The following is a 72,089-nucleotide window of genomic DNA, read 5'->3' as shown; positions in this document are numbered from 1 at the left end:
ATTCATCTCGCTGGATGATTTCGAGGGTTGTGGCTTTTTGTCCGCTAATGGGCGAGCATGGTCCGTACTTATGGATTATTTTCAGCCCTGGCTTTTTATATTCTGTTATAAATAATAACCAAAGATAAAAAAAACTAATTAAATAATATATCTTTACTTAGTGATGAATAAAGAAGAGAAATTAGAAGTCAGTACAAATTACAGTGCACCTAGTTGCACGTCTATTTAGTGGTGCAGCACATAGTTCATGAACCATTGAAGTTGGTCTTATTTTCTTATAGATGCATTCATTTTCCAAGACATACATAGTCTGATACAAGTTGTTCCTTGGACCCTCAAGTGATTTATAACAGGCCCTAATAACTAGATGTTTAAATTAATGATTGGACCTGCTTTTTAGTGGTGATCATTTATAGCTCATTATTTATTGGACGCTCACAGTTGCTTACTCGTGTGATAATTTGGTGGTAGCCCAGTTATGGACGCGGATTAGCTACTGAACTTGACAGTAGTGGGTCTCCCTACTGAAGTGACATCACCATGTTATGTGGGCTCCACGGTAAAATATGTGTTGTATCCACACCGTCCATATATTTGGAGAGATCATTTTAGGGCATGATCCAAAGAATGAGGCAGATCCAAAGCTTGTTTAGACACCACCACAGAAAAAAGTGGGGATTGAACACATATCATTAAGAACTTCTTTGGGCCATGGAAGTTTTTGATCAATCTTATATTTTTGTTTTTCCTTATTACATGTCTGTGTTAACTTATAAACAGATTGGATCTCAAATAAACATCATGGTGGGCTCTAGGAAGTTTTCAATGGTGGGCGTCACTGTCCTCACTGTTTTATGTGGTGAGGTCTACTTGAATTCTTTGTATAATGCCCTAAAATGATCTCTCCAAATGGATGAATGGTGTGGATATAACACATACATCATGGTGGGGCTGAAAGAACATGGTGACGTCACTTCAGTAGACTATGGGGATTCGGTAGCTAATCCGCGTCCACGAAACGTATGCCAACTAGACGTAATGGACAGTTAAGTCTCTATCGATAGATTGAGCTGTCCAAGTGTCCCAATGAAACGAGCATATTATCCTTAAAACCCCCTTTCTCGCCCACCATGTCATGATCTACACAGTTCATGGAGTTCCCACGAAGAGGGTTCATACAAGGGAAGGATCTCATATATCAGAGTATTATCCATGGAAAGTGATTTTAAAAGAGCTGGGTAGAGAAGCAGCTTCTAGCGGACCTCTGAATGAATGTTTCATCATAACTTCCAAATGGACAGCCTGGTTCATTACGTGGTGGGGTCTAAGGGGCGAGAGATTAGGAAAGTCACATAGGATCAGTTTTTGTGCCACACGAGGAATTTTGGCATTTAGGAGAGACATTCAAGAGGTCATTCCTACACCACGGTAACCTGACACAAGCTATTTATCCGGTGGGTCCTACCATGAAAATGCCCTGACCTATCGATCATCACGTGTTCCACGTGTACAAGACGAACCCATAATATATAAATTTTTTTTTTTGTTTAAAAGACCAACCTACTATATTCTATGCTGTGTGTGGCCCACCTGGTGAGATCAGCAGCTTATATTTAGCCATTAGTAGTATCTGGAACAAGTTTTCTTTAAAGAAACCCAGAGACCCAATAGCCCTTGTTGGGGTGGGCCATTAGGGCTTACTAATCTAATCATAGTAGGTAAAACAAACCGTTTTGGAGAAAAAAAAATGGCGAGGGCTACACTTTCTACTTTATATATATAAATCTCTACTAAGCGTGTTTTAGGAATAAGATGTGTATGTACAAAATCAATAAATCTACAACTATATAGTTACGTGTCCTATTCCCTGTGCGAGTCTGACATGAGAAAAAATGATTTGTGATTTTTGGAATTTTTATTCAGCGTGGGTCCTACCCTCACATGGATTGAGCCCCCCATCTGTAACAGGAGGTGACTGAAAGGCGTGACAATGTCAGAGTTGGGCTTGGCAAGTATGCGTAACAACATGCATAGATAAAACACATACATCGCTCAAAGACAACCAACGACTAGCCACTAGTGTCAGCATCACTAGCCAAACTGCGTCCGTTGAGGAAAAATCATTCTTTCCAGTGCAACACCAAGGAGCTTATTCCATCCCACTGTTCTTGGGGATTCTAAAATTCCAAAATCACGAATGGTTTTTCTCCACTCCTAAAATGGTCACGAGCCAAACACAACCTACTGGTTTTGAAATGTGATAATTTTAGTTCTTTCTCCATGAATAATAAACACAATATAAGGATCGCCATCATGTGTTGGTAGATGGTCCCACCCATCCCATGTTATGGGTGCTATTCTGAATAGCCTACGGTCCAGCAATCATGTTTGAAGGATGATCTTGACCATTGATTCATGGAGCTGTATGGGACCCACTGGATTTTACTTTCTAGAGTAAACACCCATAACATGGACGGTCCCGGTCATCGGACCATTCTAGATGTTGGCCCCAATGGGGGTAACGCATGCTTGCAATCTCGACCGTCCAAGTAGCCCAAACAAATCCTGCACACAATTATCTAAAAGAAGAAGAAATATTAACCTTTGGATGTGCAGGACTCAGCTGGAAGCGGCAAAGATTGGACAGTCAGGACACGATAGCCGTCCGTGTTGGCTCCAAAGACGATTGAATGGCTGAAAAGGGAAGAGAAGAGGAGAAGGGAGACAAGGAGGTAGGAATGGTTAGCCATTTGCTGCAATGGGGTGTTGGGTTTATTTGCCTTGCTAACCTTTAGAAACTGAGATATTTATAGATGTGAATGTGGCGGTTAGGATTTCATTCGTTCCATAAAATACGTGAAGATGGAAAGAAAAATGGTACTAGATAGCCATGGACCATAAGAAAGGAGATGATCTTAACCGTCTATTGCGGTTGACGCCGCATCCTCTGAAGTCAAGGAGTCTTCCAGCCAATATGAAGGAAGTTTTAAAAAGGTCAGTGATGGTCCCGCCCACTTGTTTGAAAATTGCGAAGGAGCAACTTCCACGAAACTACACAGCTTATCAGTAGAAAATGACATGTGGGACCATATGGTGATGTTTGAATGACATCTCATCTATCCGTCATCTACACCGGCCAATCTAAAACTCAGGTGGGTCACACCGTAGGGAACAGTTGGCAGGTAACATTACCGTTAAAAACCTACCTGATTTTATTTAGGGCACACCATGCTTTGTATGTGCCATCAAATCCATTCAGAAGATGAATCCGACCATGATGATTTGACAACCGAAAATTCAGTCCATTTAAAAAATTCTTCTGGGCCACAAGCATGTGATTTTAGAGATTTCAGCAGGTATGATTTTATAGGGTGTGGTCCACGTGAGTTTTATTTCAAACAGAATGTTGGGATACAAGGATAATAGAATAAGGCACAGACGATGGACGGACTGGATTTCATTAAAACGACATAGTTAGCTCCACATGTGGTTCGGATCTATCTACATGAGGATACTGTAGAGACTCTTGTATTTGATCCTTGAGCTGGACACGGTTTTATGTACGGGTGTCAACGGGCCGGGCTCAGGCATGTAAAATCAGAATTGTGAATGGGACCCGCCCCACAGCCCGGCTCAACAGTTCAAACTCCGGGCCGAGACCAACCCTAGGCTCAGCCCATTGACAGCCCTAGTTTTATGACTATATACATACCGTGTGTGCACGTGTGGGCAGAGGCCATTAAGTGATCCTGTAGACACCCGATCCTGCAACCAGTTGAGCTCAACCGTTTTGCTTAAAACCGGTGGTCGCTCACCTGGTTCTGATCAAAATCATTGATATTTCACCGCGTTTAAACTCTAGTTCAGGCTTGATTTGTACAAGTCTCGCTTTCAAATGAAGCTACAACTCTGGGAGAACCGAACTTAACCACATGTTCCCTTGAAAATGCTTATAAAAGAAGAATTTTGGCCTTCTTATGAGGGGGTTAGGGCGAGATTGATCAGGTGGAGTTTTACAACAGGAAAAGAAAGAAAGTGAGAGACAGAGAGAGAGTCAGTTCTACCTCTGACCTTTACTGTCGAAAAGCCAAGAAGCTTGGCTTCCCTTTTATATTCTCCAAAAGTCAAAGCCAACGTTATATTCTCGATTTATCATTTTCCAGTCTGTATATTCCTACCCCATTGCTTTGAACACCTGAGGTAGTAGGGTATTCTCTGACATTATATAAAGTATGTTCTATAATTACTTCTCTCGAGGATCTTTTGTATTAGAATATGTGATTTGAAGGAGTAACAAAAAAATTTGTTTTCCTTTTCTTTTTTGTAGTTCTATCGAAAAACTCATTTTTTATCATTACCATTTCATTTTCAATTTATATTTTATAATTTAGATATCTAAAACTTAATATTTTATTAGTTCTCTGAATTCCATTTGAAAGCGTACAACCTAATAAAGTAGAAACCTTGTTTCATCTAAGGGCATGAGACAAAAAATGAGGCATATCCAAAACTCAAGTGGGTCACATGATAGGAAATAGTGGGTAAGGAAATGCCTATCATTGAAACCTTCCTAGGGGCCATGATGTTTATATGCCATCTATACCGTTCATAAGGTCATTCCTACTGGGATGAATAGAAAACACAAAAATATTAGCCTGATCCAAAACTTTTGTGGTCCTGCAAATGTTTCAATAGTGTACGTTCAATCCTCATTGTTTCTTATCATGCAGCCCACAATTTGGATCTACTTCATTTTTGGTTCCATGTCCTAAATTGATATAGAAAAGCATATATGAACGGGATGAATTTCTCACAAACATCATGTTGGGCCCCATCCTCCCATCGTAGGAACTTCCTATGAGAGGCTTTTTTAGGAAACCCGTGTCCTTCCGCTTTAAGCGGGAGTGGATTAGGTGTTACCCGGGTTGCATAATAGTGGGTGTTGTCGTGATCATGTGGCTCATTTGATAAATATATTTTATATCCATGCCATCCATTAGTTTTTTCTAACTCATTTTAAGGTGAGGGCCCAAAAATGAAGCATATCCAAATCTCAAGTGGACCACACCACAAGAAACAATGGTCATTGACTGATCATCATTAAAAGCATCCTATGGCCCACCATTATGTTTATTTGCCATCCAAGCTATTTATAAGGTCACATAGACTTGGATGAAGGGAACAAACAAATATTAGCTTGATCCAAAAGTTTTATTGCCCCTTAAGAGTTTTTAGTGGTGGGAATTCAATCCTTGTGGTGTGGTCCGCTTTAGATCAGGATCTTCTTCATTTTTGTGACAAGATCCTTAAATGATCCAGACAAATGGATGGATCGTGTGGATATAAAACACATACATCAAGGTGGGCCCACTATGATGTTTATGAGAAATGTACCCTATCCATCTTTTTTTTTTAAAAATCTCGGATATGAGCTCAAATTAGAGACAATCTGGTAAAGTTATCAAATTTTAGACATTTTTACTAAATTAAATTTTTTGGATTCAATACTATATTTCAATGTTTAGAAATGTTTTAAGACATCTTTCCAAAATAGCATTTCAACACTTATCAGTAGTTAAAAATCAATACATACCTACTTCGAGTTCATCTATCTGACTTAGGCATCGAAGGATCTCTAACCACAACTGTCACCCCTAGTGTCACCCGGCGCCTTTCTCCATTAAAGTGAAGGTACCCACTGGCTCATAGGAGGTGTTATGGGATCGACTAAATATGAGCTATAAGAGATCTCATTTTACCTTGGACCCTTTTTCTTTGCACCTTCTTGCTTACCTCTTTTAATCGAGGAGAAGCAAGAGTGGACTTTTGGGCCCATTAAGTATGGCTAGGCCCATTCACAAATTCAATTTCTTCAATGTAGAGTTAAAATTGTCCACTCTTATTAGATAGCTCACTTGGGGTATGCAAGATGAATCCGGATCATTCCGTGTCCTTTTAAAGACCTAGTGGGCTCATATTGTTTTCCTCTAGTTTGTAAACCATATGGTGAGGATTGGGCTTATTTGACTATGGTCTTGCCAAGAAGGCTCCCTTAAAAAACTGATTAATTAAGTAATATGGAATTTACATGATGATACTTTTTTTAAAAAGTTTTTAAAAAATTACCTATATAAATATCGTTCCACTACTTTTCCTTCCGTTTCCTTTAACAGCCTGTATTCATGCATGTGGTGTACATGCATGAGATCCGAACTGCTCATTTGCCGTCCCTAGAATGGATGGCTCATGCGGTGAAGATTGAAGGGTTGGATCGATGATCAGACTTGTGGGTCAACTATTTTACAGACTTATGTCCAACCGTCCGTATCTAATCTTGGAAAGTCAACTCGTTCGTTACTTCTCTCAAGACGCAGTGGCACATAGCGGGACCCACCTGATGAACGACCAGGATCTCGCACACATTTGTATAAATGAATGAATAATAATCCTATTCCTAGATAATTATTTGGACAAAAGGGTATAAGAGGCACGGTTTTCTTCAAGGTGGGCCATGAAATAGACGGTCAAAACTTGAAAATAATGGTAAGTTGGACATCTGCAGTCCTTCCCCGTTATGGATACATGCATGAATGTGCACGTAACGGTACTCTGCATTAATTAATTTCGGATTTGGACCAGGTCCTTTTGGGTTGATGTCGTCAAACCCACCCACAACCCATATGATGAGTGGGACATCGGTTCAGATAAGGTTCAACCCAAACCTTTCCCATTTAGTTAAGCTGGCACATTTTCTTATCTGATCCCAACGAGCTACCCATTTGAGTTAGCCCAAAGGTTAGGTCAGTCTAGTTGAACCTCAGGCTGACCCAACCGACCATTGCATCGATCCCTTACATGAGTTCCATGTGGAGGGGTGCAACTTAGGTGGGCAGTGTCAGGTTTGAGGGTCAGCCGCAGCCTGACACAATCTTAAGAGGGCTCAACCCCACGGCCGTGACTCAGGTGTGCCAAACTCCAATTTAACCTTTTTTTTAAAAAAATTTAATCAACTGTGTTCTATATCAGAAAAGGAGGACGCTGTACTGGACTGGACAGCATTCGAGCCTCTTTGGGCACAATCCCAAGGCTGCCTATCATATCGCTAACCCTATACAAATCTAGCCACGCCCCTCCCAGTAAAAACTCAACAAGGAGCGCAAGAGCTGCTCTAATCCTACTTTACAAAACTTCTAATCGATCCCAGTCCTACTTTATCTAACAGGGAAAAGCCCCCGAATTGGTTGAGGGAGATCCGACACTTGGTTAAAGGAGATCAGGTACCCTTCAATATCGGCCCCCAACCTGGCCAGCCCATCTGCAATGGCATTCCCTTTTCTCAATACGTGAACAATGCGAACCCTCCCCCTCTTCTTCATTAATTCTATCAATCCTGGCAGTCCAATGACGGCATTTCCAAGCCGCTTGGACCGACCCATTCAGAGATTCTTCCACAAACTGCGAGTCTGTTTCTACCACTACCTGGGACATACCAAGGTTCAAGCAGAAGGCGGGACCGTTATGCAATGCACGTAATTCTGCTATGTTGTTGGAGCCCACTCCAATTTAACCTGATTTCTCAGTAGTCAACCACAACCAATTACCTCATGAACCCAATATATGTGATTATTTTCAACCCAACCTATCCAATTGATTTCAAATTGACTGAACTCTGTTTAGGATAGTGTTGATCCTAACCCGAGTTGGAGCCCTAACCATGTGTGCACCGTTTGAGAGACAGGTGCCAGAAAATCTGTTAGGGCATGTTGTTTTTACAATTACATCAATAAATGGTTGGAAATAGGTTATGATCATGATATTTTTAAAAGTATTTGTTTGACCAGGCATCATTACAAATATAATAATTTTATTTAATAAAATTATAACTATTATAATTTTCTTACTTATCTCTATTACAAGTGTATTTAACTCTTGGGCATTGTAAAATAATTTTTCTTTCAACAAACAATGTTAAACATAAATGACAACTCATTAACTTTACATTACAAATGAAAATAAACAACCACCAACGTATCAATTAAAGCCACCAGAGACGACTATTCTTTTTATTCTTCACTATCATTCCCCCATTCTCTATTTCTCTTTTCAGGATCAGCTGCAACCTCCAGGGCCGAACCCCACCCTCCCCCCTGCAACGTCATAAACAACATCGAACGTCCGCTGCTGTCTGTTCCCAATGATTGTCCAGATCCCGGCATTGGCGTTCCCAGCAAACGCCAGGCAGCCCACCGTCTGGTTCACTGGAACAATAATCCCTGAGAAGTCTACCTCCACATCCACACCTCCCTCAAAACTCAACGTTATAGTCGGGACCGTTATATTCCCTGGCCCGCTGAAGTCATAGCAAGTGTCGAATATCGAGGCCGGAGACAGCAACGCGTAATTGGACATCCCCTGCCGGAATGCCGACCTGAGAGCAGTGTAGGCCGATGGAGGCAGTCGGCTGATGACAGTGCCAGAGTCAATGATGGTACCGGGAGAAGCAAATGTCGAGGCGGGGATTGGCAGTGCTTGCCCTCCTACTCTCATTCCAGTCATGTTAAGGAAGTAGAATGTCGGGCTGCTTGCATTCGTAATCAGCGGCGTGAATTCAATTCCTGAAGGGATGGCGTTGGGTCCTAGTGTCAGGTACCCAGTCGAGCTCGACGTCGGTGGAAGACAGTAAGAGAAAACACGACCCATCTTGCTAGCCGTTTGAGATACTAAAGAAAGCACGCCTTGGCCGAGTCCAAGCAACCCAGCAGTGTTGCCGAACAGGCCTGTGTTCTGCTGGCCGCACCCGAACAAGAAGCTAGGAAACACATCGGACTGTGTGAGTGACAGCGTGTCGTTTGCGAAGAAACCAGTGGAATTTGATCCGTCACCGTAGGCGGTGAAGTAGATGCAGGTGGAGGAAGAACAGCCGGCAGCGAGACTGAGTTGGGAGCACTGGGTAGAGCTGCAGGAGAGGTTGAGATAGGAAGATGAGTCGGAGGGGTTGAAGATTGGTTGTTGCTGCGGGTAGCAGCTACCGGCGCATGGCTGGCATTGGATCCAAGTGAGGTCGCTGCCGGTGTCGAACTCAAGGGTCATTTCCTTCTTGGGAGTGCCGAATCCGACGGTGACGATGTAGTTGGAGGTGCGGAGGGAGGTGCCGAGATGAGCTGGGAGTGTGATGTCCTGAACATTGAGTCGGGAGGAATCGTCGGTGAGTTGGGATTGGATCCAGTTGACTCGGGATTCATCTCGCTGGATGATTTCGAGGGTTGTGGCCTTTTGTCCTGTAATGGGCGAGCATGGCCCATGCTTGTGGATTATTTTCAGCCCTGGCCTTTTATATTCTGCAATAAATAATAACAAAAAAGTAATTATTTAATTAAATAAGAGCCCTTTACTTAGTGATGAAGAAAGAGAAGAGAAGTATGCAAAAAACACCACCTAATTAATATCAAATTTACATTCTGAAACTTTTTTAAATAAAAATAAAAATTAAAAAGTTACATGGACAAGTATCATTAATTCCACTACTTTTCTTTTAGTTTCTTTTTAATGGTGGTTAGGTAGGGGTGCGACCAAATGGGCTCGCTGCTTGAGTGGGCCCCGCCATGATTGTGTCACCTCATGTTAGGCTTAAGACCAATAATCATGGTGGGTCTGCCAAAAATTAGGCTGACCTGTGATTTTGGGAGGCCACACCATGAAAATATATAGCTGGGAGAGAGATGTCCACCATTGGTTTTTACAGGGATAAAATGATAATTACTTAAAATCCACTCCAACCACTAGATTTCGTATAAAAATTTAGGCCTGCAGCCCAAAAATCATAACCTTTCATGATTTACTCGAGCCACGTTTGTAATGAAAACGTTGTCCTGTGCACTTGGGTCACAATAATGGAAACCGTGCATTGGGTGGTACATCACATGATTCATGGGATATCACAAATAAATAAATAAACAAATAAATAAATAAATTTACTTCTTACATCCATTCATTTTCCAAGACGTGGAGGGTCTGATGGAAGTTGTTCTTTGATATTCCTCAAGTGATCCTTAACATTTCTTAACAAATAGATTATTTAAATTAATGATTGGACCTGCTTTTTAGTGGTGATCATGACCGTCCATTTTATAAGTCGTTTATTGGTTGCTTACAAGTACGTAATCGTATGATATATAGTTTGGTGGTAGCCCACCAAACCTATGCCAGCTAGACCTAATGGATAGTTCAGATCTATAGATTGAGCTGTCCAAGTGTCCCAATGCAACTGGGAACACTCTATTGTTGAAACTCCACTTCTGGCCACCATGTGATGATCCACACAGTTCATCCAGGGGTTCCCACGGTAGATGGTTAATACTAGGAAAAAAAATCTCATATATCAGGGTCTCATTATCCATGAACAGTTTAGAGAGAAGCAGCTTCTAGCGGATCTTTGGATCTTTGAATGAATCTGTTTTCAATGCATAGCATCAAAACTTCCAGATAGACGGCCTCGATCAAAAGGGGCAGAGATTGGGAGAGCCTTTTCACGTGTGGGAACGCACTATGATCAGGGTCTAATAACATGCTTGCAATGGAGTTGGTTTTTCCCTCTTTTTGACTCATGAAAACGCCTGCGTGTGTTTAATTTCCCTCATGGGACCCACAGGCACGCATGTTGGCATGACTGGAACCGTCCATCTTCGGGCCAACTGTTTCCAGTCAGCGGTACCACCGCTTTTTGTGTGAACCCATGGTAACGTGGCAGATACCAACTATCAGCCGGGTCCCACTGTGAAATTGCCCTGGCCCACCCATCATGACGTGTTCCATATGTGTAGAAGAAAAATCCTTAGTTAATAATAATAATAATAATAATAACACGACCAACTTTCTATATTCTATGGTGTGTATGGCCCACCTGGTGAGATCAGCAACTTATATTTTAGCCATTAATAGCGTCTGAAACAAGTTATCTTTAAAGAAACCCATAGACCCAAGTAACCATTGATGGGTGGGCCATTAGAGATTACTAATATAATCATAGTAGCTAAAACAAACCATTTCACGGGCTACTCTTCCTACTGTATATAAAACGCTAATAAACGTGTATTAGGAATAAGGTATATATAACAGCTATATGTTTCATTAAAATACATAGATTTTACCTATTTAAGAATAATATTTACACCCAAGTATCTGCGACAGTAAGCAAATCTACTATTATAAACGTTAGTGACATAGAAAAATGATTTCTCCATCTCCGAACTGGAATTCCTGTGTGGGGCTCACCTTGATGTTTGTCATAAATCCACCCGTCCATATGGGTTTTTAGATCATTTTAGAATATGGAACAAAAAATGAGGCACATCGAAAACTCAAGTGTGCCACATGAGAGGGAAAATTAGGGGAAGAAATGCTTACAGTTGAAATCTTCTTGGGCTCCATCTTAATATTTATATACCATCCAAACCGTTGATAAGGTCATTTCCACTTTGGATAAAGTGAAAACACAAAAAGTCTGATACAAAACTTTTGTAGCCATCTGAATGTTTCAATGGTTGTCATTGAATTCCCAGTGTATCATCTCGTGGCCCACTCGAGTTTTGGATCACCCTCATTTTTTGTTGCGTGAAATAAAATGACCTTGCAAAACCGATGGACTGGGCGGATTTCTGACAAACATCACGGTGGGCTCATCTAGCTTCCCAACGAAGGCAATCCGCCTCCCTGCCAAACACAACCTACTGGTTTTGAAATATGATCTCTAATGTCAGTTACTTCTCGATGAATAATAACCACAATACGAGGATCACCATCTTGTGTTGGTCGATGGGACCAACATGCAGAGATGGTCCCACCCATGCTATGGGTGCTATTCTGAATCGCCTACGGTCCAACAATCACGTTTGAAGGATGATCCTGACCATTAATTCATGGAGCTGGATGGGAGCTAGCCACTGGATTTTACTTTCTGTACTTATCCATTCTCAGAAATCAGAACAACCTCTCCTGCCTTTCTTACTCTGGCTCATCTAGAGTAAACACCCATAACATGGACGGTCCCGATCATCAGACCATTCTAGATGTTGGCCCCAATGGGGGTAACGCATGTTTGCAATCTCAACCGTCCAAGTAGCCCGAACAAATCCTGCACACATGCAATTATCTGAAAGAAGAAAAAATACTAACCTTTGGATTTGCAGGACTCAGCTGGGAGAAGCAAAGATTGGACACTCAGGACACGATAGCCGTCCGTGTTGGCTCCAAAGACGATTGAACGGTTGAAAAGGGAAGAGAAGAGGAGAAGAGCAAGAAAGAGGTAAGAATGGTTGGCCATTTTCTGCAATGGGGTGTTGGGTTTCTTTGCCTTGCTAACCCTTAGAAACTGAGAGATTTATATATATATGTGAATGTGGAGGTTAGGTTTCATTGTTACCACAAAACGCGTGAATATAGAAATAGAACGCAAAATGGTACAAAACGGCCTGAGGAGTTAGCCATTGACCATGAGAAAGCAGATGATCTGAACCGTTTAATTTGGCTAACGAGTCGTCCATCCAACGTTAGGGAAGTTTTAAAAATAGAGACGATGACCCCACCTACTTGTTTGAAATTCGCAACATTAGTGGACGACGACTTCCTCGAAACAACAACAATGGACGTAAGCTTAAACGTAGAAAAAGACATATGGGATGATGTTTTTAGTTACATCTAATCTATCCATCTTCTTCACCGACCGATCCAAAACTCAGGTGGGCCACACCATCGGAACCACCGTTAAAAACCTTCCAGATTTTATTTCCGGTGCACCATGTTATATATATATATATATATATATATATATACACACACACACACACGCACAAAAGGAAACGGTTACATCCCTTGATTTGCATTTCCTTTTGCATTGGCCCACCAGAGTTTTGTATCGGGCTAAAAGGTATGCCTATGAGGTTTGAGAGGGGTCGCATCACGTGGACCGTTCAGATTCTGTGCCCATGACACGTGTGCAAAAGTGCTCATGGAGAAGATGCATTCCACCGCGATTATTAAACAAGAAAAGATTCATCTGAGCCACAGCAGGTGATTTTAGAGGTTTCACGCATGATTTTACATGGTGTGGCCCACGAGAGGTTTAAATCAAAATCTAATATTGGAATCCAGGATAATAGAAGAAGGAAAAGACGATGAACGGATTGGATTTATTTAAAACTTCATAGTGAACCCCACGTGGATATGATCTGTACGAGGTCACCGTAGAGACACTTGTATTTGATCCTTGAGTTGGACTTGGTTTTATGCCTACGTCGATACTGCGTGTGCGCTTGTGGGCTGACCCCTTTCAGTGATCCACAACGCATGGATGTTATCATGTACCTTCATTTAATGGACCACACATTATCGCGTAGATCATGATGATCCAAACCGTCTTTAAGATGTCCAGTACCCCAATTGAATTTTTCAGATGGTCTGATCTTCGATTTTTCTTTTCTTTCTTTATCTATGCCACATTTACTACTAAAGTTGCTGAATTAATGGCCGAGACCAGACCAGTGTATACCACGTGTCTGCTGACTTGTTCTCCCGGTACATGTGCGGCATGTGCCTGATGATATGAACCATCTATCATGTAGACCCTCTCGCGGTTGGTCACCAACAAAAAATTTCAAAGGAAAACAAAAAATGCATATAAGAGTTGTTTAATTGAATTAAGGTGGAGATCAGGAGTCGCCTGCTTCGTTAATTAAATTGCCTAAATTCATTGCATGAAGAGGGCCACCTACCGTATATCGTATAGGTAGGCTGGGAAACGGATTGGCTACTCCCCCTGCCACCAACCAATGGCCGGTGGTCAGTGCTCTGTGGGCCCCACCATAATGTATGTGTTTCATCCATTCCGTCCATCTATTTTTCTAGATCATTTCATGGTATTCCAATGAGAATGAGGTAAATCCCAATATCAAGCGGATAACATTACAGGAAACAGTGTTGAATGAACGTCAACCATTAATAACTTTTTAGGAGCCATAAAAGTATTGGATCAAGTTGATCTTTGTTTTTTCCCTTCATCTGGGTCTTTATGACCTAATCAACAGATTGGATGTCAAATAAACAGTACAGTGGGCCTTAGGAGGATTTAAATGATGTATATCCAATCACTATTGTTTTCCTTTGATATATATCGCTCTCATTTTTGAGATAAAGCCTAAAATGATCTTTACAAATGGATGAACAGAATGGATGAAACACATACATCACGGTGCGGCCCATGGAGCACCGACCACCAGCCACGGGGTTGGTGTCTGGGGAAGTAGCCAATCCGTTTCTGGTATACTGAAGGTGTGACATTCCGGAGCGAATTAGGTGCGCCCGGCCGGACCCAACACGGTGCGGCCCTGAATGTGGGCCACCTTGATGTATGGGTTGTATAGCCACGCCGTCTATCCATTTTGCCAGCTCATTCTAGAACATCAGCCCAGAAATGAAGCAGATCCAAATCTCGGGTGGACCACAAATAATAGTGGTGATTGACAGTAAAAAAAACTTCTTGTGGACCATAAAAGTTTTGGACCAAGTTGATATTTTTTTTTTCCTTGCATCCAGGTCTGTGTGACCTTATCAATGGTTGGATGTCAAATAAACATTACAGTGGGCCCTAGGAAATTTTTAATGGTAGGTGTTCAATCACCCTATGGTGTGGTCCATCTGAGATTTGGATCTACTTTTTTGGGCTGAAAAAAAAGACGGATAATCTGGATAAACAGTACATACATCGAGTTGGTGTTAAGGTGGCGCCGTTACTCTCGTGACACTCCTTTATGGAGAAAGCTGGACTCGCGTGTTTGGTGGTGACTCACCTTGTGGGTCCTATGATCAACCTGATAAATCATTCCCAAGAATCCGTTTATTGTTAAAATAAAATATCAAACGGTCCAGATTTAAAGGGGAAAAAAAGAGAGAGAGAGAAGAGATCAGTAATGTGATATTCTCAGTGCAAATTCCGCTAGGGCTTGTTTCATTTTCAAATTCCACAGGTAAGTCCCTCGTGGACAGTGAAAATTTGTAGCATGTAGTTTCTTATGGTATCCGGATTTTCGGTATTGGGACGCGGATTTCCAACTGAAGGATTTTGGGTGGGGACCACTATGATGTTTGTGATAAATCCTACCCATTCATCTATTTTTCAAGCTCACTTAAGAACATGCAACTAAAAATGAGGATGATCCAAAACTCAAGTGTGCCATATGAGATGAAACAGTTGGGAAAGGATTACTTACCATTGAAACCTTCCTAGGCTCCACCTTGACGTTTATATTCCATCCAAACGGATTAAAAGGTCATTTTCACTGAGATGAAGTGAAAACACTGCAAATTTAAACCAATACAAAACTTTTGTGGTCATATAAATGTTTCAACGGTGCTCATTAAATCCCCACTGTTTTCTCATGTGGCCCATTTAAGTTTTGGACACACGTTGCATGTCCATATCAACAGGTTGGATGGAAAATAAACGACATAGTGGACCCTACAAAGGTTTCAATGGTGGACGTCCTTAGCACCGCTGCTTCCTATGGTGTAGTCCACTTGACTATTGGATCTCCCTTATTTTTGGTCGAATACTCTAAAATTATAACAAAAAATGGATGAACGGTGTGGATAAAATTCATACATCACAATAGCCCCTCAATGGCCATCAGAGCCTCAGCTTGAAGCTGGTTGGAGTAGTACCTAATCTGCATTTCTTTCAGCCTTTGAATTTTTACCTTTGCCATTGGAGCAGGTCTCCGTAGCTGTTTTTACAACATAGCCAAATGGAGAGGGATGAGGAACGGGGTGTGGCCCCTGCGTAGCACGTACATTATGCCACAACGGTTGGGCTCACTTCAACGTATTACTCCGTATGCTACTGGGGTGTCCACGCCATCCACATGTTTTGACATCAATTTAAGGCATGATCCAAAAACTTAAGCGGGTCATGTTGCATTTAGGCATATTTTTGGTGACATGTGATGTATGTGGGTATACTAAAACTAATTGTGCGGCTCGATTCTGTTCACTCCCCAAGTATAGGATTGTGATGTAGTAATAAACTCGGTAAGACCAAGGTCGAATTCCAAGGGACTGGAACCTATACGTAATCTGAAATTAAATAAAACTAGAACTCGACTGAGATGAAATCTAAATCAAATGAATATGAGGGTATAATGGTGAAATAGAAAAGTAAAATTTGTAGAAATCAAATGTGAGAACTAGGGATTCAGAGGATCCACTTGTAAAGATCAGGGAAATTTACGCTTGATTCACGAACTCAACTACACTTTGAGTACCATCTTCATCCAGTTGGAAGATATAATACTAAAGCATAATCTGAACTTCTTTTAATCTAGTTTTCAAAAGGTAAGATGGATGTAAATTAGAATGTATTCCATCACCAAACCATGCCCATGAGACAAGATGGATATAAGAGTTGTTTAATTGAATTAAGGTGGAGATTAGGAGTCACCTGCATCATTAATTAAATTGCCTAAATTCATTGCATGAAGAGGGCCACCAACCATATATAGCATAGGTATAGTGGGAAACGGATTGGCTACTCCCCCTGCAACCAGCCAATGACTAGTGGTCGGTGCTCTGTGGGCCCCACCATGATGTATGTGTTTCATCCATTCCGTCCATCTATTTTTCTAGATCATTTCATGGTATTATAATGAGAATGATTAAATCCCAACATCAAGTGGACGACATTACAGGAAACAGTGTTAAATGAACGTGGACCATTAAAAACTTTTTAGGAGCCATAAAAGTATTGGATCAAGTTGATCTTTGTTTTTTTTACCTTCATCTGAGTCTTTATGACCTAATCAACGGATTGGATGTCAAATAAACAATACAGTGGGCCTTAGGAGGATTTAAATGATGTATATCCAATCACGATTGTTTTCCTGTGGTGTGGTCCATCTGAGATATATATCCCTCTCATTTTTGAGATAAAGCCCTAAAATGATATTTAAAAATGGATGAATTGAATGGGTGAAACACATACATCACGATGGGGCCCATGGAGCATCGACCACCAGCCACGGGGCTGGTGTCAGGGGGAGTAGCCAATCTGTTTTCGGTATACTGAGGGTGTGACATTCCACAGGGAATTAGGTGTGGCCCCGGCCGGACCCAACATGGTGCGGCCCTGATTGTGGGCCACCTTAATGTATGCATTGTATAGCCACATTGTCTATCCATTTTGCTCGCTCATTCTAAAATATCAGCCTAGAAATGAAGTAGATCCAAATCTCAGGTGGACCATAGAAATAGTGGTGATTGGCGGAAAAAAAAACTTCTTGTGAGCCATAAAAGTTTTGGACCAAGTTGATTTATATATATATATATATATATATATATATATATATATATATATATATATATATATATATATATATATATATATATATATATATATATATATATTGGTTTTTTTTTTCCTTGCATCCAGGTCTGTGTGACCTTATCAACAGGTTGGATGTCAAATAAACATTATGGTGGGCTTAGGAAATTTTTAATGGTAGGCGTTCAATCACCCTATGGTATGGTCCACCTGAGATTTGGATCTACTTTTTTGGGCTGGAAAAAAAGATAGACAGTCTGAATATACAGTGCATACATCGAGTTGGTGTTAAGGTGGCGTCGTGACTCTCGTGACACTCCTCTATGGAGAAACCTGGACTCGTGTGTTTGGTGGTGACCCACCTCGTGGGTCATATAATCAACCTGATAAATCATTCCCAACAATCCGTTTATGGTTAAAATAAAATATCAAACGGTCCAGATTTAAAGGAAAAAAAAGAAGAAAAAGACAGAAAAAGAGATCATTAATGTGGTATTCTCAGTGCAAATTCGGCAAGGGCTTGTTTCATTGTCAAATTCCAGTAGTAAATCCCTAAAATGGACATTGAAAATTTGTAGCATGTAGTTTCTTATGGAATCCGGATTCTCGGTTTTGGGACCCGGATTTCCACAAAAGGATTTTGGGTGGGGGCCATGTGATGTTTGTTAGAAATCCAACCCGTTCATCCATGTTTCAAGCTCATTTAAGGACATGCGACCAAAAATGAGGATGATCCAAAACTCAAGTGGGCCATACAAGATGAAACAGTGGGGAAAGGATTACTTACCATTGAAACCTTCCTAGGCTCCACCTTGACGTTTATATTCCATCCAAACCGATTAAAAGGTTATTTTCACTGGGATGAAGTGAAAACACTGAGAATTTAAACTGATACAAAACTTTTGTGGTCATATAAATGTTTCAATGGTGCTCATTAAATCCCCACTGTTTCCTCATGTGGCCCATTTAAGTTTTGGATACACGTCGCATGTCCATATCAACAGGTTGGATGGAAAATAAACAACACGGTGGACCCTACGAAGGTTTCAACGGTGGACGTCCTTAGCACCACTGCTTCCTGTGGTGTAGTACCTAATCCGCCTTTCCTTCAGCCTTTGAATTTTTACCTTTGCCATTGGAGCAGGTCTTCGTAGCTGTTTCCTCCGGTTAGGCTTACAGTAGCACTCAATTACATCATAGCCAAATGGAGAGGGATGAGGAACGTGGTGTGGCCCCTGCGTAGCACGTACATTATGCCACAACGGTAGGGCTCACTTCGACGCATGTACTCCGTATGCCACAGGGGTATCCATGCCATCCACCTGTTTTGACATATCAATTTAAGGCATGATCTAAAAACTTAAGCAGGTCATGTTGCATTTAGGCATATTTTTGGTGACATGTGGTGTATGCAGGTATACTAGAACTAATTGTGCGGCTTGATTCTGTTCACTCCTCAAGTATAGGGTTGTGATGTAGTAATAAACTCGGTGAGACTGAGGTCGAATCCCAAGAGACTGAACTTGTACATAACCTGAAACTAAAATAGAACTAAAACTAGACTGAGATGAAATCTAAATAAAATGAATATGAGAGTACAATGGTGAAATAGGAAACTAAAATTTGTAGAAATCAAAGGTGAGAACTTGGGATTCTAATGATTCACTTGTAGAGATCTGGGAGATCTACGCTTGATTCACGAACTCAACTGGACTTTAAGTCTCATTTTCATCTAGTTGGAAGATATATCATTAAAGCACAACTTGAACTTCCTTTGATTTAATTTTCAAAAGATAACACGGATGTAAATTAGAATGTATTCCATCACTAAATCATGCCCATGAGACAAGATAAATAACAGAATTAAACCAATCCATAGCCAATATGAGAGATGTATGAATGTTAGGAAGGATTCCGTCATCTAACCATGCCCATGAGACGATGGTGAACAACAGGGTTTCCAAATTCATAAACCCTATAATACTAAAAACATGCTCAAAGCTGTCGCAGATCTATTGTAATTTAAGTAATAACAAACCATTGAAAACTGAAAACATTTCTAATAATCAAACTAAAATCAACGCCAATTCAATGTAACATGAATCAAAACCGTAGAATCATCCCCATCACGCCACAAGCTTCACCTCTTAGCCCTAGCTAAGAGGTTTAGCCCAACATGATTGGACTATATCTCTCAACAACAACAATAATAAGAACTAGTAAAATAAACAAATTAAAAAACTCTAAAACAAGACTCTCTCTCACTGACGTCTCAGCAGTCGATTGAATACCCTCTCTTTATTTCTTCTCTTTCTTTTATAACACCACCAAGGTCGGTCGGCTTGGAGACTTGCAGAACCAGCTTTCTTTTCATAATGCAATTTTCATAATAACATCGGATTGCACACCTCCGTTCCATAAAAATGCGAGAGCTAGGATCGCCTAATCTAACAAATCCGACCACATAGGACTGGTAGAAACTTGCTTGGATAGATAATTGATGGTCAGATTTACGGGACGATCACCGCCATGGTCGTACAACTGTCCGCAAAACTCGGATAGTGTCCGGACGCGAAACAGAGCCCGCGTAAAATGGTTACGCTGTGACGATGGTGGGGTCCATGATCGGTGATTCCTGGAAAATCCATTCTGTCCACTGGATTCATCTCCCAAACCAGTCTGTTATGGATGACTTTTGCTCAGTTTCGGTGTGGGCCACAGAACTTTTCTTGTTACCGTTCGTTCCATGTTTGAACGGTTAAAAACCGATCAAGCTATCATCTTTTAATTCCCTCTTCTAGGTCTGGGTCATATGGTTCTTGGGATTCGAATGGACGGTTCAGATTTCTCTAATAGAGACTCATCGTGGCCCACACCAGCACCCCACATGGACAGCGTGCGGACGCTGGAACGAAAACAAAAATTCCGTTTTTGAGAAGGAGAGCTCAGTCAAACTGAGTTTGACCGGCTTGAGTGGTCCGGTGCACAGCAGGCGTACACCTGCTGTGTACACCAGCCACATGAAGTGCAGTTCATCTTGATGTTTATGGGAAATTTAATCCATCCATCCTTTCTTTCAGCTAATTTAAGGGATCAAACCCAAGTTTGAAGCATATCTAGATAACAGGTGGGCTCAAATCAATGTTTTATGCCCTGATCTGTCCGTTGGGCTACTTCCAGAGAGATCCAATGGTTAAAATATGACTTGTACGGTTAATTTATGGTCCTTAGCCATATATACAATTTCAAGCCAATCGGATGGCGAGAACCCTATGATCTTGAATTCTGGATGACTTTCAGGCCACTTGAACTTCAGTTTCTCGATTTTCTCGGATCTCTGGCTTGTAACTTCCTCGATCTTGGTCCCCTGGGGTCCGTCCCTTGCCTTGGTGATTCCTAAGCGTTAAATCTATGCTTTTAGCATCCTTTTCAGTCCATGCTCGTACATTCACCTTACATCATAAATACGATTAAAATAGGGCGTTAAACGGTATTATGTTCGTAAAATTTGGTAATAACTAGGGTCTAATATATAATATTTGACTCTTAAGAGATTCAAACCAAACAATTTTGACCACAAGCGTCGGGATAGGAAGATATGTTGAATGCATCATATATGATTGAGACTTGAGAAGATTGGTCACCTATTCAGCCAATTTCATAGGATTGTTACAAGATGATTTGACCACCATAGGACAGTGGTTATTCCTCTGAAGATGGGTCACATTTTGACTTTGATACGAAATGACTTTTTGTATACCAGGCGGTGACGAACAATCACACAAAAAAGGAAAACTTACACTCGTTCACTGCGTGGGACTACAAGGAGCCTTTTTGAATGAACAACTGTTTGTATTGGAACGAAAATATTCCAGCATGAGAGCGTAGACTTGAATTATAGCTAAAGATTACAGTTAGAGATTATAGCTACTCCTAGGATAGAGTTGAAGCTATGACAATGAAAGATAAATAGATTGGTTTGTTTGAATGGTATGAGACTTGTTGATGCAAAAATCTGGTTCACCCTCGTCGTGCTTCGTAACGTAAGGTTGCAGGGGATTACTCGGAGCTATTTCCTCAGCCTTGCGGCTGAGTACATGTAATGCTCGAGGTCGGTGCTCCTAGAGTGAGATTTAAGAGCTCGATTTGAATCCCTGCCACTGGACGGGCCACCATAAATTGTTCGGATCTCCATGGCCTCGTCTGCGGCTTTACTAGGCTGCTCATCCTTCTGAGTCTGCCTCTCTTCTTTCATGTATTGGCGCAGATGACCTTTGCGAATGAGGGTCTATATCTCCTCTTTTAAGTCGACGCAGTCACTAGTATTGTGGCCATGGTCGCGATGGAAGTAGCAGTATTTGTGTTTGTCTCGCTGGCCTGCCACTGTCTTCATGCAACTCAGCCAATGCAGTAACCTCTGATCCCGGATGTCCAGCAGGATCTGCTCTGGAGACATGTTGAGAGGAATGTATGAGTTAAACTTACTCTTGGGCCTCCTACTCGGCCTCCTGTCTGACGCAGGGATGAACGTGATGAGGATAACTACTCCGAATCCACGGAGCTTCTCTGGACTCCTCACAGAGACTTCTCGAATCCACGAGGAAAGAAAGCAGAAAATAAAAATAAATTCTAATAAATTCAAAATTAATTAATTGATGAATAAAAACGAGTTCACAACCCTTTAAATAGGGGTATCAAGCAATAAGAAAGAAATCAGAAGCAAACTAAAATTAAAACTCCTATAAATTCGCAACTTACTATAAATAGTAAATTTACTTTTCATAGCAAGTTTCGTATGTGGCTTAACCACGTTATTCTCCTAATTATTCTAAGCACTTTTCATGTTGGACACAACTCCTAAAACCCAACGAATGAAGAGTTATAATCGAACTAAAACTTACTATTTATAGTAAAAACGGAACTAAACATGGAATTTCACCGTCAATAGGATGGAATCTCGCAAATTTCGGTAGGGGCAACCTGGCATAGCCAGGTTGGTTGGCTAAATTAGCTCGTTCTACCCCAAAATCATATATGGTACGTCAATTAACTCATTCCGGTTTGCGAGATATGCCTATTTTATGGTTCGATGGTCTAGATTACTTCTGTCGTCAACCGAGCCTTTTCTGATCCATCTTGGCCATGTAACTGTCCGCTACCCGCTCTACATCAGTCTCCTCCACTTCAAAAGAACTCGTCCTCGAGTTCCCGTCATGCTCTGGTTCATGATACTCGGTCAGGTCCGCGACATTGAAAGTCTGTGAGATTGCCATGTCATCTGGAAGATCAACAATATAAGCGTTGTCATTGATCTTTTGGATGATTGAGATAGGTCCAATCTTCTTGTTTTTCAACTTGTTGTACGTCCCGGTCGGAAATCTCTCTTTGCGCAGATGGACCATAACGCGGTCGCCCACCTCGAACACTTTTTGTCGCCGATGCTTATCCACTTGTTCCTTGTACTTCTCGTTCGATGCATGTAACTTGGTCTGCACTTCTGCATGGATACCCATGATCTTGTCTGTCATATGTTTTGTTGTAATGCTCATGCCTGGCTTGGGTAGAGGGACCAAGTCAAGTGTGTGGCGAGGCACTCGTCCGTAGATAATCTGGAAGAGTGATCTCCCTGTCGAGCGGTTCACCATGTTGTTGAATGCAAATTCTGCTTGGGACAAGGACAAGTCCCACTGCTTCAGTTTTTCTCTTGAAATACAGCGAAGAAGGTTTCCTAATGTGCGATTCACAACTTCGGTCTGCCCATCAGTATGTGGGTGGTAAGCACTGCTAAATTGAAGTCGTGTATCGAATCGATTCCGTAAAGTCCGCTAAAAGTGGCTAATGAACTTCGTGTCACGATCAGAAGTAATGGTCTTGGGGACCCCGTGTAGCCGAACAACCTCTTTGAAAAATAAATTCGCCACGTGTGTTGCATCGAGGGTTTTCTTGCATGGGATAAAGTGCGCCATCTTTGAGAAATGATCTACCACCACGAACACCGAATCCATATCGCGTTGTGTTCGTGGGAGACCAAGCACGAAGTCCATTGATAAATCCTCCCAAGGACCTTCAGGCACAGGTAGCGGAGTGTAGAGGCTCGTATTCTTAGATTGCCCCTTGAAGGTCTGACAAACATGAAAATGTTGTACGGCTTTTCCCATATCGCGTACTAACTGCGACCAGTAATACCGCTCTTCTACAAGAGCTTGCATCTTGTCTCGTCCCAGGTGTTCACTAAGGCCACCTCCATGTAACTCCTGAATAATCTGCTCCTTCAGAGAACTTTGGGGAATGCACAATCGATTCCCTTTGAAGAGAAAATCGTCCTGTATATGAAGGTCACTTGGGTGACCCTCTTGACACTTCATCAAAGAATTTTTGAAGTCCTCATCCTCGGCATACAGCTCTTTAAGACAGTCGAAGCCGACTACCTCGTTGCTCATTGTAACTAGTAGTGATGCACGACGGCTAAGTGAATCAGCCACCTTGTTCTGCTGCCTTGACTTGTGCTTCAGAACGAACGTGAATTCCTGTAAAAACGCAACTCATCTAGCATGCACACGATTCATGTTAGTTTGACTATTAATAAACTTTAATGCTTGATGGTCAGTGTACAAAACAAATTCTCTTTGAATCAGATAATGCCGCCAATGTCGCAGCGCCTGAACAACTGCGTACAACTCAAGTTCATAAGTCGACCACTTCTTTCGGGCTTCGCTGAGCTTCTCGCTGTAGAAGGCTACCGGCCTGCCTTCCTGTGATAATACTCCTCCAATTTCGATGTATGAAGCGTCACACTCCACCTTAAACAATTTGTCGAAATTAGGAAGCACCAAGATCGGTGTTGTAAACAAAAGATGCTTGATATCATGAAAGCTCTTATCAGTTTTATCGGTCCACTGGAACGGTCCTTTTTTCATGCAATCTATTATAGGCGCAACTATGGTGCTAAAATCTCGCACAAATCGACGATAGAAAGTCGTCAACCCGTGAAAACTCCTTACCTCATGAATGTTTGTCGGGATCGGCCATTCCCTAATAGCTCGCACATTTTCATCGTCCACACGAATGCTTGTGGATGTTACAACAAATCCTAGAAACAATAGGTTGTCAGTTAAAAAACTACACTTCTTCAAGTTGAGGTACAACTTGTTAATTTGTAGGACCTGTAGCACCTGCTTGAGATGTTTCCTGTGCTCCGCCTCATCCTGGCTATATATCAATATGTCATCAAAATATACTACCACAAATCGGCCAGTGAACGGTTTTAGAACTTGATTAATCAAACGCATAAAAGTACTTAGTGCGTTCGATAAGCCGAAGGGCATGACCAGCCACTCATACAATCCTTCCTTAGTCTTGAATGTCGTTTTCCACTCATCACCGGGTCGAATACGAATCTGATAGTACTCGCTCCTTAGATCTAGTTTAGAGAATACCTTGGCCCCTTCTAACATATCGAGCATGTCGTCCAACCGTGGTATTGGGAACCGATATTTGATGGTAATTTTATTGATTGCTCGGCTGTCGACACACATGCGCCAGCTTCTATCTTTTTTTAGCGTTAATAATGCTGGTATGGCACATGAGCTCATGCTCTCTCTCAAGAGACCCTTACGGATCAATTCCTCCACTTGCCCCTGGAGTATCTCACACTCCTTCGGACTCATCCGATAATGAGGGCGATTGGGCAGGCTAGCCACAGGGACGAGGTCTATGTGATGTTGTATGTCCCTCATGGGGGGCAATCCATCAGGTAAATCCTCAGGCCAGACTTCTTTGAATTCGTTTAGCAACAGTTTTAAACTTGGAGGAATGTTTGAGGGTTCCTCTTCCTCCCCCTTCACCACTACAGCGTATACCTCACCGGTTTCCTTGGATTCCTCCATAAAATCCCTAATGGTCAAGAGAGAACTCTCCTCCACTTTAGAAGCTTCAGGGTGGTTCTCTGGTGCCATAGGGGCAAGGATTATTTTTCGACTATCCTTGACGAATATGTAAACATTATCTCGTCCCCGATGGGTCGCATCACGGTCCGACTACCAGGGTCGACCGAGTAACATATGACAAGCGTCCATATCGACCACGTCATAAAGTATTTGATCCTTATAATTTTTACCAATTGAAAATGAGATAGTGCATTGTTGAGTTACCTTAGTCTCATTCACCTTTTTTATCCAGTCAATTGAGTATGGGGAAGGATGTTTCATCGTTGGTAGCCGCAACTTGTCCACCATTACTCTCGAGACGATGTTTTCGCTACTACCACTGTCTATGATCACATCACAGACCTTTCCGTTGACGGTGCACCAAGTACGAAATATATTGTGTCGCTGTGGATGTAATTCCTTTCGTGGGGCATACAGTAATCGCCTCATAACTAGAAATTCGCCACGATCCTCGTCCGTCACTTCATCGCCATTTGCTATTTCTTCAGTGGTTTGTTCATGTTCATCAAAGCGGTGGTCGTCTTCTGCGGCCTCATCTTCAGTGCCCCCTTCGTTTATAGTCAAGTGCGCTGCGGGACATTGAGGACAAGTGTTTGATAAGTGGCCTGGTTGGCCACAGCGGTAACAATTGTTCGACCTTGGCCGAGTATAAGGATTTGGAATCCTACTCGGACCTGCTGTTGTGGGTGCTGCACATTGAGGTCTGGATGAGCCGCTCCCCGTATCACGGTTTGCGATTGTAGGAAGTTGAGGTACTGGATCTTTTCCTCGTGGCAGCACTAGATCTTGCATGGGACCCGTCATGGGGGGTCGATTTGAAGGATATGGACTAGCAGGAGCTCTTGCAAGTTGTGTTTCTGCCCTATTCGCCAATTGAACTGCTTCATCTACGGTCCCGATTGGGTACATCTGAACTCGGTCCTGAATTATCGGTCGCAACCCACTTATAAATCGTGTCACCTTCTGTGACTCAGATTTTGACAGATCGTTTCGTGTAGCCAACCGTTGGAATTCTTCAGTGTAATCTGTGACAGTTCGATTTCCTTGTCTATAATTTTGATATTGCTGGAATGATATCTGCTCATAATCACTGGGGAGAAATCGTGATCGAAGAAGACGTTTCAGCCGTGGCCATGATGAGATGGGCGCCTTGTTCTGGCAGGCTCGTGAGAGTTGTAATTGTTCCCACCATACAGAAGCACCAGATTTTAATTTAAACGCTACCAATTTTACCCTTTTATGATCTGGCACGTCCATGTAATCAAAATATCTCTCTACTTCAGCTAGCCAATCGAGAAAATCTTCTATACGTAATAAACCGTTAAAACTAGGAAGTTCAGCCTTATCTCGATAGTCTCTTTCAGTACGATCTAGATGATCACCTCCATGGATTGGTCGTCGAGCAAAACCCTCATTAAGGTCCTCGTCGCTAGAACTTGAATCATCTGGTGTAGCCCTACGGTTTGCCACTGGTAGTGCTCTACGAAAATTCGGGTTGTGTCGTACAGCAACCATGGGCGGTGGAGCACCGCCTAGGGCTCGGGGCGGAAGTAGCGCATCCGCAAGACGGTCGAGGGTTACTTGCAGCCCTTGCATGGTCAACTGACTCTCCTAGTGGAAAGCTTCCATTCTTTCCGAAAGATAACGAATCTCTGGATCATTGTCCACAGGATTTTGATTCATACCTTCATTGTTTACCATCGGCCTGAGGAGAATCCTCGCTCTGATACCAATTGACGCAAGGATGAACGTGATGAGGATAACTACTCCGAATCCACAGAGCTTGTTTGGACTCCTCACGAGGAAAGAAAGCAGGAGGAAAGAAAGCAGAAAATAGAAATAAATTCTAATAAATTCGAAATTAATTAATTGATGAATAAAAACGAGTTCACAACCCTTTAAATAGGGGTACCAAGCAATAAGAAAGAAATCAGAAGCAAACTAAAATTAAAACTCCTATAAATTCGCAACTTACTATAAATAGTAAATTTACTTTTTATAGTAAGTTTCGTATGTGGCTTAACCACATTATTCTCCTAATTATTCTAAGCACTTTTCATGTTGGACACAACTCCTAAAACCCAACGAATGAAGAGTTATAATCGAACTAAAACTTACTATTTATAGTAAAAACGGAACTAAACATGGAATTTCACCGTCAATAGGATGGAATCTCGCAAATTTCGGCATGGGCAACCTGGCATAGCCAGGTTGGTTGGCTAAATTAGCTCGTTCTACCCCAAAATCATATATGGTACGTCGATTAACTCATTCCGGTTTGCGAGATATGCTTATTTTATGGTTCGATGGTTTGGATCACTTCTGTCGTCGACCTGGCCTTTTCTAATCCATATTGGCCATGTAACTGTCCGCGACCCGCTTTACATCACTGTCCTAGGAGGCATTGTCATCTGACCTCCTTTTGTCCGCGTGCTACGATGCTTCGTCCCTCCGCCTCTTCCCTTTAGATGAGGACTCGGAGGTCTGGTTGCTCTTGTGTGAGATGAAGAACTCCTCGGCATTCGCATATTTTTTAGCGCGGTTGATAAGTTCACCAAGGGTTGACGAAGGGTTCTTCCCTATCGAGAATAGAAATCTCCCTTCCTTAAGTCCGCTGATCATTACGGACAGTGCAATCTTGTCGGAGTATTCGTCTACTTGCAGAGCCTCTCCATTGAAACGAGAGATGTAGTCTTTCAGCGATTTTCCGCTCCTCTATTTGAGGGTAAGCAAGTGGGTCAACTGGATTGAATCTGCATCCATGATCGATAAGATTCCACGTGCTCTGTGGGGTCACTAGACCTCGAGTACTGAGCGATGGGGGGCATTCTGAACCTCGAAGGCATTTCTGCACTCATGACCTTGCTGGTGAAGGGATGTTCAATTTCTTCAATCATCACTTCCACTGCAGTCGAACCCGGAGTCTATTGGTTTCGTTGAAGAGTCTTAATCTGATTCTTAAGCTCGTCTAACCGAGCTTCTCACGGGTTCCGATTTTCCGCTACAGTTTCCACTTTAACCTCAGGTGTTCTTCCCTTTCTTCTCCTCTCCAGCTCATGGCGGAGGTCAGTCGGGGCTAGCGCCGAGGTCGCTAATATGTAGGTCGGCTCTGCACACCATGCAGGATTCGGGAGTTGAGCTGACAGGTTCTGGGATGCTCTGGCACGGGAGCTTACGAGCATTGGCTCCTCTTTGGCTACCGGAGCCATTTCTTCTGGATTGAGAGGCACCTGTTGTTCCTTCATCCGATTGATCTCGTCCCTCAGCATCTGCACTTCATTCTGCAAGGCCTTCTATTTACCTCCTCGGCTTTGGGTCTATTGTGATGGCCTGGTCGGAGCTGACTTGGAATGCAGTATTGAAGACGAATGATGTTACCTACTCGACTTAGGCTCTGTGGTCATTAGTTGGAGCGTTTTCTTCTTTCTTCTTGTTATTTTTGGTCAAGCTCTGTAGTCTTTTTGTATCGTATTTCCCATAGACGGTGCCAAAATATTGATAAAAAATCTAGTTCACCCTCACCGTGCTCCGAGCACTCGCATCGAGCCCTATAAGCCTGTACAGGAGAAGGACAAAGGAGACCTTGGCTAGAGCAGGGGACCCTCCGATGCCAAAGTCAGGCTAGGAATGTGGGTTTAAGTAGTGTGGGTAGGTTTCGGGTGAGAGATTTTACGTACCTGTTCCTGTAGAAATGATCCATATTTATACCTGAGGGTCGTCTTGAACGTGTTCGATAATATTGGCATGGTAATTGCCACTACGCACTACGTGTGTGCAGTCGTCGGCAGTTACCCGGAGATCGTGCATAGAGCATTACTCTTGTCATGCATTACTGGGTTGTTTATTAATGTTGTCGTTGACTAGGTTCCCGTCCGAACCGACCTCATAGCTGGGATCTTGCTCGACCACCCGAGCCCACGGATAAGCGGATTGTTGACACGCTAAGTAAAGAGGTTCGGGTCGGAGGTAGGATGAACGGGTGCATGATGGCTACCATTTTTCAAGCATTCGTGAGAGCTCCTGTAAAGGACAGATCTGCTCAGACGTATTGTCACCGCTTCAAGGTTCTGCTTTAGAAGGTATGAAGACTTCTTCCCAATCCCAAGTCGGCGTCGTAGCTCTAGAATAGCCCTTAGGTCGGACTCTCACCTCAGGTCGAAGCTTATCAGTCCGAGGCCTTGCTCTTTGGTGCCAGAGTTAGCCTCTTAATGCGGCTCGGTTCGGATTTACCCATAATAAGACTATTTATTCCGTTAGTTTTTCGTTTTATTTATAAACTTCTCTATTATGTAGATACTCTGTGTTAGTTTTTGTTCTTTACTACATCCATTATGTCAGCCAAACCATTGCCATATCAATCTTCCATATCCTTCTGCCTCTTTATATTCTTCTAATCATTCCTATTCTCTTTAATGCTTTCTGTCTCTTGGTCTTTTCAACCACACATCATCATCAGATGACATGTATCATCTAACTTAGCACCAACTAGTTCGGTGAAAAGCGCTTTAAATATCTTTAGAGATCTTTTGCACGCTATATATTTTCCATGTAACGACATAGTCCTTTTCTCATTGGTTATTTCAGGAATGATCATAAATAGGGTACAACATTGCCCCCCACATTGCTTTGCCTTTGGGCAAAAAGGTGAAAGCGACGATGACTCATTATTCAGTACAATAAATACGACTAATCAGCTGGGCAAAAACATAAAATTCGGCCATCTTGGTCGAAATCAGCCATCTTGGTAGAAAAATATTAAATTCCGCTGTCTTGATCGAACTCGGCCATCTCAGTCAAATGTTGATGCAAACCCAAGGGCAGGGCTGCGATATAGTTTTAATTTGATGAGACTGAGATCGTATCCACATGTACTTATATTGGTCAATTGGCTCTTCTGGTGAAAAGTTTTTATTCATTTCGATAGATAATGAATTTCTGAATCATCGTCCACATGATTTTGTTCCATTCTGTTGTTAATTACCATCAGCTCGAGGGGAGTTCTCGCTCTAATACTACTTGGTGCAGGGAGGGACGTGATGAGGTCAATCATCGTCTTCCTCAGGGAATAACTACTCCGAATCCACGGAGCTCTTTTGGACTCCTCATAGAGCTTTCTTAAAACCACAAGGGATAGCTCTTTGGACTCCAACTCAAACAATCTAAAAACATGACTTCCTATAAATAGTAAACTTACTATTTATAGATGACCTCTATTCATACTAGACATCGTGATTTTTGGCCAAAAATAATAAGTGTCCAATTTGACGCAACCACTTTCCTAAGCCCTTTTCATGTTGAGCACGACATCTACGACTTAAATGATTAAAAGTTATATTTGAACTAAAACTTACTATTTATAGTAAAAACAAAACTAAGAGGGACTTTTAACCATTGATTTGATGGAATTTCGCAAATTTGGTGTGGACAACCTGGCATGGTAGGGTTTGCTAGCTTAAGTAGGTCCTCCTGCACCAAAATCATATATATTATGTCGAAAAACTCATCCCAATTTGCGAGTTAGGACTAATTTAAGGTTCTGACGATCTAGATTGATTTTGCCTCCTATCGGACCTTCTCGGGTCCATGTTTATAGGAAAGTGTTTGTGACATGCTCTACATCAGTAGTGAAAAATGAAGGTGGGCCCAATATGATCGATAGCTGACATTAAGGTGGACCCCATATGATGGATGGTCTACATTAAAGATCAACCCCTAATGATGAATGACCCACATCCAAGGCAAGCCTGCATGATGGATGACCCACTTTGAGGGTAGGGCCCACATGATGGACGATCCACATCAAAAGTGGGCTCCACAAGAGAGGCAGTGGACATTAAAGGCAAGCACCACATGATCCACAATTAACATTGACGGTGGTTCCACATGATGATGACCCACATTAAGGTGGATCCCACATAATGGACCATCCACATCAAAGGTCAGCCACTAATGATGAATGGCCCACATCCAAGATGGGTCCTGCATGATGGAGAACCCACATGAAAGATGAATCGCACACAATAGACAGACCACATCAATGGTGAGCTTCACACGTTGGGTGGTGAATATTGAAGGTGGCCCCCACATGATGGACAATTTCATTGATGGTGGGCCCCATATAATAAATGGTCCCAAAGATTGGCCCCTAATTATGAATGGTCCACATCCAAGGTAGGCCCTGCATTATGGAAGACCCACATCGAAGGTGGGGCCACTAGATGAACAGTCCACATCAACGGTTAACCTCACATGATGAGCCGTGGATACTAAGGACAGACCAAAACACCCCAGGCATAAGTACTTATGTAATGTTGAAAACTAAACTGACCTCCTCCTCCTTCTCTGATTTGCTAAATATACCTTACCTGCAAATAAGGAGAAACCAAGATATTAAGGTATGAGTAGCTCGCGTGTGAAGTAACTCACGATCCAAGCCCTCTTAACAAGGGGGGTTAATGGATGTTGAGATTGGTGTGATCCAGTGACAACTTCTGATGCCCATATCTATGATTGGGAATTCAAAAGAATACGATAGAAATACATATTAAAGAGGCCTGCCACGGCACATGTGCTACCATGGAACACGTGAACAAGATCTGTCCCATGTATTAATTGAGCCCTCCTAATTGTAAACATGCCCTCAAAAGGGTCTGCTGCATCTAGTGAAGTCATCTCCCAACTTGTGAGGCATAAGCCTGAAAATTGAAATTTCGTGAAAAGCTGTCGTTTCCGAAAGTATTTTCTACAGTATAGGCGTCCAACCCCCATAGGAGCTACTTTCTACATAGGAGCGACTTTCCATGGACAACCTCACCTCAAGCGAAGGTTTCAACGCATTCAAACGGGTCCTGGTTGTGTTTTACATTGTCCGGTTTTGTACTTTTGTCATTGAATTTTCTTAGCGAATGAGAGGTCCTTTTCCCTGGATAGGAATGTAAAGAGCGGACTAGGTGAGACCCCGAAGTCACTCGAGTGCAGCCCTTACCATGGCTCCACCTCGATGTATGTATTCTTTCAATTTTGAAGATCATTTTAGGGCATTACTAGCCCAAAAATTAAGTAGATCCAATTATTGGTGGACCATGCTATAGGAAACAGTGGTGATTTATCATTAACAACTTATAATAGACTATAAAAGTTTCAAATCAAAATTACATTTGTTCTTTTCTTCAATCATATTTATGTGAATTTACTAATAGGTTGGATGACAAATAAACATTACAATGGGGCCTAGGAAGTTTTTAATGGTGGGACATTCAATTACACTGTTTCCTATGGTATGGTCCATCGATTTGAAATGCCTATTGACTTTATTCTTTTGGGGTTCATGCCTTGGAATAATATGGTGAGCAGATATAGGATACATACATCAAGGTATGCCCCATGATAAAGGCCACACCATATTCGGTAAGGTTGGGCCGCACCTAACCTGCTCCCTCTAAACATGGGGGCAGATTAGATGGTGTGGCCCTTATCATGGGGCCCACCTTCGATCTATGTATCCTATAGTATGGTCAACCTGACGTTTGAATCCGTTTCAATTTTGGGATCATGCCCTAAAATGATATGGAAAAACAGATGAACCCATCTCGGGTGAGGCCAGGGCGCATCTAATCCACTCCCCTAAACCATGGTAGCTGCTTTACATTAACAACTGTCTCAAGCTAGCATTTAAATGACCTTTTTTTTTTTCCTCCTGTGGTCCCACTTTTGTATTTATCTGTGTTTGAACTTTCCTCTCAAGAGGTGCTTTTCCATGGACAGGAATCCTCTGCAACACCAGTTGCATGCTGGGGCCGGACGGGTCGGCTCTGATTCCATATTTGGAGCTGGTGGGACCAAGCCAGCTGGGCCATCTGGGTTCAACGATCTCACTTGGCTCTGTTAGGGCTAGCCCATCCACAGTTTAAATGACACCCGTCCTTCATCTTATATGAGAGCCGATCCAGTGCTCCATACCGTACATGTAACATTGTTGGCAAAATCTGGACCATACCAAAACCTTCATCTTAAACGTTCCAAATCATGAGGCTCAGTTTAGATGTATCCTAACCTTAGAAATAAATTTATTCGGTTGTCTGACCGTTGGATTGGCCAAAATTTATTAGAAGGTTAAAAGAGAAAAACATCCAGTGGTCCTGTCTCAACAGACGAGTCTTCATCGGTCAGAAGAGTCCGGCCTCACCCAACGCAGTGTGGCCCTATCTGTGGATCCCACCTTGATCTATGTATTGAATATCCACACGGTCCATCTCTTTTGGCCGCATTTTAAGGCACGAACCACAATGATGTATGTGTGTCATCCATGCCATCCATCTATTTTTATATATCATTTTATGATATGATAAAAAAAATTGAAGTATATCTCAATCTCAAGTGGACCACATTACAGGAAACAGTGTTTAATGAATTTTGACCATTAAAAACATTTTGGGGGCTGTAAAAGTTTTGGATCAAGCTGATATTTATTTTTTCTCTTCATCTGGGTCTTTATGACCAAATCAACAGATTGGATGTCAAATAAACGGTACAGTGGGCCTTAGGAGGATTTTAATTGTGAATATCCATTCATTATTTTTGTCCTGTGGTGTGGCCCACCTAAGATTTATATTCCTATCATTTTTTATATCAAGCGCTAAAACGATCTGTAAAAATGGATTAACGGAATGGATGAAACACGTACATCATGGTGAGGCCCAAAGAGCACCGACCATCAGCCACCGGGCTGGTGTCAGGGCGAGTAGCCAATCCGTTCCCACTGCCCTCGTTTTAGTTGGAACAAATTTGAAAGCGGATTGGCTGGTGTACCTCATACCAGATACATAGCTGGTGTATTGACTTCAGCGAGCTCCGTGGGTCTGATTACGAGGTATGTGTTATATCTAAACCGTACATCCATTTGGTGAGCTCCTCTTAAAGCTTGAGACTAAAAATAAAACAGATCTAACTATCAAGTGGACCGCACTACAAAAAGCAGTGGTCGATTGAAAGTCTACCATTGAAACCCTTTTCAGGGTCACAGAAGTTTTGAATTAATATGAAATTTGTTTTATCTTTTTATCCATATCTTTGTGGCCTTATGAACAGATTGGATGGAAAATATACTTTATGGTGGGCCCTAAGAATTTTTTAAGGGTGAAAATCATTATCTCGGGTGCTATTTGTGGTGTGATCTAAATTATCTTCCGATATGATTCATTTTTTGCATAAATTTTTAAAATGATCTCTAAAAATAGATGAACGATGTAGGTATAATAAATACATAAATGTGGAGCCCATGTAACTTCGATTTCTTTTGAACCGTTCGTGCAAGTCGGAGCTGGAGGAGCGTCAGTGCTCGACTGCCCGTCTTCACACGACACGTACCTACAGCAGCTATATAGCTGTCGTGTGGTACAGCAGCCAATCCGCTTCCAACAAATTTGTGAGACGTGTCTAATTCTTGAGTCCCTCCGTATCAAGCATCATCCAAAGCCCGAGTATCAAATAATTCACCGATATCACATTCATCACATCTCATCATTTCTATTTTTAATCATCTAATATAATAATAATAATAAAACCAGTATGGAAGAAGAAATGATAATACAAGGCATTACTGAATTTCTTCGTCTCCCCATCTTATTACATACTATTTCTTAATCAGTCTTCTTCACCACCATTACTTAATTTTTTAGTTCTTCTCTCTACTTTCAAATATATTGCCAAAGCGCTCAACGGCAATCGCCAGGGCCGAATCCCAGCCTACCTCCAGCGACATCATAAACCACATCAAGTGTCAGCTGCTGGCTATTTCCTATGATGGTGAAGTCGCCGTTATCATCATTCGCAGCAAATGCCAGGCAGCCTACCGTCTCGCTCAATTGTCGAATAGTCCCAGAGTAACCCGCATTAACATCCACATCCCCCTCAAAACGCAGCACTACCTTAGGAACCCCTGGATCTTCCGCCCCACCCAACTCATAACACGTGTCAAATAAGGATATTGGAGAAGTAGCCGGCGTGTACTTCGACATCGCCTGCCGGAATGCCGACCTCAGCGCAGCATAAGCCGATGAGGGTAGGCGGCTAATGACGGTGCCGGAATCGATAATGGTGCCAGGGGATTCGAATGTTGATGTGGGTATCGCTACCGCCTGTCCTCCGACATTTATTCCAATCAGGTTGAGGAAGTAGAATGACGGACCGTTGGATTTCGTTATCAGTGGCGTGAATTTAATTCCGGGCTTGATGGCGTCGGCGCCGAAAGTCAGGTACCCAGTCGAGCTTGGCACCGATGGAAGGCAGTAAGAAAAAACTCGGCCGAACTTGGTTGCTGTTTGAGAAACTAAAGAAATGGGGTCACGGCCAAGCCCGAGCAACCCAGCAATCCTGCCGAACAGGCCTCTGCTCTGCTGGGCGCAACCGAATTGGAAGTTGGGGAAGATGTCGGAGGGGGATAGTGTCAGTGTTTCACTTGCGAAGAAGCCAATGGATTGGGAGCCGTCGCCGTAGCGGGAGCCGTAGACGCAGGTAGATGAGAAGCATGTTTTTGGGAGACTGAGTTTAGAGCACTCGGCCGAGTTGCATGATAGTTTGAGATACGAAGATGACTCGGCGGGGTTGAAGATCGGGTCCTGCTGCTCGTAGCAGCCGCCAGCACATGGCTGGCATTGGATCCACGTGAGGTCACTGCCTGTGTCAAATGCAATGGTCATGTCTTTCTTTGGAGTGCCGAATCCGACGGTCACAATGTAGTTTCCGGTGTGAAATGACTCGCCGGGTCGAGCCGGTAGAGTGGTATCCTGAACATCGAGTCGGGAGGAATTGTGGGTGAGTCGGGATTGAAGCCAATTGACTCGAGATTGGTCTTGTTGGAGGATTTGGATGGGTGTGGCCTTTTCTCCATCAAATGGCGAGCATGGCCCATACCTATGGACTATTTTCAGCCCTCGCCCTTTATATTCTGTAATTACCATTAAAAAAATAATAATTAATAAAGAGATAATGATATTCCAGTGAAAAATCAATACTAGCTAGTTACAGTTCTCCTGGTTGCATTAGGACATTTGGACCGTTTTTTCTGTTAATCTGGACCGTGCCTTTGGCGCAACACACGTTCATTGTGATCCTGGCTGTCAATTTTGCAGGTTGGATGCTTACGATTGTCTGATTGGTATGATGATTTTCTGAAAGCCCAGGGAATGTTTATTCAACTCTCTCTCTCTCTCTCTCTCTCAGTTCGCAATGTTTTTCTTGTTTTAATTTTTAGGGGCACTCACTCACTCACACCACCACCGCCACCAGGGAACGGGAGCCCAAAACACACTGGAAACACACTGGTATTCCGCTCACTAATGACGCAAGGATGAACGTGATGAGGTTTGACCACCGACTTCCTCAAGTATAATTGCTCTGAATTCACAGAGCTTCTCTAGAGCCCTCACAGAAACTTCTTGAATCCATGAGTAAAAAGCAAGGAAAACAAAAATAAATTTTAGAAAATTCATAAATTAATTAATGATTCAAATAAATGAAATTACAACCCTTTTAAATAAGGATACTAAGCCATGGAAGAAGTTTCTGAATTAAAGTACAACTAAAACTTACAGAAATCACTATTTACAATTTATAGACCATTGTGATTCCTATGAGTGTGCATGGTTTATAGACCATTCAGACTGTCAATCTGATGGTATCTCGCAAATTCAGCATGCGTGACCTGGTATAGCAGGGTTGGGTGGCTAAAGTAGTTCGTCCTATCCCAAAATCATATATGGCACGCCGGATAAATCATTCCAATTTGTGAGATACGTCTGTTTTAAAGTCATGACGGTCCGGATCACTTCCGCCTTGGATCAGGCCTTTTCTGGTCCATCTTGGCCATGAAACTGTCCGCGACCCGCTCTACATCAAGTAACCTATTAAGTGCCTATGAAATCCAAACCTACCATAGGTTGGCCCCAAGAGGAGGAGAGCCTTTGTACAAAAATCTACCGTATGAACTTCTTGAGTGTACTAAGCTTATCTTTTGCCGTTTATCAATTGCTATAATTCACCTAATCATATATGAGGATGATTTTTCTGCCAGGTGATTCTCACGGTGGGGCCAACCCACCAGGCATGACTGCAGCCATTCATCCTCAGAGAATTTTAACAGGGGACCCGCCACTTTTTTGGAGACAGGAGGAATTCTAGCTTTTGGGTGTGATCAAGAGATTCATGCACGCGCAGTAAGGTAGAACAGATGTGAGAGGCATAGGCCGTTTATGATCAGGTGGGCTCCACAGAAAAACTTGCCTTTATGCACAACTTTAACGGTTATCTCTGAGAAACACCAATGGATTTAAACATATATAATATGGTGGCCCCAAAAGAATTTGAGTATTTTATGCACAGGTGTTGTAGACAGTTCGGGCCCTTTATAAGTATTAGACAACTGTATAGTATTATAGCATTCCTTTAACTGATGAGGATAGATGAGCTCGTGACTGAAGGCGAAAGATAAATGATTACTATAATTACTGGATATCTATACACAGTTGTCTAATAATAAGTATGTGTGCGCTTGTGGACCATCTGGCATAGTTGTGAAAATTAATCAAAAAGATCCTTCACACAATCAGATCAAGCTCAAGCAAAAAAGAAATATAATGTTAACCTTTGGATGAGCAAGCCCTAGTTGGGAGTGGCGGAGGTTGAACACTTAAAAGATGGTGGTTGTTTGCCTTGATTCCAAAGACTAGTGAAAAGCTGCAAATGAAAGAGAAGAGGAGAAATGCCATACAGTTGGGACAAGTAGCCATTGCTGCAACGGTGGTTGGTTTCTTAGCATTAATTTCTATCCCCCACACATATATATAGAGATAAAACATGTACTGAGTTAATGATAGAAAGCAACCCTGTCGGTTTGGAGACTCGGAGTCAATAGGCCAAGGAGGAATAGTCCCGGGCCAATTAAAACCAAGATGCTCTGGACCGTCCACCTCCCATCAGCTGTTTCTTCTACCTCATCCGGATTGGGTGCTACACTGCTAGTCCCTAGCTAGGAAAGGACAGGGGCTTTAAGGGGCAACCGTGATGTATGGATTTTATCCACACCGTCCATCCATTTTGCCATGTCATTTTATGATATAAGCCCAAAAATAAAGCAGTTTCAAGGCTCAAGTGGACCACACAATAGGACACGGCCGTGAAAATGACACCCACCATTAAAACTTTCATCAGGCCCACCATGATGGTTAATTGCCATCGAACCTGTTCATAAGATGACATATATAAGTGGGGAAAACACAAATATCAGCTTGATCCAAAGCTTCAGCCAGCCCCCAAAAAAGATTTCAATAATAGGTGTTTAACTCGCATTGTGTGGCCCACTTGAGCTTTGGAACTGCCAACTTTTGGGTTTGTGCCCTAAAATGATAAGGCCAAATGGATGAACGGTGTGGATAAAACCCTACATCATAGTGCCCCTCACAGCCTTTGTCTGTCCTTAGCTACATGTCCCATGAAGTTCATGCTCTCCAAAGCTAAGAAAGGCCCACCGTGATGTCTACGAGAATCCCATTCCGTTTATCTGTTTTTACTGCTTGTTTTAGGACGTGGTAAAAATAAATAAATAAGGCTAATCCAAAAGTCAAGTGGGTCACATGAGAGGTAACAGTGGGGATTAAACCACTTAGTCCAAACATTTATTTTGGATCCCCACTGACACTGAGTTTATGAATGGTTTGGATGGCATATAAACATCAAAGTGGACCTCCGGAAAGTATCAACGGCAAGTATTTCTTTCCCCACCTTTTCCTCTTGTGTGGCCCACTTGAGTTTTGGATCTGCATCATTTATTGTCTCATGTCTTAAAATGAATGGGTAAAACCGATGGACCGGTGGATCCTACCAAGAACTAGTGATCCTATAATCCCTATGGCGTGGGAGTTATCATGTACCTCCGGGTACCATGCACCGCACATTGCTGCGTGCATTGTGATGATTTTTTCAATGGTACTTTTAATGCCAGTTGTATGCGAGTGCCGGAATGGCTAGGATGATGGGATGGTTGTGATTTTTGATTTCTTTATCTGTGCCCCGGTTGAATGGTGAAGACTTAAGAGTCAGTCGTGACTCCGGTGCCGGGTGTCACACGTAACTTCCATATCATTGCAAAAGGTCGTTGGATTTGAAAGGAATCCTAGCTAGCAGCCTTGCAGGCCCGTACGTTTGGATAATACCAAATAGTAAACTATTAACTCATTAAGTTAATAAACTACTTTTTCAACTTAATTTAATTATTGTTATTGTTTTTTTTTTTATACATGCACTCACACCCCGCGCACACACCCGTGCGCGCATAATACAGTGGAATTTCACCATTTCACCACGGTGGGTACTCGCATTGTATTAAAATTCCTGTGAGCCTACAACTGAGGCATGAGTAAGCCAACTAGGCCTTCTAGCTCCTTAAGCCGGGATGTTGAGTATGTGAAATTTTCTATGGGTCAGCTAGGCGCTCCTTTATTCTAAGCTATGGGGCTATTGAAAAAAAAAAACCCAAATCCCTAGCTCGGATAGGCCACACTATAGGGAGCAATATTAGTGATAGGACATCAACCATAGGTTTGTGTGTGGGGCCATGATGATATGCATTTTTCATCAAACTCACCAGGATGAAGGGAAATACGAACATCAGTCAGAAATAAAACCCAGGCAAGCCACAACTTATGGGTTATCTCCTAAAAGACCAGTGGATTTGAACATATACAAATGGTAGCCTCAAAAGAGTTGAGTGTTTTATGCATGTGTGTCGAGGACAATTTAGAACCTTTATAAGTATTAGACAACCGTGTGTTCAATTGTATAGTAACTGTTGATGCTGAAATTTGGTTGTCCCATTCTCGGCTCCCAGCGCCCATTCGCCAGGTTCCGATCCTGGGATGCTACAAGGAGGATTTTCAACATCAGTTTGATTCGTAATAAGCATAACCAAAGGCATAACCCACAAACAACAATCGAAAACTCCATCACATTTCCACTATAATCAAAAACTTTACAGGTACAATGAGCATAAGGGAAATACAATGAAGATAGACCAAAACTCCAAAAAGAAGATCAGCCACGCGTCCAAGCCTCAGCGCTGCTGCGATCCAACGTCACCTGCACGCAACGGTCGTGCATAAGCTTATAGAAAGCTTAGAGGGTGGTGAAAGTGTATGCTCAAGGTGATAATGTAGTCATGCAGTATCAGAGTAATGCGGAACATGCTGATGAATGCTAAGAATCCCATTAGCCGTACCAAGGCCATGCGGTGCAAAGAATGATGTCGGCCATACCAAGGCCATGCAATGCAAAATGCAAGTCAAGCATACAAATCCTCATCTAAGTCCACATGTCAATACGGCTCAAATCGGAATATCACCGGGTCTAGTACACTCCAAGCCGATTGCCGCCCATCGCGCGAATAAGGTGAGTGGAAAAGACCTCACTATCCGCCGCCAATATCGGGCTCGGCTCGTCAATAGCGGACCCATTCCTCGAGTGGGTCACTCAACCTAGCATTGCCCCTACTCTCACGTGTAAGGCCGCACCCCCTTCCAACCGACCACGACACGGTGGACAGCGCAACCGCCTGGTAATCGGCACTCAGCGCTCATGCATCCACTCGGTCTAGACGTTGGAGCAACCTCCTGGTACCATAAGGGTTTAGGGACTTTCACCCAGGGATATCTATCGCACCCCATGTAGAACAGTATTTCCGGTATCCAATCCTGCCAACCACGATACGTCTGTGGAGGCTATGGCCCTGATGTCGCTAGGGCGTACAGTAACAATATCACACAATGCAAATGCATGAATCACACTATCCAGTCATACAACAATTCTGCGCGTATCGTGCGCTCATGTAGGGCAACACCCCCTGTACGGGAGCCCCTAAACAATCTGCCCGAAGGCTATGCTATGATCAGTCATTTCTCATATCAAGCATACGTATGATGCATATGATCATGAATCATGGAATTAAATATGTCATATGGGGTGGATGATGCTCATAATGAAGACGGGCCTAGACGGCCTACATATTACACATATGGGCCTATCAGCGGGCTCAAGGGAAAGTCATAATGCGGACATTTAACCACACTACACTTACAATGTGGACGTCAAACCAACATTGCTCCCAAGGCACGACTGCCACAAATATCATTTCATAAGTTATTTTGGGATCACACATTGCAATGGACCTTAGGTACATCCATTGGGCCCTTAAATACATCAAATTAGCCAAGTCATATGGGCCTTATATTCATTAAGTGGGCCACACCAATGGGCCTTATGTACATTGCAATGGGTTATAACCCGGGGGCTTCAGAACATATCAAATAGGCCTAAGCTTATGGGCCTTACACGTGTCAAATGGGCCTCGACAGTTGGGCTCCATATGTACATCAAATGGGTCTACTCACCTGGGCCTTATATGTATCAAATGGGCCTCACCAATTGGGCCCCATGTGCACATCAAATGGGCCTCAACTCATTGGCCCCATTACATCAAATGGGCCTCGACCCATGGGCCCCTAATACATTAAATGGCCTCGACCCATGGGCCTCTAATACATTGAATGGGCCTCGACCCATGGGCCTTTTATATACATCAAAGTGGGCCTCAACCATGGGTCACAAGTACTGAGGTGGGCCTCAATCACGGGCCTCCACATTAGTAAAAAAATATATACATATAATATAGTATATAATATGTATATAGTATATAATATATATACATAATACATGTATATAATATTATATGAAGTATAATATTATATATATATATATATATATATATATATATATACACACACGCGCACACATCACAGTGGGCCCACACACTCATCACAGTGGGCCCACACACGTCACAGTGGGTCCACGTCCACCGTCCAGGCGGACGGTGGGAATGAAGCACATACATCAATGTGGGCTCCATGTGGGGCCCACCATAATGTTTATATGTCATCCAACCCCTTGATAAGGCCAGTGGGCCTTAGATGAAGGGTAGAAACAAATTTCATTTTGATCCTAGACTTCTGTGGGCCCCAAAAGGGTTTCAAAGGTAGGGGTTAAATCCCGCTGTTTCATACGGTGTGGGCCACCTGAGCCTTGGATCGAGCTGATTTTTGGGGTGGGCCCACGTCAGGTAGGGGCCCACCATATGAACGGTTTAGATAGCATATAAACATCAAGGTGGGGCCATCGGCTACGGCCGTGGGTGCTGTCTCCACTCATCAAGTGGGCCAAACAATAGCAAACAAGAGATAGCTGCTAATTATTATTATTATTTTTTTTCTGTTTTTTTGATGGATTTTGCAGGTGGGGTCCATATCCAGCGAATCCACTCCGTCCAGTGCTCTCCCATGGCTCACCACGAGCAGTTCAAGTCCAATATCGGACATGTTTTGGCGTACAGGAAATTAGGGAAGGTTTCAATGGTGAAAACCGCCATTTGGTATGGTATGGCCCGCCCGAAGGTCTGATTAACCCCATCTTTTGGCTCAACGCCTAAAACAGATTTGGGAAAGGAATGGACGGCATGGATTTAATACATACATCAAGGTGGAGCCTACACCAGTGGGCCATCCCCAAACCAAGCAATTATATTTTTTTCTTTTACCTTTTCCATGAAACGTCCAGCGTCCCTGGACGCTGGACTCTCTCCAAATATACTAGAGGTGGGCCTTGCTTATGTGGGCCACCTCATGGAGGATGGTGTGTATACTACACACAAGGTGGGCCCCACTCGTAGGTGAGTTGGATGGAATACATACCCTATGGTGGGGTCCATTCAAGTGGGCCACACATAACCTCATAAAAATAAAAATAAAAATAAAAATAAAACAATTAAAAATAAAAAGGGAGAGAGATAGAGAGTGAGATCGTGTGATGGAGGGACCCCGGCACTATGGGCCCTCCCTTGCACTAAATCATACATCAAGTGGATCCCATTACATGTGGGGTCCATGGAATTGAAATCCTACGGTGGAGATCCTTTCTCCACTAAAATAAATGGTCTAGATGACCCTAAATGTGCAAGAAAGTAAACATCATGATGGGGTCCATGGAGAATGGCCCCATCATGGAATGATCATGATGATCAAAGTGGGCCATCGGCCACATCTTAGGATCCAAAGTGAGATCCAAACCATTGATCGGTTGGCCTCACTTGGTCCATCAAAAAAAACATCAAAACTATCCTATCCAAACACCCACCACTTGATCTTCTTGCTCCCTTGGCTTCCTTAGTTCCTTGAGCTCCTCTTTGATGGTGGAAGATGAGAAATGGATGGTTGAGATGAGAGATGAAGGGGTAGGAAAGGTGGACCTCACAAAGGAAGTTTTCTCACCATGGGAGGACCATACGTATGGGACTTGCTATGGGAGAGTTTGAATGAGAGAGAGACTTGTAAGGGAGAGAGAGAGAGGGAGTGAGATGGGTGATGGAGTGATGGGGGATGGTTTGGGTTGAAAATTGTGAAAAGGTGTATGGTTGTTGTTGAAATTTGGAAAAGAGGAGTGGTGAGGTGGAAAGAATGGTGGACTTTTGTAAAAGGTGGTGATGGGTTGTTGTACTTGAGGTATGGGATGCTTTAATGGTTGATTGATGGGACTAATTGTAGAGATTCCCTCGAAATCCGCAACGCGCCGTGTTTCTTCGGAATAAACGCTGATCGGCATCTTCTTACATGGGTATCGGTTCGGTGCGCAAGTCACGGCGTTGGAACCGCGGCGAAAACCCAGGCAAGCCACAACTTATGGGTTATCTCCTAAAAGACCAGTGGATTTATACTTATACAAATGGTGGCCTCAAAAAAGTTGAGTGTTTTATGCATGTGTGTTGTAGACAATTTAGAACCTTTATAAGTATTAGGTAACCGTGTGTATAATATATTGTATAGTAATTGTTGATGCTGAAATTTGGTTATCCCATTTAGCCCGTCGCATAACTGTAAAACAGAGAGGAACAAGAGGCCTTCGTTGTAGCCGGGAGCCCTCTGATGCCTAAGTCAGTATTGGCTCATAAAAGGTGTAAGTTGGGCTAGGGTTATTCAGTGTACCCTTTTCTGTAAGGAGGGTCCCTATTTATAGCCTTTTAATACTATTTGTGTATTTGATAATGAATCCGCTGGATAGGTACGCATCATAAAGGGATGTCTCCGGATACGTTATTCTTATCTTGTCGTGATCCTAGGTGAAGATTTCGGTGGATTAATCGCACCCATATACGGAGGGGATCCTCCCTAGTAGTCGGTATCCGAGGTCGAGGTCGGTCATCGAGTCCGACCTCTAAGTCAAAGGTCGAAGCCAACCTTTGAGTCCATGGTCGATGGCCGAGGTCAACTTCTAAGTCGAAGCTAGTCCTGGAGGTTGATGATCGAGGTCTTCCCTCGAGGTAGGCCTATAGAACCGTCCCTTGGTCAAGATAGTTAGGTATCAACCAGGTGACCGAGGCCGCCACTCATGGTTACTACTTGGATTGGTTGCAGAGGTCATGGTTGGCATTTAAGGCTGAGCTCATACCCGACCTCTTGCCCGAGCTGCTTGCCTTTGTTATTTCCGCCTTATTCCAGTCGTTTGGTCAGTCCAGTTTTACCCATAACAGTAGCCTCCCCACTTTCGAGTGCTATTTCCAGGAGCTCGGGAAGTAAATGAACCTGGAGTGTTGCTCGAGCATGAGACTTTTAATGTGAGAGAGGGAAGGCCTACCCGCGTGGGAATAGAAAAGGATGTCATGATAGGGACAGGTTGTACGAGGAGGCATGTGTTACGCAGCGTCACTTCGTCTTCAGATGAATAGGTGGACACCTGTCACTGCCTCGGTAGTGGGGCCTAATGTAACGTCTTGAATTTTTGCCAACTTGGAAATGGACGTCCTTGGGCAATGGGTCTATCATAATACTTTATCGACTTCTCAAAATACAATCCCAAAGTCTCAAATCTCCTTTCAATCCATTTCCTTCAAAAATCTCACCTTTCAACACCTTATTCTTTAAATTTTTCCAATTACTTTCATATTAGATACGAATCCTAAAGTTTAAATGATGAAGAACAATACTTAAACTAAAATTTACTATAAATAGTAAATATATAAATAATGAGTTTTTGACCATTAAGCTTATGAAATATCACAAATTAAATAAGTTCTTTGGATATAACAACTTCTCCTACCCCAAAATCATATATTGTACGTCGAATAACTCATTCCGATTTATAAAATACACCCATTTCAAAAGTCGCGTGGTAGAATCACCACCAGACATCACAACGGGCGTGCGGCGCCACCGCCCGGTCGGCGGCGTGCCGCCGGTGCACCAAATTTTGGTGGACCCCAGCTGCAATTTTCTACATTTTTCAACCGACTTCAAAAAGTCATATCTCCCTCAATATAACTCTTATTTATGTGATTTAAAAGCGAGATTGAAGCTTGATAAGTCTAGTTTCATATAAAAATAAGTGAAAAATAAAATAAAAATTTTAATATAGCTAAATCTAGGTTGATGTGACAACTGTCCAAAAATTATTAGTTCGGACAGCTGCTACTTCCAGAATTTTTAGAAATTTCCTAGAACACGAAACTTAATGAAATTTAGTGGATATAAAGTATACTTGATGATGAACTACTAAAAAAATAATTAAAATAATATACTAACTAAAAGTACCAAAAAAGGACATAGAACTACCCTAGGACCTTATTCTGTCATAATTAGGGCGGGATTTAGTTAAGTACTAAACTAAATAATTGGTGGATTTAACTCGAACCACCATTTTCATAAATGGGAAGAACCAAAATCATTAATACCATTGACTCAACGTCCCTTAAAAACTTAAGAGAAATCCCAAGAGCCTATCGCTCTCGGGAGTACATTGAAACTCCGTATTGGACCTAGATCGCACGTCGAAGGTCCGATGACCACGAAACTATAGGATTATCTCTGTCCTATTGAGCTTGATAACCTTCGCAAGAATCGAGCCCAGATAGTATCCAGAAACATAGAACTTGATCCCTGAGCAAAGTGTGTGGGAAATGCGAATATCTTTAGAGAATGTAATGAAACTTAAGTAAATTGGGTCATTCGTTCACGCGCGTAATTGTGGGTTTTGGACTGTCAGTTTTTTACCAAACTTCACCCAAGGAAAAAGAAATTTTTTTTGCTCATATCTGTATACATGTGGCCCGATCGAGTAAGCATGACCGTTGATCTGACACGGGTCTTCCACGGTCGATTGGCCTATCCAATCACACTGAAATCACATCCTGGCATAGATCCATTGTCAGAAAACTTACCCTATGACGTATGTGAGTTGTGGACCTCTCTATGGGCCCTGTTTGTCAAAAACAGTTGCCCTTTGGATACAAACCAGGTATACCATGGCCCTAGGGCCATTTGCATCAGTTCTGGGCCTATATAAAGCCCTTAAACCACCCCATCTCTTCCTCATACGAATTTTCTAAAAACCCAAAGGGAGAGAGAGAAAAGGAGAGAAAAGAGGAAAGAAGGAAGAAGGATTCTTGGTGATTGTTGCAGGAATTCTCTCCAGTTGCTTCATGCACCGAATCACCTCCCCATTTCGCCACAAGATCTGTTTCAACTATGATTTGGGTAAGAAACCCTAACCCTAATATTGATTTAGAGATCCAAATAGAGTAATCGATGAAATAACTAACTTATTTCATTGCTTAGGTGCCCGACGTTCTATTTTCGGGAACGTATGATTTGAATCGAGTATTCTGACGAAAGGTACGGACTATAAATGTTTAGGTTATGGTTTTCAATGCTTTCAATGTCAGCTAATGATTTATGCTTGAATTGATTGCTGTCATATTGTCATAGATATGTTGATTTCGATATATTACACATGTATGAACTATGTTGTATAACTATGCATTTCATGTGTTTGTTGAAATGTTTGAATGAACATGTAAATATGATTTGTGTCTGCTATGTTTACTAAACTAGGATTCATGGTTTTCAAGTACATGTTGTCCTCTCTGTATAAGGATTTCCTGAAATATATGTTGTAACTAACTTAGTCTATGTATTTGGTGTATTATAGCCTAAGTGTTTGTTAAATTGTCTAAATGAGAAATTGTTGATGATTTGTACTTATTACAAGTATTTACATAGGATTTTGTATCGCCTTATGCATATGTATAGTTCTTTTATGAAATTACCTTTGCCTCTATGCAAATATATGGATAAAATGCAAGTGCTTAGTACTATAGTCAATGTGTTAAATAAGATGCTCAAATGAAGTATTTACTTAGATTGTTTATCAAATGCTGAAATGATTACCACAAGTATTTACTTACTGCATCTTAATAAGATTGGGGCTACGGTGTGGCCCAGGCAATCGGTAACAATTCTCGTTCGCGTAGTCAAGTTAGTTTCGCCACATTAGATAATTCGACGAATCCGGGTCATACGAGGATTTTCGGTAGTGGTTAGGCCACATGGGGTGCTTTTGCGCTCCTTGTCGATTTAATCAGCGTGTGCTCGTACCAATCGATTTTTCCTAACAAACTGATTGGCCTCTTGTATGTTCACCATGTATGGACACCACTGTTTGAATCTAAGATACCCCCGCCAGTGTAAAAACCCGCTTCAACCATGGTACCACGATCCGCTAAGACTCATGAGCCGGGCATGGTGGTATGAGATACCGTGGTCAAGTTGTCCGCTTATGCTGGGGTGACGAGCCTCTCCGTAGTGACCAGTGAGCAACCCAAACTCATGAGTCGAATATAGTGGTATGAGACACTGTATTCAAGCTGTTGGCCTGCGCTAAGGTGACGAGCCTTCTTGTAGTGATTACGAGTATAAACTCTTGAATTTACCTATCAACTGCTTTTCATTAGGGGTGATGCCCTACAACTTACCTATCGTATGTGATTAACTAGGATTGACAACCCTAGATGGATCTTTCGGTTTGGGTAAATGATATAAAGGGAGGTAACTTAGCTTCCCAAATCTCCTGTATGAATAAACTTAATTAAACGACCATGCATCGCATTGCATGTGGTTTGGTGAAGAAGTACACGTTTAAGGAGTTTTTTATGCGCGATGGTTGATGTAGTCACTTGAGGGAGCTCTGTACGAGGGCATGCATCATTACTGCACTCCATTCTTTCATTAACAAGAGTAGTTAGGAAGTGATTGTTATATTGTTTTATCATTACTGCTTAATTGAATTGATAACATGTTAACCTTTGCCTTATAGTATCACTGAGTTGGCCACTAATTCCCACCGTGAGACGGTGTTTTAAAACACCATCCAAACTCTGTTGTAGATGCAGGTGATAAGGAAGTCTATGCAGCGGAGTTGGACTTCGTAGGCAAGGAGAAAGAATTCTCCTCCGTTCAACTCTCAGGCGGGTCTATGTAGATCTCGTGCTGATTCGGCGGGATTACATGGACTTATGGATTAGTTGAATGCTTTACATTTTGATATTTTGTTTATTCTAAAACGATATATATATATATATATATGTTCAGCCCGGTTACATACTTATACTCCAGAGTTATTGTGAAATACTTTCATATTTAGATACTTGTGCTTCAGACTTCCGTTGCTTAATTACATTATTTTTGGAGTATGATATGCTGTTTTAGTATAATCCCTGTAATACTCAGTCCATTCCGTACCAGTTTCTATGCATATATGCACGATGATCAACATCCTTAGCTAGACCTAGATTAGTCGTTCATAGTACACACCTAACTGACCGGGATATCAAGACCGTGAAACTTATCTCATATTAACCGCCCCATCGCCTCGATCGTGGAGGTACCACCCGTTCGTCGGTATGATAATCTGTTAGTGAGATACGCCGTGAAGAATAATAAGTGTATCATGTGCGCATGGCACCATGTATTTCATTCCACACATGTGCACAACACATGTCATACACACATGCACATGCCACACATGGGTCAGAGAATCTCTACCCATGTGTGTGATGTCACATACCCATACCTCTTCTCTCTCATGTGCATGAAAAGTCAACCTTTCTCCATGCCATATACTATGCATGACATCACCACACCATGCCATCCCATGCTCCTTTAATCCACCATTAATTACAAAGCATGAATTAAGTACCATAATCCTAGCCTAAGATAATATTAATCACATTAGCTTAACTTAACAAAAAATTTATCCATTTCTTTATAAATACCCCTCCATTCCTTAGCATTTCACCATTTTTTTTCCATAAGAAAGAGAGAGAGAGAGAGAGAGAGAGAGGAGTGATCTTGGTGAGCCATCAACTCCATCAATCCCATACCTTCCATCCATCTCAACCATCAATTCCATCCCTTCCATCCATCTCAACCATCCATCTAATTCATCAAGGTGAGTACACCCACTCCACTCTTGGTTTGTTTATTTTTTTTAATTGTTTGTATGATTATTAGTGGAAATGATTTGAGAATAATGATGTGATCAATGGTGTGGATACATAAGAGAGTACATGTAAATAATAATAATTAATACTTGAGATGATATGATGATAAGGATGTAATTAATGGTATGGATGCATGGAAAAAAAAATAATAATAAGAATAATAATTTATTATAGGCTTTATGTGGGACCCATTGATAGTGGGCCCCACCAGAATTTTGTAGCCATCCAAACTGTTCAAGTATGGCAATTTGGTTAGCCACACGCTCACACATGCACACGTGCATACTGACCAAAGAAAAAAAAAAGGAAAAGAAGAGAAGAGAAGGCAGGCGACCCACCGTTTGAAAGAAAAAGAAGGGAAGAGGCGTTGGTCCACAATGGGCCCCACGCCTGATGTATGTATTAAATCCATGCAGTCCATTCAATTTTTCAGATCATTTTAGGCGTTGAGCCAAGAAATGAAGCCAATCCATTTCTTTGGTAGGCCACACCATCAAAAATCATGTAAACACATACTAAAACATATAAAAGCACTTGCTGGGGCCCAATTGAAATTTTTATGCATTTGAAACTTGGATTGAATGCTTCACCACGTGGGACACACACAACAGATGGACTGGATCGTCCTGTTGTGGGCCCCATCTATGAGAAACAAAAAAAAAAAATAGCACTCTGACGCATGCAGCGTCTTTGTTGACACTGGAAAGAGGTGGGCCCCACCACAGGCTCTACCTTGATGTATGTCGAACATCAGCACCGTGAATTTGATGGGTCCCCTCTTAAAAATAGGTCGTGCCAAAAATCAACCATATAAAAAGCTTAGGTGGCCCACACCATCTAAAATAATGTGCAGACATGGCTAAAACATATAAAAGCACTTGCTGGGCCCCACCTGAAATTTGGATGCATCTGAAACTTGGACTGACCCATTAACCACGAGGGACACACACAACAGTCGGACTAGATCGTCCTGTTGTGGGCCCCATATTTGAAAACAAAAAAAATAATAATAATATATATATGCCGTCACCCGTCTGGATGACGCTGCAGCAAGCAACGCCTGCTGCTGACGCTGGAGGAAAGTGGGCCCCATCACAGGCCCCACGTTGAGGCATGTCCAAGATCAGTACCATGCATTTGATGGGTCCTATTTAAAAACGGGCCACCTCCAAATTTCATCCATACATGGAACTCAGGTGGCCCACACCATCAAAACAATAAAATAAAAATAAAAATAAAAATAAATTTATGAAGCTGAATAAATCTGCAATTTTATGGGTCTAATCATGTGGCATATGTTATATCTAAACCATCCATCCATTTGGTGAGCTTGACCTAAGGCTTGAAAGAAAAATAAGATAGATCTAACTATCAAGTGGGTCACACGACAAAAGGAGCAAGGATTGAACATTTACCATTGGAACCCTTTTTGGGTCAGAAGTTTTGAACCAATATAAAATTTGTCTTTCCCCTTAATTTAGGTCTCTATGACCTTATGAACAGATTGTGTGGGAAATAAATGTTATGGTGGGCCCGATGAATGGTTTAACGGTGAAATCATTATCTTAATTGCTAATTGAGGAGAGGTCCAGATAATTTTTGGTTATGATTCATTTTTGGATAATTTTCTAAAATGATCTCTAAAAATAGATGAACGGTGTAGGTATAATAAATACATTCCTGTAGCACACATGTAACTTTGATCTCCTTGAACCATTCGTACAACTCGAAGCTCGAGCATGTGAAATCATGTGTTAGGTCCACCTAAAATTTGGATGTATCTGAAACTTAGTCTGACCCCTCAACCAAGTGGGACACACATAATGGATGGGCTGGATTTATGAACCACACCTCTGCGGGCCCAACAAATAATTATGAACATTTAAGGGAGGGTAACCCTCTCAACTTGTGTGTGATATGGCCCACTTTGATGTAGGTGTTATGCCACTTAATCTACCATGGTTATGACATGATTTATATTCAAGATCCTCATCGTTTATTTATTTTATAAGCCCTTTTGACGGTATATTACCAAGACTCAGGCCCATCCAATGATTAGATAGCCGTTCATTATAAAATAATGTAAATTGAACTCTCATCACTAAAAATTTATTATGGGTCATCCCGATGATGTATTAGATATTCAACCCATCTAGCCCATGTACCGGGTCTCCTCTAGGGCATTGTCCCAAAGATCAGTTAATTCAACCTGAATTGGACCACAATACAAAGCTGTGAGAATAAGGACTTAACTATTGAATCCAACCTAAGGCCACCATGGTGTATCTATTTAATCCATGCGGACCATCCACTTCCTCATATCATTTTAAGATTTGTACTAAAATGAAAGTAGACCTAAGTCTTAAGTGAGTCACATACGACTTAACCTCATGGGAAAACCCCATGAGCTCCACCATATAGAACTCATTGTAAATTCCATTTATTTGTGGGTCCAAGAATGTTAAGGCCCATTTTAAGAGAATGTTATGTGGGCCCATCAGCGGTAGCCTTGGGCCAACCATTATGTCTCTTCGACAAGAGTTTGTAATCTCCATGTGTTAAACATATGACGAACTGGTATTGTAATTTTTGAAGTAATAATGGTCAATCCCTAAATGGGTTGATCGTGGACAGCCCTTGATCACTTGGCACTTTGGTTAAAGTACGGCCCTAAGTAATAGGATCATGTGACTTATGTCTAAACCCTTAAACATGTTTAATTATAATAAATAGGTAGACTCTAGTGGTGTGAGGGTGTGATATACCTGTTTAGTCCATTAATCATGTAGGTATTTAATGTATATATAGCCGCCTAACCATAGGCAATGGTGGAGTATATGTAGTATACGTAGTCATCTAATTGTATGAATGTGAAATACGTACAAGGCCACCCAACCATATGAAATCAAGTGGCATTGATGGCCATTCAATAACGTAGGTTTGTGTTTATCGATATAGATACCGCCACTTGAATCACATATAACTAAGTTGTACACTAACTGAATGTGATGTAGAGTTATATTACCTAAGCTAATACTATTAAGGTCCTGGATTCTATACGTTGTGATCGCTAAACCGTAAATGGTACAATGAAACGTGGCTTTTGGCCCTTAACTATGCAGCACTAAATATGAGTCATTAACTATGTGTCGTGTGAAGTGGTTGTAGTATAAGACTTATCATAATTGGTGTAGCCATGTATTCATGGCCTATGAGCAAGGCCCATTGAGATATATTTCTGGCCCATATGATGAGGCTCATTGTGATGTACTTGAGGCCCATGTGTAGGGCCCACCTATTGTGTATTTGAAGCCCATGGGTTGTGAAGCCTGATGTGATGTATTCTTGGCCCATGTGTCAAGGCCCATAGCAATGTGTAAGGCCCATATGATACGGCCCAATGTGATGTATATGCGGCCCACGAGTGAGGCCCAATGCGATGAATGTGTGGCCCTTGCGAGAGATCCAAAGCGATGTATATGAGGACCAATGTGATTTCGCCATGATGTATGTATTGATGTTTATGTGGGTCACTCCTTGGGAGTAATGTTGGTTAAGTGCCCACATTGACGGGCAATGATGGTTGAATGTCCACATTGTGACCTTCCTTTAGGCCTTGTTAGGCCCATTCTCACCGATTCCAATTGACGATGCCGATTACGAGTACATGATAGCATAACATCATGATACATGCCCATACGCATCATCTGCATATTCGTTATGAGATGTGGTTGATCATTGTATGTGTCATTCAGCATGTTACTATGAGACTCCCTGATAGGTTGAGGTTATCTCACATGAGTGCACGGTATGCGCAGGATTGATGCATGACTGGATTGTATGACTCATGCATCTTGCATTGAGTGCCCTAGCGACATCAGGGCCGTAGCCTCCACAGGCATATCGTGGATGACTAGATGGGATACCGAAAATATTTGGTTCTAGCATACGGGCGCCATAGATGTCCCTGGGTGAAAATCCCTAAACCTCCGAGGCCAGGAGACGCCCCAATGTCGAGACTGAGTGGATATATGAGCGCCCGAGTGCCGAATACCAAGAGGCCGCGTCTCCCACTGTGTCATGGTCAGTTGGGAGGGGGTGTGGCCTTACCCGCCCGAGGGTAGGGGGCATTACTAGGCTGAGTTTGACCAGCTCGTAAATGGGTCCGCTATCGACGTGCCGGATAGGTATTGGCAGACTATTGGCCAGGCAGATAGTGAGGTTTCTTACGCTCACTTGGACTGTGCTGCTGGGAGAGAGACAGTGCCATTTGGAGTGTACTAAACCCCGGTGATGATCCCAGAGATGAACTGTACTGATATGTGGACTTATTAAGCAGGAGTTACATACTCATTCATTCATTTATTCACTATTCACTCGGGCTGGTGGTGCGCAACTATTTGTTGTGTGTACCTTCGCAATGGCCAGGATTTTGGTTGGGGCGCGCGACTAACCTGAGATCAGGAGTTTACCACATTGAGTCTGACTATCCAAATTAGGTATGGGACTATTTTGGATAGAAGTCCCTTGTGATAGACCCCATAGTCTGCGATACTACGTAATACCATCCCGTCTTCACTCCAATTCGCACCACATATTGCATTGCATCCTCGACATCTGATATTTGGCTCTCTATAACTCCTCATTTACATGCTGATTTATATTGCGTACTCTGATATTGTATGACTCATGGACTTGTCAGTATTTTTGATATTGTATAATTATGTCATGACAATATGATGATGATGATGTGATTACGGATGCATGTAATATGGTTATGGCTGTGGTATGATTTTCTTGTAGCATATTTATCTTGCCTGCATGTAGGACACACTGCACACATGTGTGTATTCACTAGGCTTTTTGTCTAAGCCTCATATTTTTCATTTTTTTCAGGGTTGGAGTAGCTTGGAAGACTTAGCTTTCTCGATGCATTGCATCTATTCTTCGATTTGGCAATGTTGACGTTACGTATCTTTTGTAAAGTATTATACTTATAATCATCGGGACTTATAATAGAGAGTGTTGCTTGGTAGTTTGATCATGGATCTTCATGCTCAGGTATTACTATGTATATAAAAAAAAAATTCAGTCAAAAATCTTCCTTGTGGTGCTTTCATATTTAGATACTTGTGCTTCAGACTTCCGTTGCTTAATTACATTATTTCTGGAGTATGATATGTTGTTTTAGTATAATCTCACTCATGTTTAATGCATTTTTATGGACAACATCTAAACATCATTATCCATGTTACATTAATGATGCACCGGATCTCGGGAGTGGAGCCTAGCTTGACCCCCGATTTTTGGGGCGTTACACTTATTCACGAACTGCAGGTTGCCACGTAACCGAGGGCAGGCGTGTAACACCCCGTGCTTGAGAGTGCTTGGGTGTTATTATTATAATCTAAATTAGCATAATTGTATGAAGATACAAATAACATACATTGTTCACCATCATTTGATAAGTCATAACCCACAACGTAATTTCAACAGTTAGAATACCAACATCTTACATCTAATCATTAATTTAAATAAATCGATAACTAAACATTAAAACCCATGTATTTTGGCCCACTTACAAACCCAAATAATCAAATCTTCATAATCAAAGACCTATAATGGACTGAGTGAATGAATAAATAGAGCTAATCGGGGTGTGACCCACGTGAACAATTTGTGTGTGTGTGTGTGTGTGTGTGTGTATATATATATATATATATATATATATATATATATATATATATATATATGTAGAAAGATCTAAATACAAATAAGTAATTTATTGTTGAAAAATATAGCGAACATATCTAAAAGAGAGAACCATGGGATTTAAATGTAAGTAAGTAATAACTGAAAATATAATAATAAATTTAATAATAAAGATGATATTTAAAACATTGCAAAAATGATATTTAATATTTTAAATATATATTAGGCCATCTAATCCTTATTCTAGCCATTAATTGCTAGTTAAATGCTCCCTTAGACCCTTACTACCATTGATGTTCAAATTCAGTATGATCTGACCATCATATCAACAAAAATCTACAATTGGAGCTACGCTTTAAGAAGTATGGCCCACCTGATCCATAGATCTACCTCATGTACGAATCGGGACCTTAATAGGACTAGTAGGAAGTACTGAGCGGAGTGGATCATATCACACATTAATGTGGACCCCACTTTCAGCTTGCACGTGCACCTGCAAGTTGCGCACTCGACGTGTAACAGACTGCAGCCCAGGTCAACACGTTGTTGACCCGACAACACAAAAAAAAGGAAATTTTCTCCTTGATTTCCTCCAAACGCTGTTTAAACAAACAACGTTTGCTAGCTCAAATTATGGCCCACCATCGAAGATCACTTCGAAGATCCGAATTGTCCATCGTGTGCATCCCTCAATTTTGACCAAAACCTAGGTCGTTTCACATGAAGACGTGCACGCATGTAGACACAAATCCAAGCACATTTAGACCTTTTGTAACCATTTTTGCATAAATGGAAAACTATTTTCTCCTTTTGGATTGCCAAGCTGGCAACCCTAGCCTCCTACAAATCTCGATCGTGGGATGAATATCATCCCAACCATTCATCTTAGGGCAATAGATGTCGTTCTCTTAGCCACAAGAGAAGCTCTAAAGGAATCTTTTCGGTTAAATAGCTGGCGAGATCGCGACCGTTTGTAAGCCTCTAAAAAACTCTATGGGAGCATCCTAGCAGTTGGTTCTAGGGCAACCATCTCGTTCGAATTGGAGTTCTCATGAGCAAATCATGGGATCGCGAGTTATCAGCCGTGGTTGAAAATCTCGGAACCTATCGAGTTTTTTATGAATCCCTCCAAACAGTGGGTCCCATAATGATCTAGGATTAAATCCACGCCATCCATCTATCCTTGATCATAAGATCAAGGATCGAGTGATGATTCGCAATTGGTGGCGGGATCATCTTCTCCGTTGAGTTGAGAACCCATCACCTTCGAGTGGGACCCTTTGTCTGATCTGAGCGGTTTGTTAGGTGGGCCAGGCTCCTAGAAGTCCATCCAAATAGTTCGATCGTGGCCATACAAGCATAATTTTGTTTTAACATAGCGAAACGACGTGGATTAAACAACAAAATACTGTAACTAATCCCTGATGAGTTACACTTTTGAACCATCTAGAATAGGTTACTAGTGCCTATTAAAAGCAGTATTTTAGGGCATCTCATCCGAAAATGGAAAAGGTAGCAAGGGAGAGAAAAGAGCGTCGTTGGCTCCCTGCCGCACCACATCGAGTTAGTTGGGTCCCGACTTGGTCCTTACCCTTCAAAAGAGAAGCAGAATGAAAAGGAAAGGAGGAGCAATGAAGAAGGAGATGAGAGAGAGCGCGAGAGAGAGTGTGGGTTGTTGCTCGTCATACCGCACAACTCAACTCGCTATTGAGTCGTTAGGTCGGTCCAGGTCTGCTGGATGAGTTTGGCAGAGAAGAAGAAAATAGGGAGAGGAAGAACGAAAGAAGGAGTAGCGAGAGGAAAGTGAAGGAGAAGACGAGAGATAGAAGGAGAGAGGGGCTTCGGGTTGCTATCGGGCTTGACTCAGTTGAGTCGTGTCGAATCCGGTAGTCGGTTCTAGGTGGTGCAGATCTGGCTTGGACCCAAATTAAGCATAAAGCTAGAGAAGAAGAAGAAGAAGAGAAAACAGAAAGGAAGAGCAAAGGTTTGCTGAGTCAAGTTCGATTCAGTCCTGAAGCTACACCCACCGAGTTGCTCACTCGCTAACCCATGCTCTACTATGATTAGGGCTGATCTAAGAGTCCATCAAGAGAGGGATGCAAGGAAGAGAAAGAAAGAGAAAACTAGAGAGGAAGGAGGAGAAGAAATAGAAGGAAAGAATAAGAAAGGAGAAAGAAAGAAGAGGGAAGAAGATCGAGTGACTCGTTTGAGTCGACTCGCTGAGTCAACCAAGGATCGGGGCTGTGATCTGTCCATTGCAATTTGCCTGAACTGACACTTCAGCTCAACTCAACAAGTAATCTTTCCCCTAGTATTAACTAGATCAATCTTGTTTTGTTTTAGGATGGTAACTTGTGTTGAATTGACTCAATAGAAGCACTGAGTCTTAGTTGACCCATCTTTAGCTTTTGAGAATTGCCTAGGGACTTACTGTTAGATTGTTGAGTCATCTATACTCAGCTATAACCAATAGTAAACTTGATTATGAGTTAAGTTCGCTAACTGGATTAACTCTCTTATACATGGGAGTCATTGAATTAATTAAGTTCTTGATGTTAAGATAATATAGTTGATTAGCTGATAATAGCTTTTGATTCGACAATGTAGCAAATGGGTCCTGATAATGCGGGTTGATTTAGAATTGAATTAAATTGGTTCAAGTGGTACAACCAAGTGAATTGGCTCTCTATAAGTATTTTATCAATGATTAAGTTAAATTTATGTAGGTTATTGACTACTTGTGTTGTGATCTAGTTGTACAAGTGATTTAAAGTGTGGTGTTTTGGACTTGAGATCGGGTGTTTAGCAAGAAGCGAGAAATATGTCCATGCCACCCTTCAAGCTTTTCTACATCTTGATAGTTAGCATAGCTTGTTTGTTTTATCTCTTGCCTAAAATAACACTTAGTGAAATTAATGATAAATTCTAGTCTCTATTTGAGTAATTCTTTATAATGACCGATGGTTAGATTTATATTCAAATATAAACATGCGATATGTCTCAAATATTCCACTTTACATGTGTAATTACTTTTAAAAATGTGCTTGGCTTGTTTTGCCACTTGTGGTTATTTAATGGTGTTTGTGGAAGTCCTTAACCTTTCTGCCAAATAAACTAAATGGAAATTTTCTTGTCGTGGACTTACCATCTTGTGGATCGTTTGTGCCTTTATGAATTTTTGATAATAACCCCTTTCTATCGCATCCTTGAATGGACCGATTGCCTTATGACTTTGATTGACTCCTTGCCCTTTTGCGGCTTTAATGAATTACTTTATATAACCTTGTGATGGTAAGTTTCACATGTTGGACTACGGTTGGCTACTAGTTGAAGAGGTTAACCGTAAAACATCATATTTGTTAATCTCATGAGCCAGGGATGATGGAATGAGACACTATGCCCGAGTTGTCAGCCTATGTTGGGTGACAAACCCCCCATAGTGACGTTTGAGCTTTCTTAAAATGATTGTTTGAAATTGAAATAATAATGGTTGGGCTAATCATGCATTTTCATGGCATATGGTCTTTTTTGGGTGGTTAGTTCTCCTTGGGCATACCTTTGTGTACTTTTTCGAGTGACTAATTCTCCTTGGGTGATTTATATTACATGGTCTTTTTTGGGTGGTTAGTTTTCCTTGGGCGTACCTTTGTGTACTTTTTCGGGTGACTAATTCACCTTGGGCGATCTATATTACATAGTCTTTTCCGAGTGGTTAGTTTTTATTGGGCGTACCTTTGTGTACTTTTCCGGGTGACTAATTCTCATTGGGCAATCTATATTATATGGTCTTTTCCGCATAGTTTTCCTTAAGCGTAACTTCGTGTACTTTTCTAGGTGGCTAGTTCTCCTTGCGCAACTTTTTACCAGCTGGATGTGCATCCCCAGGTCTGTGAGCATGTGCATGCATCCATGCATTTAAATAAGATTATTTTGTGTGATTTATTTAACGAATGCGTATTTGATGAACTTTATCTAATTTCTATGATAATCATTATGTAATATTTGTTATATGCTGTCTCTGATAACTATTTTTTTCCTTGATGATGCGATAAATCTTAGGGGTTATACCTCACTGGATAGCCATTGACGCTATCAAACCATACTCAGTGTGCAGGAGACACAGATGACGTGCATGCTGGCGTTCATATGGAATAGGAGGAGCCAGATGATCTTGCGACTCTTTATTCATGACTTCATCTGTATTTACTTTGTACTGTTATGCATTGTAAAAATTTAAGACATTGATTTGTATAAGTTTTTGGATAACCACTTGAAATCTTGATTATGTATATTTGGACTCCCTCTTATATTTGAATTGTTCATATTTCGCTAATTTATTAAATCTGATAAAAAGGAAAAAAAATGTACGTGGAATTTGGGTGTTTTCAAAGGTTAACGCTTGGATTTTTTTTTTTTTGGAACACAAGTAGTGTACTCGGGTTCCGAGAACCGGGGTGTTACAAGGCGTCCAGGCGTCCCTTAAGGATGCGGCATTAAATATGTGCATTTAATGCTATATCTCGATAATTCTATAAATAGTGAGGGGGTACTCCCTTTCTCCTCATTTGCTGACCTTCTGCCCCCTCTCTGCTTTGCCCAGTTGAGTTCGGCCAAGAACCGATTTCCGGTAAGTTTTATCAGGCCAAGCTTCTTTTTTTTTTTTTTTTTTTTCCGGCCTTCTTCTCATTTTCTCCGTCCTTCTTTCTTCTCTTCCTGATGTCGGAGAGTTCCGATAGAGTGTCTATGTCTAGTGCTTTTCGAGGGGAGTCCATCTTGAAAAGTGTGGACTCTCGGATGGGCATTCCTCAGGTGTATTGTCTCCAATGACGGAAGGCCAGGAGGAAGTAGTGTCAGCTCTGACCAGGTCAACGCTGGTGTCTGTCGACAGACCGTCCTCATGTTGGTTCCTTTGGATCGAGGTTGTGAGAGGCATACGTGGCCTTGATCATATCAGAATTTCATATTCCAGATTCTGTTGGGCTAACAGCCCCTGAGGTCAGGAAAGATCCAGTCCATCCTCGCGTGAGCGACGTGGCCACACACACACACACACACACACACATATATATATATATATATATATATATATATATATATATATATATATATATATGACCTCCAATTGCGGTCTTCGGATTCCTCTTCACCCTGTTATATGGGAGGTTACTTACCACCCCATGCTAGATGATCCCTAGGCATCCCAAAACCATGGTAGTCTCGAGGTAGCATTAAATGCCCTTATGTTTTCAAGCTAGCATTTTTGAATTTCTTGTTTGAACTTTCCTCTCAAGAGGTGTTTTTCTATGGACAGGAATCCACTGCAACACCAGTCGCACGCTGGGGCGGACGGGTTGGCTCTGATTCCTATTTTGAGGTGATAGGACCAAGCCAGCTGGGCATTTGGGTTCGAGGATCTCACCTGGCTCTGTCGGGGTAGCCCATCGAAAGTTTAAGTGACACCCTTTCCTCATCTTTATGAGAGCCGATCCAGAGCTCCATACCGTACACGTGGCATTGGTGGCAAAATCCGGACCATACCAAGACCAACAGAGAGAAACTTTGCTACTCTGGTGGAGCATGATCGATGATAGGTATGTGCTAATGAGTTACTCGGAAATTAGACGTTTGGAATACAAGTAATTCCAAATAAACGGTCCAAATCATGAGGGCCAGTTTAGATGTATCCTGACCTTAGAATTAAGTTTATTTGGTTGTCTGACCGTTGGATTGGTTGAAATTTATTGGAAGGTTAAAATATCCAGTGGTCCTGTCTCAACGGTCGAGTCTCCACCCGTTAGAAGTCCGGCTTCACCCAACGCGCTGTAACCCTATCCGTGGATCCCACCTTGATCTATGTATTGAATATCCACACAATCCATCTCTGTTGACAGCATTTTAGGGCACGAACCTAAAAATGACGCAGACACAAATCTCGGGTGTACCACACCGTTGTAAATAGTGGTGATTGAGCGCTTACCATTAAAAACTTCCTGGGTCCCACCCTAATGCCTATCTAATTTTTCTTTGACATCCAACCTGTTGATAAGGTCATGCATATCTGGGTTAAGAGGAAAAAAACAAAAAGCAAATATCAGCTTCATCCGAAACTGTTCTGGCCCACAAGAAGATTTTAATTGTCAATAACAACTATTTCCCATATTGTGGTCCACTTGAGATTTTGATGTACTTAAAATTTGGGATCATAGACTAAAATTAGCTGCTAAAACAGATTAACAGCTTGGATATCCACTGTAAGGCCCATACTGTGTTGGTTGAGGCCGGGGCCGCACCTAATCCGTTCTCGACTTTGCTACACTTTAGGCGGTTTTGTTGGAGCTAACTTGGACGCGGATTACATACGCACGGGGTCAGTAACCAAATCGCCACTTAAGTGACGTCACCAAGTTATGTGGAGCCCATCATGATGCATGTGTTGTCTCCATACCGTCTAACTATTTGGAGAGATGCTTGATGGCATGAGAAAAAGAATGAGATAGATCTAAAGTTCAAGTGGACCCATCATAGAAAACCCACCATGATGTATTTTGAGATCCAACCTATTCATTAAGTGAAAATAGAGATAGATGATGGATTAAAAAAATATATATATCAGCTTGATTGGAAGCTTCTGTGGCCCTTAAGAAGTTTTAAATGGTGAATTCACTGTCTCCACTGTTTTCTATGATGGGGTCCACTTGAACTTTATATCTATTTCAATTTTTTGCTCATGTCATAAAACTATCTCTCCAAATGGATGGACGGTATGGATACAACATATGCTTCATGGTAGGGTCCACGGAGCTTGATGACGTCACTTCAGTAGCGATTTTGGCTACTGACCTTGTAACAACGTGTCAGCTAACTTATAACACGTGTCTAGTTCTTGAGGGGAGCGGATTGGCTGGTGTAGGCACGTGTCGTGCGAAGACAAGCGCTGACGCTCCTCTACCCCCAGTTGTACGAACGGTTCAAAGGGGATCAAAGTTACTTGTGACCCACAGTAATATATTTATTATATCTACACTGTTTCATCCATTTTTCAAGATTGTTTTACATCATTATCCAAAAAATCAATCATATCCAAAGATTAGACCACACCACAAATAGCATTTCACCGTTAAAACATTCATAGGGCCTACCATAATGTTTATTTTCCATCCAATCTGTTCATAAGGTCACAAAGACCAGGATGAACAGTAAAAATCAATTTCATATTGATCTAAAACTTCTTTAATCCTTAAAAGGGTTTCAAGGGTAGATGTTCAATCCCCCACTGCTTTTTGCAGTGTGATCCACTTCATAGTTATATCTGTCTTATTTTTAACCTCAAGCCTTTATGTGAGCTCGAAAAGTGGATGGACGGTTTGGATATAACACATACCTCATGATTAGGCCCACGTAGCTTGCCGACATCAATACATCAACTATACAGCAGGTCTGTGTGGTACACGAGCCAATCCGCTTCCGTTCTTGAGTCCCTCCGGATCAACCATTATACAGAGAGGTGTACACGAAACCGAGCTAGCTCGACTTGACTTGAAAAAGCTTGATTCAACTTGGTTCGAAGCTGAGTTTGAGCCGAGTCGAGCTGATTTTTTGAGCTCAAAGATGAGTTCGAGCTGGCCCAGATCGGATCAAATCGAACTCGGATCGAACCAGTTCGGTGACTCGGTTACTTTGATATTGATGTTGCTCACCAAGTGTTTGATGAAATGACTCAACGAGGTGTGGCTAGTGGCAAGGAAGGTATGTATATAAAACAATTTTATTTTATTTTTTATTTTATTATTATTATTATTATTTTTTGCTTAGAAAGTGTTTGATAAAATACCTGAAAAATCTTTGCTGCTGTTTTACATACAGTGGATTTTTCCTTCCACCTTAATCCCTCCTAATGCAGCTGGCCAAACAGGCCCTTAATATATGAGTAGCTTGTGTGAGAAGTAACTCACGATCAAAGCCCGCTTAACAAGGGGTTAATGGATGTTGAGATTGGTGTTCCAGTGACAACTTCTGATGCCCATGTCTATGATTGAGAACTCAAAACTATATAATAGAAATACATATTAAAGAGGCCAACCACGGCACACATGCTACCATGGAACACGTGAGCAAGATCTGTCCCATGTATTACTTGAGCCCTCCTAATTGTAAACATGCCCTCAAAAGAGTCTGCTGCATCTATTGAAGTCATGTCCCGACTTGTGAGACGTAAACCTAAAAACGTCGTTTCAAGGGAGTAAACCCAAGTAGGGGCTACTTTCCACATAGCAGCTACTTTCCATGGACAACCTTACCTCAAGCCAAGGTTTCAACGCATTCAAACGGGCCCTTGTGTGTTTTCCATTGTTCGGTTTTGTACTTTTGTCTTTGAATTTTCTTAGCAAATGAGAGGTCTTTTTCCATGGACAGGAATGTAAAGAGCAGAATAGGTGGGACTCCGGGGTCACTCGAGGCGGTGTAGCCCCTACCATGGCTCCACCGTGATGTATTTATTCTTCAATTTTCAAGATTAGTTTAGGGCATTAGCCCAAAAATGAAGTAGATCCAATTATTGGTGGACTATGCTATAGGAAACAATAGTAATTTATCATTAACAACTTATACTAGACTATAGAAGTTTTAGATTAAAATTATATTTGTTCTTTTCTTTAACCAGGTTTATGTGATCTTACTAATAGGTTGGATGACAAATAAACATCACAGTGGGCCCTAGGAAGTTTTTAATGGTGGGATGTTCGATTACACTGTTTCCTATAGTATGGTCCATCTGAAATGTGTATTTAGTTCATTTTTGGATTCATGCCTTGGAATGATCTGGTGAGCTGATATAGGATACATACATCAAGGTAAGCCACATGGTAAGGGCCACACCATATTCCGGTAAGGCTGGGCTGCACCTAACCTGCTCCCTCTAAACATGGGAGCGGATTAGATGGTGTGACCCTTATCATGGGCCCACCTTCCACCTTTGATGTATATATCCTATAGTATGGCCTACCTGATGCTTGAATCCGTTTCAATTTTGGGCTCATGCCCTAAAATGACATGGAAAAACAGATGAACCCATCTCGGGTGAGGCCAGCACGCACCTAATCCACTCCCCTAGACCATAGTCGGTACTGTACGTACATTAACAACTGTGTCTCAAGTTAGCATTTAAATGGCTTTTTTTTTTTTTCCTGGGGTCCACTTTTGTATTTATCTGTGTTTGAACTTTCCTCTCAAGAGGTGTTTTTCCATGGACAGGAATCCTATGCAACACCAGTTGCATGCTGGGGCCGGACGGGTTGGCTCTGATTCCATATTTGGAGCTGGTGGGACCAAGCCAGCTGGGCCATCTGGGTCTGGGTTCAACCATCTCACCTGGCTCTGTTAGGGCTGGCCCCATCGACAGTTAAAGTGACACCCGTCCTTCATCTTATATGAGAGCCGATCCAGTGCTCCATGCCGTACATGTAGCATTGGTGGCAAAATCTGGACCATACCAAAACCAACAGAGAGAAACTTTGTGCTCTGGCGGAGCATGATCGATGATAGGTATGCGCTAATAAGTCACTCGGGGACGTTTGGAATACAAATAATTCCAATTAAACGGTCCAAATCATGATGCCCAGTTTAGATATATCCTAGCCTTAGAAATAGGTTTATTTGGTTGTCTGACCGTTGGATTGGTTGAAATTTATTAGAAGGTTAAAAAAGAAAAACATCCAGTGGTCCTGAATCAACAGACGAGTCTCCACCAGTCAGAAGAGTCCAGCCTCACCCAACGTGGTGTGACCCTATCCATGGATCCCACCTTGATCTATGTATTGAATATCCACACGGTCCATCTCTTTTGGCAGCATTTTAGGGCATGAACCTAAAATTGAAGTAGACACAAATCTCAGGTGGACCACACCATAGTAAACAGTGGTGATTGAATGCCCACCGTTAAAAACTTCCTGGGCCCACCGTAATGCCTCCCCTAATTTTTCTTTGACATCTAACCTGTTGATAAGTTCATGGAGATCTGATTTAAAGAAAAAAATAAAAAACAAATATCAGCTTCATCCAAAACTGTTCTGGCCCACAAGAACATTTTAATTGTTAATAACAACTGTTTCCCATAGTGTGGTCCGCCTTAGATTTTGATCTGCTTCAAGTTTGGGATCTTATAGTAAAATGAGCTGGAAAAACAGATTGACGGCTTGGATATGCAATACATACATTAAGGTGGTCTCCACGATAAGGCCCACCCTGTGTTGGGTGAGGCTGGTGCCGCACCTACTCCTCTCCCGACTTAGCTACACTTTCGTCGGTTTAGTTGGAACAAATTTATGACACGTGTTTAATTCTTGAGTCCCTCCGTATCAAGCAACATACAAAGCCCGAGTATCACATTCATCAAATCTCATCATTTATATTTTTAATCATCTGCCTACGAAGGAAGGAATGGGTACCACTTTAATATAATAATAAAACCGGGATGGAAGAAGAAAGGATAATACAAGGCATTGCTGAATTTCTTCATCTCCCCATATTATTACATACTATTTCTTAATCAGTCCTCTTCACCACCATTACTTAATTTATTAATTCTTCTGTTTACTTTCAAATATATAGCTTCTTTTCTTCCTTTTATTTATTTATTCCTTCTCGTGTATTTGCTTAGCAAAAGCGCTCAACGGCAACCGCCAGGGCCGAACCCCAACCTCCCTCCAGCGACATCATAAACCACATCAAGTGTCAGCTGCTGGCTATTTCCTATGATGGTGAAGTCGCCGTCACCATCATTCGCAGCAAATGCCAGGCAGCCTACCGTCTCGCTCACTTGTCGAATAGTCCCAGAGTAACCCGCATTAACATCCACATCCCCCTCAAAACGCAGCACTACCTTAGGAACCCCTGGATCTTCCGCCCCACCCAACTCATAACACGTGTCAAATAAGGATATTGGAGAAGTAGCCGGCGTGTACTTCGACATCGCCTGCCGGAATGCCGACCTCAGCGCAGCATAAGCCGATGAGGGTAGGCGGCTAATGACGGTGCCGGAATCGATAATGGTGCCAGGGGATTCGAATGTTGATGTGGGTATCGCTACCGCCTGTCCTCCGACATTTATTCCAATCAGGTTGAGGAAGTAGAATGACGGACCGTTGGATTTCGTTATCAGTGGCGTGAATTTAATTCCGGGCTTGATGGCGTCGGCGCCGAAAGTCAGGTACCCAGTCGAGCTTGGCACCGATGGAAGGCAGTAAGAAAAAACTCGGCCGAACTTGGTTGCTGTTTGAGAAACTAAAGAAACGGGCCGGCGGCCGAGCCCGAGAAGCCCAGCTGTCTTGCCGAACAGGCCTCTGCTCTGCTGGGCGCAACCAAACTGGAAGTTGGTGAAGATGTCGGAGGAGAGCGTGAGCGTGTCGCGTGAGAGGAAGCCAAGGGATTGGGAGCCGTCGCCATATGTGATGAGGTAAGCGCAGGTGGATGAGGAGCAGCCAGTGGGGAGGCTGAGTTGGGAGCACTCGGCCGAGTCGCAGGATAGCTGGAGATAGGAAGACGACTCGGCAGGGTTGAAGATTGGGTCTTGTTGCTTGTAGCAACCATCACCACCATTGCATGGCTGGCATTGGATCCACGTGAGGCTGCTACCGGTGTCAAAAACAATGGTCATGTCCGTCTTTGGAGTGCCAAATCCGACGGTCACGATGTAGTTTCCAGTGTTAAGTGACTCGCCGGGTCGAGCCGGTAGGGTGGTATCCTGGACATCGAGTCGGGAGGAATTGTGGGTGAGTCGGGCTTGAAGCCAATTGACTCGAGATTGGTCTTGTTGAAGGATTTGGATGGGTGTGGCCTTTTCTCCATCAAACGGCGAGCATGGTCCATACCTGTGGACTATTTTCAGCCCTCGCCCTTTGTATTCTGTAATTACCATTAAAATAATAATAATAATAAAGAGATGATGATTCAGTGAAAGAGATAAAAATTACAGTTCTCCTGTTGCATTAGGACACTTGGACAGTTTTTTATGTTAATCTGGACCGTGTATTTGGTGCAACACACGTTCATTGTGATCCTGGTTGTCAATTTTGCAGGTTGGATGCTTAGGATTGTCTGATTGGTATGATGATTTTCTGAAAGCCGAGGAAATTTATATTCAACCCTCTCTCTCTCTTCGTTTATTATTATTTTTTTTCTTTTTGTTTTTAAGCACACTCACTCACACCGCTACGGGAATGGGAACCCTTGATCTTGGTGTTGAAACTCTTGTGAGACTACGGTGAGGCATGAGTAAGCCAACTAGGCCCTCTAGCTCTTTAGGCTAGGATGTTGAGTGTGTGAAATTTTCTATGGGTTAGGCGCGCTCCTTTATTCTAAGCTCTGGGGCTTAAAAAATTCAGCCAAATCCCCATCTTAGATAGGCCATATTATAGAGAATAATAGTGACGGGACGTCAACCATAGATTTGTGTGTGGGGCCAGATGATACATATCTTTCATCAGACCCCTTCATTAAACTCATCAGGATGAAGGGAAATACAAAAATCGGTCTGAAATAAAACCCAGGAAAGCCATAGCTTATGGGTTATTTCCGGAAAGACCAATGGTTTTAAACAGATACAACATGGTGGCCTCAAACGACTTGAGTGTTTTATGCATAGATGTTTTAGACAATTTGGGACCTTCATAACTACTGGACAACCATGTGTACAACTGTATAGTAATTTTAATAAGCCTTTATCCCGTCTTAAATAAAGAGCAAGAAGGCACTACAGAGAAATAGCTAATTAGAGTTAGGAAACAAGATATGTATCAACGGTCCTGCTTAGCGGACCATCTCACATGTTTGTGAAAATTGTCCAAAAAGATCCTGAACACAATCAGGTCAGGGTCAATTAGCAAGAAGAAATGTTTACCTTTGGATGAGCAGGCCTCAGTTGGGAGTGGCAGAGGTCGAACCCTTAAAAGACGGTGGTTGTCTGACTTGGCTCCTAGGATCACTGGAAAGTTGCAAAGGAAAGAGAAGAGGGAAAAAGTCAGAAAGAAGTAGGTATTAGTGGCCATTGCTGTAACGGTGGTTGATTTCTTAGTATTTCCATCCGCACACATATATAGAGATAAAATGCTTATTGAGATAATGATAGAAAGCAACCCGCTAGGTATGGAGACTCAGAGTCAATAGGCCAAGAAGGAATGGTCCGTGGCCTATTAAAACCAAGATGTTATGGACCGTCCACCAGCCATCAGCTGTTACTTCTTGTGGGTGTGGATTAGGTGCTACAAGGCCAGTCCCTAGCTAGGAAAGGACAAGGGCTTTGAGGGACCAATGGGATGTATGGTTTTTATCCACACCGGCCGTCAATCTATCTTACCATATCATTACATCATTTTATGGTACCAGCTAAAAAATGAAGTGGACCACACAGCAGGGTGCAGCGGTAATAAAGACACCCACCAGATTAAAACATTCCTCACACCCACTGTGATTGTTAATTGCCATACAACCTGTTCATAAGGTGACGTAGGTGGGGAAAACATTAATATCAGCTTGATCCAAACCTTCTGTACCCCCCAAAAAGTTATCAACCGTAGGTGTTTAACTCCCATTGTGTGGCCCACTTGAGCGTTGGAACTGCCTACTTTTGGGCCTGTACCCTAAATTGATAAGGCCAAATGGATGGACGGTATGGATCTAAAAGCCTAAATTATAGTGTCCCCTTGGAGCCTTTGTCCGTTCCTACCCATAGGTGTCGTATGAAGTTCGTGGTCTCCAAAGCTAGGTAGGCCCACCGTGATGTTTGTGAGAAACCGACCGCCTTTATATGTTTTGGCAGCTATTTAAGTAAAAGAGACAAAATGAGAAAAATCCTAAACTCAAATGGGCCCCATGAGAGGAAACGGTGGGGATTGAACGGCCTGGTGAAGCATTCATAGGGCTACAGAATTTTTGTATGATGGGAAGGCTCTTTTTTTTTTTTTTTTTTGTTTTGTTTTTAGTTCATTTTAAGAATCACCTTATGAACGGTTTGGATGGCATATAAACGGCAAGCATTTCTTTCCCCACCTTTTCCTCGTCTGGCCCATTTGAGGTTTGGATCCGCCTCATTTCTTGTCTTATGTCCTAAAATGATGTGGCACAACGGATGTACTGGTGGATCCTACAAAGAACCAGTGATCCTTTAATCCCCATGGCTCGGGAGTTATCATGTACATAGGTGTACCATGCAGTACCGCACATTTCTGCGTGCATTGTGATGATTTTTCTGTCGTTCTTTTAATACCAGTTGTATGCAAGTGCTTGAATGGCTGCAGTGGTATGCAAGTGCTTGAATGGCTGGGATGATGAGAGGGTTGAGATTTTTACTTTCTTTTCCTGTGTTCATCCCTATTATTTTCATTTCCAGTGGGAACCAATCAGATCAAGTTTGGTGTGATATAGGTGGATCCTGGTAGTGTATTCAAAGATAAGCACTAATGTAAGGAAATGATTTTTTTATAGTACAGCTACAGCCAATCAAGTGATGCTGTGATGTTGCTTAAGCAGCCATGGGAAGAGCGATCCTCTAAAAGCAATTACACGTCAAATGGCAAGAGCTGGAGCAAAATAGGCCATGAGGTGTTGAACGATTATAGTAACGGTGAGAACGTACGAAGGATTTAGATAAGTGGGAAGGATCTCGATAATCAAGATAAAATTATAAATAATAGAGGAATTCAACAAAAAAGAAAAGCATCTCATACCAACCCATTCAAACCCAAATATTATATTTTAATTATTTTTCCAATTACCTATGGTTTTACAATCCCTAGCATAAATCACTTTACTATTCTTATCAAGTTAATTATATTTCTTAGTGTAATTTTTTAATTTTTGTTTCTTATTTGTATTCCATTGTATAATCCGTAGCAATAATCAAGCAGTTAGTAGTTCTAGCTGTAATTAGAGTCTATGATCATACAATAAATTCAGTTATTCATCAAGAGAGGTGTTTTGCAGCTGTCCTTCGCAACTGACTGTAAAAGATCCTTTCTCATTTCTATTTTGTCTGTATTAAAAAGTCTTTTCTTACAGAAGACAAAATTTTAACCTATCATCAAAAGACGAACTATATCCTCTGAATATCACCTAATCTTATTTACATACTAAGTGAGTGGCTAAATACACGACCAATATCATTAGATCTCAGTCATATACTACGTATCTACTTATTTCAGTGCTTGGAGTCATAGTTGTTCGGTTTGAATTGAGCCGCAAATTCAATTCTGGCATACCCACATTTATCACGTGACCAAATTACCAATAACAATGAGCAACAAGTTTTGGCACACCTGGTGTGACTACTAGTATAAAGGAAAAAACTACTTGATTGCCATACATATATACTATGCACTGGTTGTGCAAAACGATCAACACATTTTGGCATGCCCGGTGGGTTACCGATATAAAAGAAAAAACTACTTAGTTTCCATACATATATATCGTGCACCGGCTGTGCAAATGGGCAACAGGTTTTGACCCGCTCGGTGGGACCTTAAAGAAAAAACTATTTGGTTGCCAGACACATACTCTTAGTTATAGACATATGAAGTGGTTTGATTGAATGATCACAATAAGCCCCACGAAGCCCTTGTTCTGTGAACTCTCTAATATACATTGATGATAGATACTATGCTTAAACGGGGTTATTTACTTTTCAATTCACCTTTATAAATTCAGATAAATAGGTAATAATTATTTACCAATGCAATTTCAACACAGTTATCATTGCAAACATCGGCAACCCCGCTTCCTTTAGAGGATGTGTGCGAATTTCATGTGAGACGCCTTATGATGTATGTGGCTTATCTATTTTGTTATCCGATTTTAGGGCATGAGTTCAAAAATGAGTTCTAAAGCTCAATTGGACCACACCATAAGAAGCAGTGGGAATCAGGTGCCTACCGTTTAAAACTTCTCGAGGGCCTAGAAGTTTTAGATCAAGGTAATATTTATTGTTCCTCTTATCTATGTCTATGTGACCTTATGAATAGGTTAGATGACAAATAAACAATTTTGTAGGGTCTAGGAAGAAAAGAAAAAAAAATAAAACAATCTTTTAATAGTAGAAGTTTTTACAACCACTGTTTCTTTTGGTGCAGGCCACTTAAACTTTGGATTTGCCTCATTTTTTGGCTTATGCCATAAAATGTTCCAGTCAAACAGATGGATTGTGTGGATATTTCACATGCATCATGGTATGCCCAAAATTTTAAATCATCCCTTTCCATATCAATTTTCCTTGCCTAAATACTCACCAACTTTCATATGAGCATTAGTAATAATTGAGCTATTTATATTTATTGTAGAAATGAAAAATCAACACAACCTCAAAAGGGAGTAGATCAATGAGACCAGGCTTATTACATGAAATAATTAAATGATAAAAATATACACATTTAAAGGGCCAACCATGTTCCATTATTTATTTAGAATCAAAGTTAATACCCATTTCTTAGACTAATTAAAAAATAAAATTTACTAAAAATGTGTAAAGCGATTTCTCATCTTACTATGACCTAAGTGTAATAGTTTTCCAGAGCAATCGACCGCTAGGATACAACGACTATGAACAGGTCCCAGCGGTGTATGTATTCACTGTACGCGGGCTCAAACTACTTGCAGTTTT

At 41.8% G+C, this 72,089-nt stretch overlaps 3 protein-coding genes across 5 annotated transcripts in view; all 3 read right to left on the bottom strand.

The window, feature by feature from the left end:
• Window positions 1-2,903, bottom strand: part of LOC131256082 (aspartyl protease family protein At5g10770-like) — a 4,276-nt gene extending 1,373 nt beyond the window's left edge. The window contains exons 1-2 of the mRNA XM_058257135.1: window positions 2,603-2,903; window positions 1-102 (exon numbers count right to left, since the gene is read on the bottom strand). The exon at window positions 1-102 is cut by the window's left edge and continues 1,373 nt beyond it. Of these exons, the coding sequence (XP_058113118.1) occupies window positions 1-102; window positions 2,603-2,750 (250 nt within the window). The 5' untranslated portion in view covers window positions 2,751-2,903. The remainder of the gene's footprint in view (window positions 103-2,602) is intronic.
• A 5,094-nt stretch (window positions 2,904-7,997) lies between these two features.
• LOC131256080 (aspartyl protease family protein At5g10770-like) lies at window positions 7,998-12,352 on the bottom strand. Its single transcript, XM_058257134.1, has 2 exons — window positions 12,172-12,352; window positions 7,998-9,338 (listed from the first exon to the last, which is right to left on the bottom strand). Exons 1-2 carry the CDS (start codon window positions 12,317-12,319, stop codon window positions 8,110-8,112), a joined length of 1,377 nt encoding a protein of 458 aa, XP_058113117.1. The 5' UTR covers window positions 12,320-12,352; the 3' UTR covers window positions 7,998-8,109.
• Window positions 12,353-34,917: 22,565 nt separating this feature from the next.
• LOC131256079 (aspartyl protease family protein At5g10770-like) lies at window positions 34,918-68,522 on the bottom strand. Of its 3 annotated transcripts, none has more exons than XM_058257133.1 (2): window positions 37,952-38,124; window positions 34,918-36,256 (listed from the first exon to the last, which is right to left on the bottom strand). In XM_058257133.1, exons 1-2 carry the CDS (start codon window positions 38,094-38,096, stop codon window positions 35,025-35,027), a joined length of 1,377 nt encoding a protein of 458 aa, XP_058113116.1. In that variant the 5' UTR covers window positions 38,097-38,124; the 3' UTR covers window positions 34,918-35,024. The 3 variants fall into 3 exon arrangements, with proteins under 3 accessions (XP_058113116.1, XP_058113115.1, XP_058113114.1); XM_058257132.1 differs by lacking the exon at window positions 37,952-38,124 and adding an exon at window positions 68,340-68,519 and having other exon boundaries at window positions 34,926-36,256; XM_058257131.1 differs by lacking the exons at window positions 34,918-36,256; window positions 37,952-38,124 and adding exons at window positions 66,093-67,345; window positions 68,340-68,522.
• Window positions 68,523-72,089: the final 3,567 nt, after the last annotated feature.

This window comes from Magnolia sinica, chromosome 9 (assembly GCF_029962835.1).
Source record: "Magnolia sinica isolate HGM2019 chromosome 9, MsV1, whole genome shotgun sequence".
NCBI classification, from domain to species: Eukaryota; Viridiplantae; Streptophyta; class Magnoliopsida; order Magnoliales; family Magnoliaceae; genus Magnolia; species Magnolia sinica.
The sequence above is the reverse complement of the archived record's forward strand: the minus strand, read 5'-3'. Positions and strand labels throughout refer to the sequence as shown.

Excerpts from the sequence above, each read along its gene's own strand:
- LOC131256080 (XM_058257134.1), bottom strand. The coding sequence starts at position 12,319 with ATGGCCAACCATTCTTACCTCTTTCTTGCTCTTCTCCTCTTCTCTTCC. Across the intron at positions 9,339-12,171 it reads TGAGTCCTGCAAATCCAAAG|AATATAAAAGGCCAGGGCTG; the intron begins GTTAGTATTTTT and ends TATTTATTGCAG.
- LOC131256079 (XM_058257131.1), bottom strand. The coding sequence starts at position 68,487 with ATGGCCACTAATACCTACTTCTTTCTGACTTTTTCCCTCTTCTCTTTC. Across the intron at positions 67,346-68,339 it reads TGAGGCCTGCTCATCCAAAG|AATACAAAGGGCGAGGGCTG; the intron begins GTAAACATTTCT and ends TGGTAATTACAG.